Here is a 71,007-nt window from a genome sequence, read left to right as displayed (position 1 = left end):
GATTAAAGATTAATGATAAAAGATTTTGTGCTAAGTACTGTTAAGATAGCACACACAACCCTAAAATTTAACTCAAAATTAATGATTAACAAAAGGGACGGTTTAATCACTGGATAAACAACGTATTTTCCCTTTTGTATATGGTTACTCTTTAAACTGGATTATTGATGTGTATAACCTACAAATTTTTCTAATTCGTACATGGTTGACTAAATGTTCTGAGTTATATTTATCCCTGATTCTCTCTCATACTTATATATATCTTCAAATCTGCTTCATTCCTATTAAAAAAAAAAAAAATAGATCTTCAAATAAAAACCCAGATTTTTCCAAAAAAACAGATACTCCGTATGTTAGAATTCGTGATGGGCTTTGGAACGTTTTAGGCATGATATAAAAAAAGTTGTAAAAATACGAATATGTTCGATCCACTATCAACAAAGCCTTATTGTTTTAATCTTAATTCAATATCAATTTTCTTGCTTTATTTCATCACTGCTACCGCTTCACTTTCCGTTTGCTTGCAAACTTTTCAGATCCATTTGGTTAGTATTTTTTCTCTGTGCAACGGGTTTTTTTCATATCCAATACCACCAACGACCGCCGCAAAATTTTGTGGTTGTGTTTTTAGGAAAGAATATTGGGTTTTTTTGATTTGTTAGCAAAAAATATTTGGGTTTGTATCTGCGAATGATTATTGAAATGTATCTAGTTCACGGTGGTGATTGAACGTTTCACTTTCTGTACTTTCTTTTTTTTTTCCCTATTAATTTTAGTGTTTTTTTTTAATTTGTTTTTTTTTTCCTTTAAGATTTGGGATTTTTTTAAAAGAGAAACAAATATGAAGATATAGGTATAAGAGAGAAGAAGGGATGAATATAACTTATTTGGTCAATCATATACAAATATGAAAAGTTTATGGGTGATACATATTAATTTTCCAGTTTAATAGGCAATCATTTACAAAAGTGAAATTGCATTAGTAATCCAGTAATTATGAATGATGATCATGATAAGTAAGGCTAGAAAGATGTAACATGAAGAAACATTAATTAAATATAGCACGGTGCAATATGCGTCATTAAGTGAGTAGAACTTTAAAATATACTAACTAATCGATCTAGATATAATAAGTGGCCCAAATCTATTTATATCTAATCAGATAATTATGTGTATAGTTGCTTTCACTAATGAGCTGTTAAGTCTAAATTCAATTTTAATTAAACTTTAAACTTAATAATCTATCAACTTTCTTATTCAGAATATGAGGACGAACTCTTGGTCATGCGTCATTGTCTTGGGTTGTTTTCATCTTTCCAATATTGAAGTTGAGGATCCATGCCATCATGTATTCATGTGTTAAGTCAGTAATTCATATAAATTGTCAAGCCACTTAAGATATATATGACCACCATTGTACGTTAATTGAATAATCATTTTTACCAACCATTTTGTTAATCAAATAATCTTTTCTACCAACCATTCTTAAAGTTATCATACATCGATCTGTATATCACAAAAGATGGATGTTTTAATTTTGAACTATATATATATGTTGAAAGTTTTCATCAAGTTTTTATTAGGAATTATGTAAACGAGCTAACACCCTCAAGTTAACAACTAATATATAGCATTTGGCTAAACGGTAAATGGCTAATTACCCATATCAGGAGAGGCCTAGAGGAGGGACAAAGTTGATTTCCGGCCTGAGCACATTTTGAAGGAGGTACAAGTTAAATTACAAATCAAGTAATAGAATTACATTAAAATACACATATATTCTTGCTTACATAGTTATAGGAGAAAATTGAAAAATTACCAAAGAAACCGAATATACTTCCATCTATCGTGTTTATTCTTTTTGGTATAAGTTTTGAACTAGGTGAAAGTACAACTTATTAAAGTGATTTTTACAGCAAAAAATAATATGAAATTGATATATTATCATAGACACTTTTACATTTCTTTTCCCCTTTTTCTCCTTATGTGCTTAGGCTATATGCATATGATTAGTTATACTAATGGGCACTAAATAATGGGGCTTAGTTTTATTTTGTTTGAAAAATGACATCTCTGGTTCAAATTTAGTGCTTTTGTAAATTTAGGTTAGTGGGTAAAGCATATAACTTTGAGAAAGACTTGTTATGTTTAGTCATTTATAATGAGACCAATAGAATCCCCATCCATTGTTTAGATGTATTTGATTTTTGTGTTTATCTTCTTTTATGTGTCTGGCACAACGATATAAGATTTGATTGATATTACGATGATTTACAACGCACTACAAAATAATATCAATTCTCAAGTGATTAAAAGAAAAAAAAAACTAAAATTGGTATTTTATTATTTTTAACAACAAAATTTAAATTAATAACCAAAAGCCAAAATATAATTACAAAAATAAAGATTTTAAATCCATTCATCTCAAGATATACTAACCTTCTTAATTCTATAAGAATAACAAGTAATAAAATAATTAACAATTAATTGAATCGAAGAGCAAGACATTACTATGCTTCTTCGATGAGAAAACTCAATCATTTCAAAATTTTCAAATAATCGACACCTTGTTAGGGGAGGAACACAACATCTAACAACATAATGTCCCAAATATATTTTGTTATTTTTTATTTTTTTACTTTTCGAAAACTTGGCCGGGTTGTTTGAGCTACCTTGCCCAATGGGCTTCGGCTTGTTATTTGGGCTATTCAGTTGATGGGCTTTTGGTTTGTTTGTTATTGACTTTAGTGAAAGTTGGGTCTTCCCTTTTTTCTTTCCCCGGCAATTTCAGAGAGAAACGTTTCAACTACATACATAAATACAATTTCATGAATTTATTGCTAATGCTTTATAAACTAATGTAGCATGTTAGATAATCTAATTATTTTGCACATAGTTTTATTTACCATTTACAGAGATTAATAAGTTATCAAACCTTTTGAAACGAGTTGTGAAAACAACTAAAACCATATAAGAAAACAAACAATCTTAAAATCTTCATAATTTCATAATGTGGAATTCCCTGCAAATAAAATGAGTAATAATTTGCAGAAATTAACCAGCAATAACTTCCCTGTAAAACAGACAGCAAATCAACCAAAACTCGATTAGCGTTCTCATTTACTGAAACTGCTAATCAACATGGTACTGAAAGATACAAGGACATGATCATATCTCATATAAAAGTATACCGAACGAATAAACTCTTAACGAATAGAATGTATCAATTCTAACAAAAAAAAGATCTCGATCTTTTTACAGAATCACTCATCTATCAACTTTTGATGCAAAAATCATAATCATAACAAGCTAACCTTACTTCTTAGGCACCCCGACCCTCATGAGAGCTACATAAGCAACCACCCGATAAAATACCAGCATTAAAAGCAGAGCAACAAGGGAGATCCCTTGCCCGTTGAGCCCAATACTCTTGATAGCCGGATAATCAGCAACGAGACAAGTCTGGTTACCACATTGATAGGTCTGGTCTTTGGTGTATTGTGATCCTATCAAAAGCTTGTAAGTGTATAGACTGATGGATATATATTTGATCCAAGATATGAAAGCAGGCACGTGTTGAACATAGTATCCGCCTGCTAAGGTGAAAGATAACATGATCACGGATCCTAGAACCGTTGCTGATTTCAAGTCCATAACGATTGCACCTAAGGCGAGTCCTAGTCCTTGTGCCACCAAGACACTTAGGAGAAGTACTAACCACGCGCATATGAAACTTCCTATGTCAGCTTTTAGCCCGGCCATCCAGTAAGTTATAATGCAAAACATTGTGGGAAGGACTAGCTCCATTGGCAGATCACCAATTGTTCTTGACATGAAATAAGATGAAAGCCTGTACATTCCTGAAGATCTTTCTTTTGCAAGCATCTGACGTTCTTGAGGGAATGTGAATATCGCTTGAAATAGAGGGAAAAAACCCCAGAATCCAGTGTAGAAAAACAACAACCCTGACTGCAAGTTTTGTATGTAAAATAATGTCAAAATTTGATAAACTAATTCCTATAATTTGTTTAGCTATGTAATTATTATGTTAGTGTGTACAAAATGTTATACCTGATCTTGAATGTGAGACGTATCGGATTGCCACCATAGCAGACCACATAAAAATGCAATTACTAAAACCTGAGCAATCTTGAGAACATCGAAAGACTCGTGTCTCCTTTCTTTGACATCTCTTTTGAGCAAAACTGTAAATTGTTGCACCCAAGTTGTGCTCCATCTTTCAGCCTTCTTTTGGTCCGGGACATCATTAAGGTGTTCTTCAACTTCTTGTAATTCGGCTATCAGATTCTCGTCAAGATTAGATTTGTAAGCCAAAACCAACTTCTGTTTGACTTCATTTTGATCCTCCTGAGTAGAATCATCTGACGATATCCCTGTATTTGATCAGGTGTACAAACATTCACAGACTTAATTAGTTATATTGCAAAATAAAGACATCAAGACATGTATGTATTCTTTAGAAGATACATACATACCATTTGCAAGGTCAAGCAAGAAATCTGAAGGATTCATTGCAACAGATGGCAAATATCCAACACCGTGAAAATAGTCCATAACTTCTGATCCTTTACCGAAAAACAATGGATTCCCTTCTGATAGCAACAAAACCTTATGAAACATGTAAAAAAGCCTACTTGAAGGTTGATGAATGGTCATCACAATTGTTCTTCCACCTTTAGCTAATTCCCATAACGTCGAAACAATCCTTTGCGCAGTAGTTGAATCAAGCCCAGATGTCGGCTCATCCAAAAACAACAAACTTGGATTAATAAGCATTTCTTGCCCAATACTAACCCTTTTTCTTTCCCCACCCGATATCCCTCTTAACAATGGGCCACCAATAATGCTATTCTTACATCTTGTCAACCCAAGATGACGGATCACGTCCTCAGCATGTCTAGTTTTTTCTTGACTAGTAAGACTATTAGGCAACCTAAGTAAGGCGGTGAACACTAGTGTTTCGGTGACTGTTAAGTGTGGATACAGAACATCATCCTGAGTAACGAAACCAGTGTTTCGTTTCATTATACTCGTGAACGGCTTGCCATTGTAGGAAATGGTTCCGCCTAGTTTGCCACCTAGGCGGCCTCCTAATGCTGTCAATAGGGTCGTTTTTCCGCTGCCAGATGGACCTAACATCGCCAATAATTCCCCTGGCAACACCATGCCTGTAACCCCTTTTAGTATCTGCTTTTGTATTGAATCTTTGTTGTTTTTCTTTAGCCATCCTTGTTGCTTAATATCAACAGTGTATACAACTTCTTGAAACTGTTCAAACCCATAATCAAACAGAAACTTTCAAGAATTCTAACTAAAAATCAGAAAGTTACATGCTTTTCGATATAAAAATTCTAACAACAGAGCAAAAACTTACCTGCTCTAAAAATTCCAAGATTTCTGACTATAAATCAAAAAGTTACTTGCTTTACAATATTGCTCAGATATATTGTGAATATGGAAACATTGATAATTAAAAAAGAAAAATTAAAAATAAATCAACGGATTTGAAAGATTAAACATGGCTAACAACAATGTCAATGCCAGTATGATAAAGTGATATATCAAGTGAATAAATTAAATTTAATTAATAACTAAAACCTGATGATTAATTCAAGAAGATGATAGTCCCCACAATCAAAAGAAGCCATGTATATATATATTATATATCCCATGATCAAAATCTTCATGCAAAAATAATAACTAATCATTAAAAAATTAAAATGATGATGAATAAATTATTAAGCAAGAAAATTACCTTCAAGATGACTGAACGATCAACTTTATTAAAGATTGATGAAGATTGGCCAGATGAAGAGTTTGCTTCTATATCCGCCATTTGGGTTTCCATTATTATTACTCTTCTATCAGTAATAATTGAAATTATCTTTTGTATATTTGTATATATATATGTGTGTGTGCTTGATCGATCGACTATATATATGTAAATATCTGGACAGATGCATGTACGTGTGTGTGTATATATATATATGTATTTTATTTTATTTATATCTAAATTGAAGAAGAAGGTGAAAAGAGAATTTGTGTATATGTGTGGCAGCTAATATATATATATATATTGGTTCGTAAATATCCTAATTATGTGGAAATCTGTTAATATTACTGAGGGGATTTACTTAAACGTTTTATATACTCTTAATTAAAATACTCCAGCTAGCTAATTGTAATTAAAATTTATTAGTACATACATGCAATGTATGTATTTTTAACAGTTTTTAATTTGATTCATGAATGTAAGTAGTATTTCAGGTTTTGATCCATTAATTCAGAATTGTGTTTGTAGTTATTACTACTTATACATAAAAAGCTTTAATTATAGTCGTTCACGGAAATCGAATTTACTCGTATACTAACTGTATTAATTACGTTATGGATCAACATTACCCAACGTCTCATGGGTCAACATTTTACCAGATACATATGTCACAGTTACATACTATATTGACTTTTACAGTATACCCTAACGATGATATGATCCTTTTTATTCGACTGATAGTTTGATGGATATACAATCAAAAAAAAAAAAAAACTTATGGCCATGCTCGGTGTAAAAGATAAGCATAAAAAGGGACAAAGAAATGAGTAGATGAGTATATATATATACACACATATATGCTTACCTTAGACTAGCTCCTATTAATAGGTCATTATCTGGATAATGCAGAGTAGTAAGATTCACCGTTATGATGGAGGAGATCCTATTTCCTAGAATAGCCTTCACCGTTACTCGGAAAGAGTGATTTCGTCACTCTTGAGTTGGGAAGAAAAATACGTCGGACCGAATACTTTTCAGGAATAAATAAAATTACGGGTCTACATTGACTTGGTTAATTTAATTCAAATTTTTATGAGATTTAAAATGTGACGGATGGAGTATATATAACACTAAGCGCTTTTAATATATATGTATAAATCTTAAAGGAATAATAAAACAGAGTGTTGAAAACAGAGGGAGTACATAACAGAGTGTTGAAACAGCATATAGGTGATCAGTTCATGCGTTACATTACTAATTCTTAGTTGATTAATAATTAGTCTAAGACCCAAAGAAAAAATAATATCACTGATCACTACATTAGAGTACTTATCCCAACAAGGCGTCACAGGGGTATTCAACATGGGGTCGTGCTTTGACGCCATTGGCACCGCGACATCATAGCCTAAGCCTAGGCATCTTGGGAGACCTTCGTGTGGACAACGAGATGAACACACGAAATGGGTGGGACCTTCATGTTGACCAACCAATAAATAAAAAGTTTCCTACCATTTAGGTCCAACCTCTTAATGTAGATGTACGATCTGTTTATATTTTAACCTCCCCATACACCATCCAGTTATTGAACCCAAATCCCGTGAAAGACGGTTACAGTTACTTTTACTCTTTACTTTGTTTCTTTTGAGGGATAATATAATATTTGAGAAAGAGATATTGTTGGTAGTGATGTATTCTTAAGATTTTTGCAATCCATTTACCTGTTTTTAGCTCTATGTTAAATTCGAATCATCTACCTTAGAAATTTCTAATCATAATGAGTATCACCATACGGATGCATTACCATTCATTGCATATAACAATGTGATGAATTAGTGACATTTTTTTATATTAGTTGATCATGTTGTTTTTTAGGAAAAATAGGTTTAAAATCAAGAAAAGTCTGTCAACTTTTAGGTTACCTTCTTTGATGTGATCATACATTCATACCCTTCCATTATTTACTTTGTAAGTAAGTTCCAACTTACACAAATAACTCTGTCGGTATCATTATCCAGTTAAACGGGTCAAGTGTTCCCTCTTCACATTACTCTGAGCGAGTATTTGACTGGGATGTGTGCGGGTATAACCAGGGTATTTTGTTGTTGTTTCTCACTATTGAGATCTATATCTAGTAATTTCAAACACCAAAGACATCTCGTCAGGAACTCATTTCGTTCATAAGTAATATGAGGAAATGCTTGGATGAAAAGTTGTTATTAGTTTCTGTTATGACACACAACTTCTTAAAAATGTTCCTAGACTAAAACTTAGGCTATGCGGTTATAGCTAAGAACAATGGAGATCACTTGCCCATCAAGCAAGACGCGCTTAACTAACATATTGAAATCTTCAGCCAAACAAACCCAGTATATAATGTTAGTAGTTGATGAAATTAGTGACATTTTTTTAAATTGTTTTACGCCTTACTTTTGACATATACTTGAAGGTAGCCATATGTTATGATCTTTTCTTCGTTTTGTACCTTGTTCATTTCTTACCTAACTTTCATTTTCAATCACCTTATTTTTATGATCACTTTTATCGTCACTATATTCCAAAGCTCTTTGACATTGTTTTGAGCAAAGTCATCTAGTATATCATATAGCAAACTTTACTAGAAGATGACGATAAATAAGTCAACGTTCTTAAAGATATCACTACTCTCATAAATGAGTTGCATTCACAAATCACTGAGATATAATCTTAGTAGTTTATCTGATTATTGCTTATGTGGCTCTTCTGACTTCTGAGGACTAGTTTGCATAAAGATAATCATGTGTTTATAGCTTTGAATCAAAGAAGTTAATCAAAAAAATCACTATTCAAGTGACATAAATAATTTCTTACTTCTCATTGTTGTAACTTACTATTTAGGCATGCCAACCCTCATGAGAGCCATATAAGCAATAACCCGATAAACCACCAACATTATAGCCAAAGCAACAATGGAAATCATTTGCCCATGAAGTCCAACTGTCTTAATAGTCGGGAAATCTTCAACCGAACAAATCTTGTGACCACAACGGTATGTCTGCCCATGCTTGTATTGTGAAATTATCAAGAGCTTATAAGTGTGTTGACTGATCGATAAAATTTTGATCCAGGATATGAAACCTGGCACATGTTGAACATAGTATCCACCTGCTAATGTGAAGGACATCATGATGATAGACCCAAGCATGGTGGCGGATTTCTGGTCCATGACAAGTGCACCTAATGCAAGTCCTAGCCCTTGTGAGACTAAGACACTAAAGAACAGAGTCATCAAGGCGTACATGAAACTTCCAAACTCCCGTTTGAGCCCGCCCATCCAGTAGGTGATGACGCAAAACATCATGGGCAGAACTAGTTCCATTGGAAGATCTCCTATCGTCCTTGACACAAAATATGACGAAAGTCTATACATTCCTGAAGATCTTTCTTTGCTTAGCATTCGTCTTTCTTGAGGGAATGTGAAAATTGCTTGAAATAAAGGGTAAAATCCCCAAAATCCAGAGTAAAAGAACAGCAATCCTGACTACAGATATCCCAATCAATAAAGAAGTCACAAAGTGTCTCAAAAATCCATTGTTAGATTACTATTATCTAAATTTTGAAACAATAAAGTTTTACCTGATCATGTAAGTGAGACGTATCAGATTGCCACCATAGCAAACCACACAGCAAGGATACAGCAAGAACTTGACCAATCTTTAGAGTCGAAAAGAATTCGTGTCTTCTTTCTTTGACACCTCTTCTAAGCAAAACTTTGACTTGTTGCCACCAAGTTGTGCTCCATCTTTTAGCCTTCCTGTTTTCTCTCACGTTATCATTATCTTCTAATACTTCAACATTCATATTATTACCAAGATTCGACTTATAAGCCAAAACCAACTTCTGCTTGACCACATTTTGATCCACACGACTCGAGTCATTTGATGCTATCCCTAATTTGTTCGGTTTTACAACATTAACAAGTTAGTTTTTAGTCAAATATATTAGTCCCTCCGTCCTACTTTAAGTGTCATAGTTTGACCTTCAAAGTATTTTTTCTTTAATTTTGACTGTAAATATTTTTGTATGTGTACAATAGTAGTTGATGAAATATATATCATTGAAAAGTACATTAGAAATCTAATTTTATATCAAGTTGTTATATAGCAGAACCAAAAATATTTACGGTCAAAGTTGAAAGAGTTAGACTCAAAAAGTTAAACCAGGACTTTTGAATGGGAATGGGGGACGTATGTGGAAAAACTGTGAAAAGCGTTCTTTTGTATGGGAGAAACTTATGCTACTGCTTAGTCCTTACATACCATTTGCAAGATCAAGCAAAAAGTCGGAAGGATTCATGGCTACCGATGGTGAATAGCCAATGCTCTCAAAATAACTCATAGCTTCTGATCCTTTTCCAAAATACAATGAATTACCCTCTGATAGCAACAACACCTTATCAAACATGTAGAAGAGTCTACTTGATGGTTGATGAATTGTCATTACAAGGGTTCTTCCTCCTCTTGATAATTCCCATAATGTTGAAACAATCCTTTGAGCAGTTGTTGAATCAAGCCCAGATGTCGGCTCATCTAAAAACAACAAACTAGGATTTATAAGCATTTCTTGTCCAATACTAACCCTTTTTCGCTCTCCACCTGATAACCCTCTTAAATTCAGGCCACCTATGATTATATTCTTGCACCTTGTTAACCTAAGTTGATCAATCACGGCTTCAGCAAGTAAGACCTTTTGTTGACTGGTTAGATTCTTAGGCAACCGAAGTAGAGCAGTAAAAACTAGAGTTTCAGTGACTGTCAAGTGAGGGTATAGAATGTCATCTTGAGTAACAAAACCGATATATCGTTTCATAATACTAGAAAATGATTTGCCATTATATGTAATAGTCCCGTGGAGTTTGCCACCTAACCGACCACCTAATGCCGTCAAAAGTGTAGTTTTTCCACAACCAGATGGACCTAAGATCGCCAATATTTCTCCGGGTGATACCATGCCCGTAATGCCTTTCAATATTTGCTTCTCTGGTGATTCGTTCGTCTTCTTCATCGTCCATCCTCTTTTCTTGATTTTGATTGTGTAAATCACTTCATGAAACTGTTGAAATCCATACCAAAAGATTATTTACTATTTAGTTTAGAAATGATTTTTACAAATGTTGGTTATTGGTATATTTTGAAAAACAAATCCATAAGCCACAAAAACGTAACATATAGCCCATCATGGTAAACAATTAAAAAGTGCACAAGGCCCAATCCCGGGTAAGACAAGGGTTTCATATATCTTAAAGAAAGGGCCTATAGAAGCTCGATACTCCTTAACAAGTCCAGTAAAAGCCGAAATTTTTTTTGACAGTAGTAGATTGAATTGAACACTATAAAAGTAGAAAATTTTATTTACAATTTTAAGTTTGGAAGTAATAAATGTGGATAATTTGCCTACAATGATCTTTATATTGGCACATAAGTTCACACACACAATGATCATATTCAATGTGAAAATCAAAAGGAAAAAAATGGAAAATTTGAAAGCAAGTTAACCTTCAGTGTTATTGGATGATCAACTTTATTAAAGATTGACAAAGAAGATGGAGTTTGCTCATATGAAGTATTAACCATTTGCACCGCCATTAAACTATTCCTTTTAATTGAAAGTTGTATAAATGAAAGTATATATGCACTTAATACGTAGTCATATGTGTGTGTGTGTGTTTTTATACACACTTTTTTAATGAAAGAGTGAACTGAAGATGCAAGAAATTAATGACAAGTCATGCCATAGACGTGTGCTTTTTCCTAGCCGACTTTGAATTCATGGTATGTCGTGTCGTGTTATCTTATGTGATTGCTTCATATATATGTATTTGGAACAATAAATTCAAATCAATACTTTCAAATTGTCTATCAAGTGTGTCATTGCTCAACTCAATCGTGTAAACCGGATGTGTAAGTTACTTATCATCAGAATGACTCAAATGCATTAATGTTTTTACCTAAAGCCCAAGGTTAAAGGATAACACGGATCTCGTGAGCATTTTTGTCTAGTAACAATATTTTTTACACTTTGTAATGGCTTAATACATTGTTAGGAAGCAAATTCTACAACATTAGCTAGAAATCTTTAATCTTGTCTTACTTATTTGGAGAAACCCTATGTTATGCTGAATAATATATATATCGACTAATCAAGATGTCATACACGCTTCATCATTACCTTTTTTAGAGCTAGTCTTAAGCATAATCCAATGATTGAATAAATACGAAATTAGAAAATAAACTCTTAGGAAGCAAGTTTTACAACATTAAAAATTTAGTTTTGTCTTAATTGTTTATTTGGAAGTGTCCATAGAAACACGTTGTTTTGATAAACCGACATCTTATTACTAAAATTGTTCTCAACAGTTTATCCTCAGTTAGGAATGCCAACTTGTTAAAATTGTAACAACATGATAATATGTGTACGTAATCACAATTGGAGAAACCGCTGTGTTATGCTAAATAATATAATGACTAATCACGATGTTGAACACGCTTCATCATTCTGTTTATTTAGAACTAGTCTTATGATTGCTCGATCCAATGGTTGTATTTTCTGCTACATACATTTGGGCTTATTCAACAACTAAGTTGGCGTAAGATCGCCAAAGTAAATCTTTCTCTTCCGATATGTAGACCACAGAACACTATAATATATACTAGTATAATTATAATTTAGTGCATTGTGTCAAGCTAATTAAAATACTTCAAAAAAGGGGGTAATGCACTATAACTTAAACGGAATCAGGCCATACGATCGATTTGAACATTGTGGAATGCTCCTATAAGCAATTACTTACTCGGAATTTCCAACGAAAGTACGTGAAAATTGAACACCATTAGAAGAACATCGCGTGGAAATGACCTTTTTAACCTCGTCAATTTTTAACCTCTTCTAGAATATACACTTGATCAGTAAATGAACATGTTGGGTGTAAACGCAAATGTCATAATTATTAACGTAAAAATAATTATAAGCATGTATACAACCTTATGGGTTACGAACCCCTTCTCTCACCATATAGTTTTAAGTGTAAGCATGTAACCTGGCCTCTTGGTCTTATATTGGGTTTGCCTTTTAAGTTGAAATAAATCTAAGCATATAAACCTTATTGGTTCTTGAGAGGCTTCTTTTTTGTTAAGATAGCACCACGTGATGGAAGTCCCAATATGGCCGTCTGAGAATCAATAGCGTCTAGGCATTATGTTTATCCTTTTAGGTTCGAAGCCTCCTGCAGAAGTTATGATTGGATTTTAATAATTTGGTTCAACTTTATCATATAACGCATAACGGGGGTATTTATGGAAACAGTTTTTTATCTTTAGGTAGATGCAAGACGTTCTGCATATTACCTTTTCCATACTCCCACTTTGTCAAAGATTGGGTATTGTTGTTGTAAAGTGTAGGTATTGGTTATTAAATTTGTGATAAAGATAGGAAATATAAAGATGTACGTATTGGACTCGTGATTAGCTGGTTGTATTTGGACTTGGGCTCTCACAGGTAGGCTGGATTTTTTTGGAACAGTAGGTGGGCTGGAACTATAAACTATTAACTTAATTAATATTACATGGGCTTTTTTTCCGAAAGGCAGTCTACACTCTACATGGTCTTAATTCTTAAAGGAGGTACGACGCATCTCAACAAAGAGGTCACACACAAGACACAAGAATTCCAATGTAGTCGTTTTAACTTTTTGTCAATACTATACGTCTATATCATATGTCATTCATATATGAGAAGTATTTGATTGCTATTATTACATGTATTTCCTGTTCAGTTCTCATATGAATAATATGATTGTCATTTTATATTTTCTCGTATTATTGTCTAAACTTTGATCACCAATCTAATAAGTATTTTAGGTTAGATCTACTTCTTAAACATTCCTTATATTTTACTCGTTTCCATAACATCTTCGGGTTCGGGTAGTAAAAGAATAGTTGGAATTGATCAAACGGGATATCCAGATTAATTATGATGAATATGTTAGACTAAAAAAGATTTGTCATCCCGGATAATCAAAACCATAGGTTTGTCTGTTCCTTAAACTTAAAAATGTCAAACTTGTCCCTTTATGTAACAAAATTTTCTCTCGTTTTCGAAAGAGATTGTTAAAAAAAAAAAAAGAAAAAAGCAAAATTACCTGAGATCTTTGCTGGATGCAAACGTAAAGGCATACAACCCCACATCCTCTAACCAGCCAGCTGTCTCAGTTTAACACCAACCGTTGGATGTTATTTCCATGTCACTACTTGATGGCGTTACGACGTCGTTTTCTTAAACCTCCCCCAATTTTAGCTACTTCACCGACACTCATTAAATTCCCGCCATTCCTACTTTTACTAACCCCATGTGATCTCTTAACCTCACACGCTTAATCCACTTGTAGATTCAGCTTCATCATTTGTACGTGCTTTAAATAAATACCACGCATTTCGTATTTATTTTATATGTCTACATATTTATTCTTATTTCAATTGTCAGTGTTTTATTTATCCCTTTTTCAAAGCTAAATTACTCGTAATGAATTTTTAATACTCGTATATATTTTTAATCATCAGAATAAAAGGAAGAAAAGAAACGGAGGCCAACAATTTTTAAAATCCTTTGAAGATTACAAATATATTATATTTTACTTAAACTAAATTTTAATTTAAAGGCATATTTGTGTGGCAAAACAATAAAGGTGTATCAATTTAAAATAAGAAGTGATTTTTATACCGTAAATATTGATATATCAACATTACCATATATAATTTTTAGAGTATATTGTACAAGCTTGTAAAAGCCGTAAAGTATGTTTATGATTATTAATAAATTAATAAAAATTGTGATATGAAATGTGAAACTGAATTTGAAAAATAAAATAAAATATGGTATATTGTTGACAACTAGATTATTTTCCCGCGTAATACGCAAGCTAAATATATTAAGTTTTCATAATAACATAATTAGGAGTTATAAATATGAAATATTAAAATCTAATGATATTTATTTTCATAATAACATTCTTAGTAGTTGATCTTCGTACGCAATGCAACTTCTTTATTTTTTTTATTATTAACATATGTTTATTTTTATTGATTGGTATATAGTTTAATATAAAAGTAAGCTCTACGACAGTTAATTATTAATAATATATAGAAACTATATAAGAGAACTTACCAGATTTTTTCATGTTTTTTTTGCTATTTACAGGGTACGACCATACATGACTTGGTCAATGGTGATGGGCGAAACATTTTATGAGTATTTTGACAGATGGACTGGCTATTCAGCTATTAAATTTTCAAGTTGATAGAATGTTTTGAGACTACTCATCCATTGAACGCCCTGAGTATGTTTAAGTCTTTAGTTATAAGTTGAGTCAGCTTGCTCACTTAAATTAGGTCAGTTTGGATGTCTAAGTTGATTCGAAATTCACATATATTAATGTAATAATATAAGAAGTTATTCTTCAAACAACATTAATGTAGATTATAGCATTTGATCTAAGTCGAAAATGAAGAACTAAGATAGGATGAACAATCTTGGCAATTACAATTGTACAAATGTCATAAGATGGCTAATTTACTTCTGGTTATTGAAATCAACCTTACGATAAGCATGAAAGATTAAAGGTACAAAGTATCTAACTGATCTTCAAGCGTTAGTGGTTTTTTTATGTAAGTGATCATCTATCTAATTGGGCAAAAAAATCAAAGCAACTTTAAATTCCCAAATCTATAAATTCCCAGATCTATAATAAAAGAAAACATATATAAATATAAATTGTATAAACATATATGCACATATATTATAACAAAAAAAACGAATGAGCTATTATTACAAAAGAATAATTAAGTCATTCTTTTTCACTTTTAAAACTTGCGATTAAGACTAATAGTTACACTTTATCACTTTTTCGTTATTTTGTATTGGTGTTCTAAATATATTAGGAGTAATAATAATTATTAAAAGCATATATGTAAGAGGGATATTTTTTGACAAATCATATAAACTATAAGTATTAATGCTGTCATTGATAAAAGATGAAATAATTAAAGTTGATTTAATGGTTATAAATCAAAGTTGGAACTTATCCAAGGGTCCCTATTTGTTTAGGATTGAATTTAAGACCTTGTTGGTAGACGTGAAATGGTCTAAAATGTCAAATCCTCATATTTAAATAAATAATAATAAATAAATAAATATTTATATATTTAATTTTGCATTCATTGTGGTTGAAAGTAACTTCATATACAATCTATATACATCTCTCTTTATATAAATGTAAAAGAAAAAAAACGAAAAACAAAACTGAAAGAAAAAACACAAAGATATATAGAAAGTTGGAAGGTGAGATCTATCTAGCTAGTCCAGATCTGTGAACATGGCTTCAAAATTATTGATGATAATTGTATCTATTCTTGATATCATTGCTTTTGGTTTGGCTGTTGCTGCTGAACAAAGAAGAAGCACTGTAAGTTATACAGTATATTATTATACTATATATTATATATACTACATTCATAAATATTCCTTGTCAACATACATGTATATATATAAGCATTCATTTTATAGCATAAGTTTAAAGAACATAGTGATAGTCCATTTATTAATATGATCGTACCAGTACTAATGCACCCGATCGAACTTTGTAGTCACTGTTTTTTTTTGTTATTTATTGACTTTGAGTATGAATATGAATATTCTAATACCGTACTATATTTTGGAACTTGAACATATATAGATTCATGTTTATTGGCTACCTTGATCAGTTTTATATGATTGGCTGTTTAATAATGTATGTAATAGATATATTAGTGATGATGAATCTAATAATGTCTGAAGTAGTAGCACTGATTAATTGATTGATTGATTGATTGCGTGAAAATGAATGTGTTGGTTTTGTGATTATATATATATATATATATATATAGGCTACAATAAGAAAGGATGCTGAAGATGAATACAACATGTGTGTTTATGATTCCGATATTTCAACTGGTTATGGTGTTGGTGCATTGTTGCTTCTATTAGCTAGCCAAGCTCTTATAATGGTGGCTAGCCGATGCTTCTGCTGTGGAAAGGCGTTAAACCCTACTGGTTCACGGGCTTGTGCAGTTATGCTTTTTATCTTTTGCTGGTATGTAGTAGTTTAGCGGTTCGCAGTTTTATTGGGTTATATAACTGGTCATACGGATAGAATCAATAGAATTACTAATTATTATCCCAGAAAAGCTGGATTACTATTGAAGTATTAAAAATTGTGAAATAATATTTGACACACTAACTATAAGCTAAACAAGAAAAAGTTATAAATCTTTGAAAAAGAGTTGTAGGTTAGCCCAGTCCATTTTGACCCAAACTTGGCTGACTGGCTCATCAGTTATCCGACCCGCCCATTTTGCTGTCCTGCCCTGATCTAAACCTGACACTCTCAATAAGTTTGTGTGCTAAACTTTTTATGCATTAAACCACCTTAAAAAGAAAATTCTTTGGAAATTTTGCACTTGAAGTATTTCAGGTCAATCTAGTGTCACGGTGTCACCCATTGGCCATTTCTACCTTACACGTATCAGCATATTACCCAACCCGCCCATTTTTTACTTCTAACATAACTACAATCCAACATTCTAAAACAAATTTGTGTGCTAAAACATTTGGTTCTGTGTCTTAGGATTACATTTATCATTGCCGAGGCCTGTTTGCTTGCGGGTTCAGTGAGAAATGGATACCACACCAAGTACAGGACCATATTCAGTGAACAACCTCCATCTTGTGAGACAGTTAGGAAGGGAGTCTTTGCAGCAGGAGCGGCTTTCGTGTTCTTCACTGGCATACTCTCCCAATTCTACTATGTGTCCTACTCAAAAGCCAGAGGCGCCTTCCAACCATACAATGGTGGTGAAGCTGGTGTGGGTATGGGAACCTATAAGTAAACCAAACATCGGTTTTCTGATGTTTCAGTATTAACACAAATATTTTAGGGATTGTTTGCACCCAGATTTATTGTCTTAGGGATTAAGTTTGTTGGATGAGGTTGCGTATGTGAAGTACTTGTTCCACATATTTTTGGTCATTCGATGTTATTGAGAATTTTATATATTTACATGTATGTTTCATCTTTCATGAGTATAAATGTTAACTGTAAACTTAGTTGTTTTGAGTTGTGAACATGCACTTATTCTGTTCTTGGACTAATCTTTGATGATCTCAAACACAAAAAGTGCTTGGGGATTTGGGTTTGTTGATCCATCCTTTGCATGAAAAGGTTTTGATGGTTCTTAAAGATAAACCTGTATAATTCATTTTACCCCTACTTAATTGCAGATTGATTAATGGTCTTATCAAGAATCCGAACATCTCACTTTGAGAGTTTCCTATAGGTGATTTCTGGTTACAAGTTATTAGTTCTGATCCTTTCATAAAGTATGTATGATATAGCAGCGGTTCCATATGTGTTTTCATAGTTTGCTTAGTCTAAACGATGACTAAGAAACGTTAACTGCATTATATCTGCGCTTTCTTGATGTCATAACACTGATTAGGTATGATTAAGATGTTTCATCTACAAAAGAACAGGTCAAAAGTCATTATGTGTGTTTTGATAAACCTCATGTACCCAACACCCTGCTTGGTATTACGCAATACAAATATAAGATTAGCAAATAAGTATCAAGTGTTGAACATAAAGCCTCTTTGTAGGAATCTAAATCGGTGAATGTCTTCGTGCTATTAGCTTGTCATATAAGGTTTGGTTTTTACTTAAGTCCTAGGTGAAAAATAAAAAAAGATAAACAATGAGCTATATAAATCAGTCATAGGAGTATGCTAGTCATTTCAGTTTATAATTTAAGGACTCCTACTGAAAGATAAAAAGAAGCTGTGACTTAAATTTTGTAATCTGCTGATTGATACAGACTACAGAGATTCTGTTTTGGATATGGAACTATGGAAGTAATTGGCCCTGAATTTCTTGGGCTTGGACTTAATCCTACTTTTCTGGTTGAGCTAACTTTGTGTAGTTTGGTTTGGTACATGTTAACCAATCGATCAAACAACAGATAGACAAGAATGTATCCATAAAATATCAAGCTTCTTAAGAATGTTTTGAGATTTTATTTTCAAAATGAAATTTGGGTTTCGAAGAACCATGTTCTAACCTGTTCTTTTAGAACTATGTTTCATATAAAAATAGAGTTTTTAAGTCGGGTATTTTTTTTCCTAATCATCTACAACTTGCAAACGCAATAATCAGATAATCTGCTTGTATCACCAATCCTCAAACACCAACTACTAATGCCTTTAGAATGTGAAGCTTTAACCCCTCTTGTCTCCATTTTTCGTCATATTCGCTAATATTTTCCCACGTGCCTAGTTCAAGATTAGCGACTATACGTGGATAGACCAACATATACACGGGGTATGAAACCAACTATACGTGAAGATGGGTGTACTGTAGAGTGGTACTCGAAACAAAGACTTGTGTGGTTGTATCTCATCTATCTTGTTTATAAAAATACAACAAAGATGTCAAAAAGGCATACCTATGCTCCAAATGTCGATGTTGTTGTTTCCACATTTTTAATCACTAGTTTCTCTACAAGTACAAAAATGCACATGCCAAACCACTTCTATGATTTCAACATTCACATGTTTTCTTCTTCTCTTTTTCATAAAATTATTCATAGTTTATCATGAAGGGTCAAATTCATTATGATATAATATAATATCTTACATTTACATATGAATCAAATATCCAAATGTTGCTGTGGATGAGGTCTACTGGTATCTAAATGGGGTTATAAACATCACTCTCAGATACAAATGTGACTGCATTTTGTTCAGTTTAGTTCTTGCTACTTCTTTTTCAGACAGTTGTAAAACTATTAGTTAATTTGTACAGTCGTACATGTACGACTCTTATGATATGGAAAAATGTCCCCAATTTTTATTTGTTAACAGATCTGGAAAGATACATATTTGATAGTATTTGTATAAAGTTAGAGGTTAATGAACATTAAAAAAAAAAACCTCGATGAAATATGAAATATGTATACCATACAAAATTCGTAAATATTCAGATTTGCATGTTTGAATAAGAATAAAATCCATACTTCATTATCAAAGGACTTCTAGCATAAGTATTGGGCATGAGCACAGGTCAAAACCCGGTCTGAACCGACCCGACCCAAAATCCAGTAGTACAACGAAACCAAATGTGTGACCTGGTATGTTACCCTATTGGTTAGGTCGGGTTCAGGTAGGTCTAAGCCAGGCCTCGGGTTTTCGAGTCATATGCTCATTTTTAAGCATAACACAATGTAAGTTGTCTCATTAGACAAGGAAGTGTTAATTAAAGTTCTTAAAGGCCATGTAAAAATGTGCAAATTGTTAGCGTTTTTTTTTAAAGGTGAATTTCGCTTGAGAACTTCGTGTCGCGATTCGACAACGGGAGGTCTAACATACGTTGTCTTAACCGGGTCCGCGTTAGAGAGCTCACTTGAAGTAGAAATGCCTATTTCAAATACCCGATGGGGGGAAACCCCCTACTAATCCGTCCGAAGGCACGACGATTAATAGGGGTAAACCCTGCCTACTCAGATTTGAACCTGGGTAAACCCAAGTCAAACCTTCACAGAAAGACTTCTTATGTACTTTTCAAGTTTTGAACCCAATACCTCCTGCTTATAAGACAGATACTCAGCCACTTAAGCTAACTAAGAATTACTGTTATATAGTGTTAACTTCAACATGGGTCTCCGTCCCGCTCTCTACCGCTAATGGTTAATGAAACTATGTATCTATGACTAATAGGTAGGATGTCACAATCTACTCCAAGATTCCAAGCCATTAATAATGAGACACGCGTTTAGCATTAATTGTACTCGTATATTTCTCCAAATAATAATAAAGAGATTGACGCAAGAGCATTCGATCAGTGAGCTAACCCCTTCGCTATGTAGTACCAAAACGGATACGGCAAAAGGAAACGGGAACGATACGGAAACGGGGAACGGTAAAACTAAAAATTTAGGATGCGGGTACGGCAAAGATACGGCAATAAAAAAATTAAAATATATTGATTTTATATAGAGAGTCGAGACTTGAGAGATTATGTATAATTATATATGTATAATTTTATAACATATGCTTGATGGTGAGCAATGATCACGGATTAAATTTTTACTAATCAATTTTGGAATTGAAAAAGTCTTATTGTGATCTCAATTGTATAATGTAGTTGGTTTGTGTTTGGGGGTATGCATAGTCGCAAGATGACAGTCATTTTTAGAATAGAAAAAGCTCATTAAAACTTTAATATTAATTAGATACGGTATGGAAGCTTCACGAAAATGTTTTGGTATAGACGGAAACTTCAAGGAAACGTTTCGCACGAGTTTCGTACGAGTTTCCATTCCTATGGAGTTTCCGAAACGGGTACACCTACCTGTTAGGAGTTTCGGTGCATCATAGCCCCTCCGTCCCATTTTAGCGGTCTACTATTGACTTTTAAAGTTTTTTTTCCTCAACTTTGGCCGCAAATATTTTTGCTTATATTCTATAAAACTTGATATAAAATATATAAATAAATTTGATTTTAAACAAAATTTTCAATGATATAATTTTTATCAAGTATTATATAATACAAACAAAAATATTTACGGACAAAGTCGAAACAAAAAGATTTTGATAGTCAATAGTGGATAATTAAAATGGAACGGAGAAAATATTATGCACTCTATAATAACTCGATCTATGAAGTGCAAATCTTCTGGCACCCCTACCTAGCTCCTTTTATCACTTTTAACTATTACTATTTGGATTTACAATTAACCAAAAAGTCAGCGGTGTGAAAGGACGACTTTTGATTGTACTAACTAATAACTTGTTGAAGTGAAGATGAATTATGAATCAAAACCTTGGACGGGTATTCCGGTTATTTGTGGTATTACTTGGTATGCTAATTAAATTAGTTATACACTCTGACCATTATTATTGTTATTGTAATATTGAGCTAAATCCATAAATCTTGAACTTGATACAAATCTCTTTGTAGTTTGGCCTATGCGATCATGCATTGAGGCATAATCACTTAAATTTATTGTGTCGTATTGTTCATAATCTTGTTAATTCATTGTGTTCTTTCTATACTTAATTTCTTAATTTGTATTATTTGAATGCAAGCATAATCATTATCTTATGATTGTGTTGTTTTGACACAAGTTCATGAGATTATATGCATAACATAGAATTAATTAAGAGAAATTTCACTAAAATGATGGATGGGTGCACGAAAGGGTGCGAAGAGATGAAACAGGGTGGGTGTGTTTTGGTGGGAATCAAGCCACATGGTATGTCTGTCACTGCTTCAAATCATGATCATCATGTTATTAATCTTAATACATACATATACATATTATATAAGCAATTACATTACATTAAGTATCCCTTATTTTGATACTAGCTAGTTAAATAGCATATTAATTAACTTAGACAGTCCTTCTTAAGTACTATTTATTCATGTTGATCTTAATTTAATTACTCAATTCGATCTCTTTTCTCCAAATGCTTTCACGTGTAAAGTTTGTTTTTCTTTTTCTTCGTAATTTTACATATATCTCCAAAACCATTGACATATATAATCACATAAACAATGGTACTTGGTCTTTTGCATACACTTTGGTTTGAACTATATATGTAAATTGAAACGTATTAGATGATCATAAATAATCCTAATTATCTAAACTTTATTTCATTTGTAGTTGATTAGTTTTACTTTTTTTTTCCTAGACTACGTTAAATATATTAATTTCTTCGTTCATATTGTTTTGAAAGTTTAAATGTTAAGGTAGCATTTGGTTTACGAAGCATAACCGTTAAGATATCGATTGACGTTATATTAGAGTGAATGAAGTCTCATTACAAGGATGAAAAAAGATAAAAATTAACTGAGAGGATGAAATGGCTGTTTTCTTAATAATACATGTATGAAAATTGCATTTTAAGCCTAGATAATTTCACATTTTTATATTCATACCACGAAATTTGCACTTTTTTTTAATATCCATACCTGATAATAATTTTTATAGATTTAGTCATAACTTAAGCTTCTAGCTATGAACATGGTATTAACTAACTATTTTATAAAAGATCCATTCATTTACTTGGCTATTATAAACTATATCTTGATATAATTTCACAAACATGAAGATTAATAGTAGGACAATAGGACATCGTCTCATTTGCTTACAATTATATGTCAAATAAATAAAATGTTTACAAGATATTTATAACTTGTCATACTCATAAAAGTAGACATGCATGCACATGAAATGATGTAATGTGTAATGACAAATCGGCCGTCTTTTCCATAAATAATTGTATACTAAATAGTACTAATCATTATGGTTGTTAACTATAGAAAGAATGAGAGATGGAAATTAAGCCAAAATCATTGTGATTTGACACGAAAATTTGAGAACCTAACCAAATTTTATTCATGGGGTATTTATGTTTTTCATTTCAAAAACCTTCACATGCATGGGGCATAATAAACGACATTTAGAACGAAGAAAAAAAAATAATTATACTATTTAGTACTTGTGGACTAACATAACTTGAAGTAATCTAAATATACATGTTAATTTACTGTAATTTTGCTTATATTTATATTTCAGTACCGACAAAGTTATATAGAGACTAATGGTGGTTGTAAGTTGTAACAACTTATAAGCGTCTATAAAATTTTACTCATATTTTTAGTACTATACTTATACATTAGTCTCGTTCAAAACTAACTGGTCACACAACAAAATATACACTTAGAATGAGGTATATTTATCCCAACTCAATTTAAAGTTACTGGCCTATTTTATACACTTGTTAGTATCTCGTAAATTATTCTACCATGCGAGACTTAAAACCTCGACTCCGCCACTGAATTTCATATAATATTATATAGGAAAATGATAATGACAGCCCTAAGGGCTGCCATTAACAACTTATTACATGTTTAAAAACTTGTACATTATATATTAAAAACCGTCCCCTGAATATTCTAAGAGCAAAGTACAAATTTTAATGCACCCAATTAGTTTTTACTGACAACCATAAGGGATGTCATTTACAAAACCCATATATATATATAGGAAAAGGGAATATAAGGTTGTCCGACACCTAAGCTTAAGTGTGGAACCCCTCACATACTAATATTTTATTATTTATTGTTTAATGAATAAATGCCTGAGCCCCCATGATTCTTATGGTTTAAAAAAATAATATGTGAGTGTCCGACATCTAAGCTTAGGTACCTAACAGCCTTATATTCCCACCCCCTATATATATATATATATATATATATATATATATGGGGTTAACAACTATGCTTCTAGCAGCAACCTACTTCCAGTAGTTTGTGAGGGGGGATGATTTTGTATTTACACATATGATTTTCATGGAGAGGGGGAGAGTTTGTAAGGGGAAAGCATGGAAGATCAATGCTTCTAGCAGCATGTTAGTTTTTCTTTTATATATATATATATATATATATATATATATATATATATATATATATATAATGGGGGAAGTGAATGTGTGGGACAATACCACCTAACTTTGGTGAAAAACCTTTCACATCTTAATTTTTTATTCTATAAAAATCAGGGGCCCATCATTTATTTATTAATATTAAAATATTAATATGTGAGAGATTTTTTACCCAACTTAGATGTGTTACAACCCCACACTTACTTTATATATATATATATATATATATATATATATATATATATATATAAGAGTTTAAGATATTAATGATATTTTTTTGAACATCGAGTTAGTAGTTAGCATTCGAGACATCATAGTGACATCCAATTTGGTAGTATACGGAGCTCAAATAATGATATACCTGCAATATATGCAGTGATATTAAATATGATTTCTTTATAATGTTCATCTCTTTATGTATATGTTAGGTCCAGTTTTGACTAAAACTGACCTGTCTCCAGCTGCATCTGGAAACAAGAAGATTTGTCCAGAAATATAGAAGTCCAATTGCAACGTACAGTTAACGCAACTGAAGACTTCCTTCAGTTGAGATCTGATCAAACATGAAGAGATTCCAATTGAAGTCAAAGACAACAAGTGAAAGATAGAGAATGACAATGGCAGTGAAGTTCAGTTGACATTCTATCCAGATAGAGACTGGAAAACATCAGTTTAAAGCCTTTACAATGCTTTACACTGATTACGAGGAAGACCTTTTTGCTTTATGCAGTTTTATATAGACAATATCATTTGTCTATGATTAAAGTGCAATGGTGCATAAAGCAGGTTGGATAAAGTAACATCTTGACTTACCTTATCAAACCTTTCAAAGGAATTTAACTTATTTCCTTAAATGCTGCCAACCATATCTATACGACAAAATTGGAATCTCAATGCCAACTTTGTCTATAAATAGAGGTCTTTACACAACCAATAAACAACTTTGCATTCATACATTGCAGTATTCTTGGTGACTTGTGCAATATTTTCTCAATCGTAAAAAGGAACATTTCACAACTTTAAGTGTTTCGATTGTTAAGAGAATTTCCAAGTTTTAGATCAATTGTACTTCATAGGTTGTTAGGATATTTACATTCATGTTTCGCAACAACCTTGTATTTTATTTAAATAAAATACACTTGAAAATTACAATTTGTCTCACCAATTTACTCACAAGTACTTTACGTTATTGCTTTGTATCTACTTATTTACTTTTGTATCTACGTTATTACAGTAACCTGGTATACTGTTCACTACAACTGGTCACGTCCAGATACAGTGAACGTATTGCAAAGTTATCTCACCATTGACATAGAGATGTCTTCAGTTAGTATCATCTCTTGAGTTGGGACTTATAGTATAAATCTTTATAAATATTTTGTTTAAGTAGCTTTATTAACTCTTTATAGTTATAATATATTATTATCGACATTATTGACTAATTCATAATTTCATTTTATGGTGCATCTTTTGTTTGGTTTATTTATTGATATATCCTTATGTGATGAGCAAAGAAGGATTACACGAGATATAATCCCTATGACCCATTGACCTTATCTGTACAACATAAAGGGATAATTACGGTATGTATAGTTAGGTGAATTGTTTATGTATATTTGCTCAAATACGACTATTACGAGGATGAATATTCAGTTATGAATTTTTGGTACTAATGCAAGTAATGCAACTCATGGAGCCTAGTGCCTACTGGAGCATTATTTGTTCACATCTTGTATAGTCATCATGTTGTAATTCTATTTAATACAATGACTTTCTTTGGTTAAGAAGACACAACCACATAACTTGTGTTTCATGGTTTATCAAGATTCAAGACCATTAAAAATTTAAGACCACTAGTTTTCATTTCTCAACCATGTAATCATTAATCTAAACCTAGAATCTTTGAAGATGGGCCAAAGGGTGGGGATTTGTTGTCGAAACACGACAATTACAAAATATAATAAACATAATTAACTTGATAAGACTATAAATATGTGTTACAAAACTAATGCGCTGATGCATAAAAGATCAAGTATATATACTTCTATCTATACTATATTAAAAAAAAAAAAAAATTCTTTATTCTTGAAAGTGTTAAAAAATATGGAGTAAGTTACACTTTTCGTCCCTAAACTTGGCAGTTTTTCCACTTTTCGTCCCTAAACTTTAAAAATTACAATTTTGACCTTAAACTTGTCCAATTTTTGCAATAAACGTCCAATTGGCTTACGGTGTTATAATTTCGCCGTTAACTAGCCCTCGTGCCAATCACGTGAGGGCACTTCCGTCTTTTCCTCTCTCCCGCGCACTAAAAAACCCAACCCCCAATATCCCTCCCTTTAATCGATTTATCTCTCACTTTTCATCCCTAAATTATCACACACACACACACACACACACACAGAAACACACACACTCTTACGATTTATCACACACAAACACACACAATCCTAAAAAAATGGCGGGAGATAAAGATAATCCACACAGTATACGTCAACCAGATTTCAATATTGTTACTCACAAAATGTTATATGGTAATTTTTTGATTAATTTTTTTTATATATATAAAGTTAGGGTTTTGATAAATTATACATATATATATCAAGTGGTGTAATTTTTATTTTTGTTTTCTTTGTCAGATATGTACCCCGAAGTATTCTCCATGGAAATTCATCATGGGGGTCGTTTTACTTATTATCCTCAAATAAGTTATGTGGATGGACACAAGGTAATAGCTGATTTCCAAAATTATGAAACTTATACCATTTCAAATCTTAGAGAAGTTATTGATAGCCTTGGTTATGATCCTATGAGTTTTATGTATTACCATTTCAAAAAACCTGGTGAGACTTTAGATTCAGGGTTAGTTAGTATAATTAGCCAGGATGATATGGATTTAATGTTGAAACATGCAAAGAGAACTAAGTTTATAGAAGTTTATGTTGAACATGGTAAAAGTACTTTGAATGAACCCAGAACCCCTATTTATACTGGTGGTATAGTGTCTGAGCAAGGTGAGTCAAGTAGAAAGTTGTTTGAGCACAATGATGATTTGGTTGAGCATGCTAGTTGGATAGATTTAGAATGTCATGTGAATGATGTAATGGGTAATGAGGATGAGTTGCATGGTACTAGACCAGATGATTTAGAGGGTAATGATGATGAATTAGAGGGTAATGGCAGTAAAGGTAAGGGTAAAGCTAAAGCTAAGGCTAAAGTTAAACCTATTGAAACAAAGGAGCCAACAACAGAAGAGTTGTTTGATGTAGAGCTGGGTGACAAGGTGCATGATGTACAAGTTGATATGTCTCACTTCAAGGGAAAATTTGCAAGGTATGATGTGAATTGGGTTGGGAAAGGAGTAGAGTCTGCTGTTGGTGAGCTACATGTGGGTGATGAAGTTCTAGGTATAGATTTTGATGAGTATGATAGTGGTGTGGGTTCTGGTGAAGATGAGGTTATAAGGAAGCAGAAAATTAGAAACTTGAAGCTAGAGTATAATTCAATAGGTGAGAGATATATCAAACCTCCTTTTTATCTTGGGTAGTCTTTTAAAGATAGAAAGGAAATCAAAACCTTGTTGAAAAATCATATAGTTGAGACTAAAAGGGATATAAAGATAGTTAAGAATGACAAAGAGAGGTTTAGAGCTAGGTGTCATGGTCATATTCCTGCATTGGTAAATAGGGTTAGGAAATTACAAGTGAAAAGGAAGGGGGTAAATGAGTCAACAGAAGAGGGTGTCAAAGGGTTAAATAAGAAAACAGAAGAGCCTAGTGGCAAGGGGTCAACAGAACAGGGGGTCCAATCAGAAGAGGGGGTCCAATCAAAAGAGGGGGTCAAAGGGTCTACGAAGGTGATAAAATTAAGGACAAAAAAGGAAAAAAACTCACATGCCCATGGACCCTACTTGTCTCCAAACCAGATAAAGATACCAAGTGGGTGGTTAGAACAATGAATGAGGAGCACAATTGCCTAAGAACCAGAGACCTCCCACAAGCCAATTCTACCTTTTTATCAGAGCTTGTGAGTGACATAGTGAGACTAAATCCAGAAATTTCTGGTGAAGCACTTTTAGAACAGAGATTTCAAATTACCATTAGCAGGATGTCAGCATACAGAGCTAAAGAAAAGGCAGTGAATAAGTTAAGGGGTGATTTTCATGAGCAGTATGGTTTGTTGAGGGATTACATAATGGAATTGAAGCAAAAGAATCCAAACACAACAGTGAAATTAGCATTTGCATACCAATTTGTGAATCCTGCTACTACAACTAGAGTGTTTCAGAGGATTTATGTTTGTTTGGGGTCATTAAAAAAAGGATTTAAGGAATTAGGGAGGGAAATAATTGGTTTAGATGGGGCATTCATGAAAGGTCCATATCCTGGTCAGCTTTTGACTGCAGTTAGTGTGGATGGAAACAATGGGATCTACCCTGTGGCATATGCACTTGTTGAAAGTGAATGCAGAAATTCATGGGAATGGTTCTTGGAATGTCTTGGAGATGATCTAGAATTGCCAAACAATGCCAATTTCACCTTCATTTCTGATAGACAGAAGGTACATTGGTTATATTTTTTGCAATTTAATTAATTATTTAATTGTTATTTAATTATTATTTAATTAATTATTTAATTGTTATTTAATTGTTATTTAATCAAATATTGGTTGTTGTTAAAGGGGATCCGGCAAGCTATCAACAACTTGTTCCCTAGTGCTGAACACAGATTCTGTTTGAAGCATATCCATGAGAATTTGAAGACTAGGTTTAGGGGATGTGGCTTTAGGGATCATCTCTGGTTTACAGCAACTAGGACAACAGTTGTGGAATTTGAGAGGGCAATGGAGGAAATTAGGCAGCAAGATTCAGGGGTTTATGACTGGTTAAGAGCCATTCTAGCATCCTCATGGTCAAGAGCTCACTTTTCAGGTATGCATTTTACCTTAATTAGTGGTCAAAGTAACTTATTGATACTTTATATGCACATTTTCATGCATTTTAACTTATTTAGAGGTCAAAGTAACTTAATGATACTTTATATGCACATTTTCATGCATTTTAATTTAATTAGGGTTTACTCTATCTTATATGCATTTTATATACACAGGAAGAGCAAAATGTGATATACTTTTGAACAACATATGTGAGTCATTCAATAGTAGGCTGGTCAAAGGTAGAGAGAAACCTATAATAAGTTGTTTGGAGTTTGTAAGGGAATATTTAATGAAAAGGATATGTGTGGTTCAAGGAGTCATAGATGTTTGTAAGGGTCCACTTACCCCAACTACAACCCAAATTCTTGAGGTAAATAAGGAAGCAGCTGAAAAGTACACAGTCATCTTCAATGGCACAAATAAGTATCAAGTGTCTGGCCCATGGAATGATTAGTGTGTGGTCCATATGGGGGAAAGAACATGTTCTTGTAGGAAGTGGGAATTGACAGGCATACCTTGTAAGCATGCAGTGACAACCATGAACAACATGCACAAGTATGGGTTTGAAGTAGGAATACCTGAGGACTGGGTACACACTGCATACACTCTTCAGACTTGGAACCAAGTTTATTCAAACAAGATTGAACCCATTGTTGGTGCTACTTACTGGCCTGTTAGTGACTCCACAATCCAAATATTGCCTCCTTACCACCACACTCAAGTTGGGAGGCCAAAGAAGAAGAGAAATAGAAGAGCATTTGAAAATAACCAACCAATTGTCAAGGGTTGTAAGTTTTCCAAGGCAGGAAGAAGCATTACTTGTGGAAAATGCAAACAAAAGGGTCATAATGCCAGGAATTGCAAAGGGCAATCAGAGAATGCAAGTCAACAAAGGTATGCAATTTCACAATTCTGCATCTGTTTTATTAATATTGTTAAGGCCAATCTTTTATAATTCTGTATTTTTGTTTCCTAAAGGCCAAGAACTCAACCAAGTCAACCAACAGAGTCACATCAAACAACTCAACCAAGTCAACCAAGGTAGGGCAAAAAAATGTGATAACTCTGTATTTTTTTGTTAATAATGTACAACTTATGCAATGTTTAATCCTGTATTTTTGTTTTTGACTAGGGGAAAACCTAGTCAAGCTAGTGAGCCACATCAAACAAATCAAGCAAGCCACCAAAGTCAACCAACTGAACCTACACATTCAATTCATATGAGTCAAACAACTGAACCTACACATTCAAGCCAGCCTGGCAGTCCACCAAGGAGGAACAAGACTGAATCAGTTAAGGGTCCAAGACTAGTTGTTAGCCCACAAGGAAAGAGGTACATGGTCACAAAAATTTTCTCAGGGAACAAAGTTTCACAAGTTTCAGAGAAGGCAGCCAAGTGAAGTGGAATATTGCCAACTCAAAATCTTTTGTGTTTATGCAGTTTCTATTATCTATGCTTGTTTATGTTTCCAAGTGAACAATATGTGTATTTTAGTACTAGAACATGGTTATGCACTTTCTATTATTCATGATTCTGAACTATATGCATGTGTAATGCTTTTAAAAGCATGATTTTGGATATTGCAATGAAACAGGTTATGGTTGTTTATGTTTCTTCTTGACTTTTAAAGTCAATCTAACATTGTATCCTGCATATATATGCAATTTGACTTTTAAAGTCAAAATGCATATATATATATATATATATCAATCTGCATTGTTTCTGCACATATATATATATATATATATATATACATATTAAAACAGTAGGAATCCTAGCTTTTTAAAAACATCTTCAATTTAAAGTTATTTTTTAAAATTGAGACATGGGATAAAAGCTTATGTGTCATCTTTATAATTTTTTTACACTATTATTTAATAATAAATATCTCTAATATATGTTTTCAATTGTAAAACTCGATCACTTTCAAATCATAATATATATTCATAATAAATTTCTTAAAATTCTCTTCCTACCAAAAGATTCACTTTCCAAAACACAAAAAGCATTTGTTTTCGATCCTAAGGTTCGTTTATATATCTAAGTTATTTTAGAATTTTTTGTTGTCTTTCATAGTATATTTTGATTTTCTTTTTCCACATGTTTTAGTAAGATGGAGACATCCATAAACCATAACCATGTTTTCTTAATATTGTTACTTAATTTTTTGTTTTGCTTTTTACTTTATTTATGATGTTATTTTTAATGTTAGCTTAACAACATCATCTTCTTGAGTTAACTTGTCATTCAAATAGCAATTAGATACATCATATCAGTTCTTTGACAATTAAATAAAATTATTTATCTTATAAAATTATAAAAGAAATCGTAAACTTCAATGACAATTATTTTTAGGCAAAGATAAAAAGATATTTAAAAGGTAGTTTTTGATTATTAGGCATATTTATTTTTAACAACAATTATCGGTCATATTAAATATCAAATCTTCTTTTTAACTAAAAACAAGCACCATTTTATTTAGTTAATAAAATCACAACCGCAAAAGAATATCAATTGATTTGTTAAAATTTATATGATTTCAAGTAACAAATGTTATAGTTAACATGATAAAATCTAAAGGGTTTTAAGATTGTGAAAACTTTCTTTAAGCTGATAAATTATCATCAAAAACTACAAGTTAAACGTATGAATACATGATATGAATACATGATGCCACCACATAATATTTAATTAGTTTTTATCAGTGTATATAAAACGCAAAAACAAATTACTAATAATTGTTGACATTCTAAACTTTTAGCCGACTTAATTCAACTATACTTTTAAGCAACCGTACATCGTGCGGGTAAAAGACCTAGTATATATATATATCTGCATTGTTTTTATGAATCTGCATTGTTTCTGCATATATATATATCATTCTGCTTGACTAGCTTCACTATTTTAGTCAACCAAAAAAATGATGCAATTTTGTTAAAAGTGATGCCATTTCTCATGTCTCATTTGCATTTCAAAAACCTGCATTTCCAATATGAGTTCCTAATTGCATTTCCAATATCAGATATGCCAAACAAACAATATCTCTGTTAACCTAATTGCATTTCCAATATGAGTTACACAAACATAATTCCATTGTACCAAAGCCACTTCCTTCTGCCATTTCCATTCAAATATTACAAAAGATTGACTTTTAGTAGTCATATTGTTCTTACAACACATAATCTATTGTTCTTACAACACAAAATATTACAAAAGACATTCAAATACTTCCTTCTGCCATTTCCATTCACTTCCTTCTGCCATTTCCATTGTTCTTACAATCTACATAGTACATTCCACATTATCTACATATTACATTCCCAAACTACAATTGTTCTTACCACAATTGCCCAAAAGATTGACTTTTAGTAGTCATATTTCACATTTTTTCAACAGAAAACCGATCACCAAACCAGAAATACACCAACTGAGGAATAAAGACCTCTTCAAGCAGCGGTTTTCATTTTCCTTCTTCTTTATTGTTGCTTCCAATTTGTTCCTTCCCTTGAGCAATCCGGGTATGATATCAACAGCTCGCTCGCACATCGGTGGGTCAATTCATGCAAATAACCCACAACCAGGGATCTGGAATATCATTTTACATTATACATATTCAAAGTTTATAACTTTTTTCAAATAAATAAAGGTTTTTAAATAAATTTACATTATACTTACTTGAGAACAACAAAAGAACCTTCTTTCAGGGTTCCTCTCAGTCCATGAGCAACGAACACTTGCTATTACGTCGCAAAAGCAACGAATAGCCATGGAAACTTGATTGTCGATCGAGCAGATATTGGGTTTGACCTAATTTTTGAGGGTTTTGTTGGAAGATCGATTTTAGGGTTTATGTGTGTGTGTTTTGATTATTAATTAGAGTAAAATAAGTAAAATGAGTGAAAAAAACGGAGAAAGGAAGTATATATATGATGGGAGTGGCGAAATGTCGTTTTTGCCCTCACGTGAATCGCGCGTGTCATGGCTAACGGCCATAATGTCACACCGTAAGCCAATTGGACGTTTATTGCAAAAATTGGACAAGTTTAAGGTCAAAATTGTAATTTCTAAAGTTTAGGGACGAAAAGTGAAAAAGCTGCCAAGTTTAGGGACGAAAAGTGTAATTTACTCAAAAATATGTAATATTTTCACTTAGTACCCCTTAAAATACTTTCAACTACACTACCCCTTAACTTTAATGATTGAATTACACTATCAATCATTTGTCTTTTAAAATATTTTCATTAACCCTTAACATTAATTATATACATCGGCCACTCAACGTCTCATCTACCACCAACAGTCGCCTCATCGTTACCGTCACGATCACCGCCGCATTGTGCGGGTAACGAGCTAGTTAAAATTAATAGAGATAGTAAATGTTTTTCAGAAAAAGGAAAAATTAAAAATTAAATGAAATTCATATGGTGACATTAAAATTTCACCTATATTTTTAAAGGAGGAGGATTCCCTCAAGTTTCTCCAACTTGACTAGTCAAGTTAGGAAGATCTTAACCCTTCATGAAAATCAAAGGTCAAGATTCAATGATACTTATTTAATCTTATAATCAAGGGTCAAGATCCTTCCAACTTGACTTGACTAGTCAAGTTGGGAAAACTTAAGGTAATCCCATTCCATTTTTAAATCTATCAAATTAGTCACATATATTATTATTTCGAAATCAATTAAATTAGTTAAAACATTTGTTTCTTTACATACCCATCTAAGCAAATTTTAGATTAGTCAAAGTCAAAATGTAAAATTGTTAGTAGTGATAATTGTTAGTAGGATGAAATTATTACCTGATAATTAGAGTTTTTTTTTTTTACAACGAGTTAGTAATTAGTAGTTAATAGTTAACGGTTAGCATTCGAAACAACATAGTAACATCCAATTAGACATTATGCGGTGTTCGAACCACACATGCCTAGGATGAAACCCAAAACTCTCGAAACCCCCCTAATAATCTACTCCTCCAAATATAGCAAATATAGCGAGTGAGATTCGAGTGTTAATCTAGCATTGCTCTAAACTTTAATAGTTCCCCCTTTCCCTTATAACATGTTTGTATTAATTATAGAAAACTGAGTTCAATATCTTTATATTAAATAAAACAACATTGTTGTGACATCATCTTTTTACAAAAAAAACTTATTTGTTACCTTTAAACTTTTTCTTAAAATTTAGTTTTTTTATTTAAATTATTTATGATGTCATAAATACCTTTCTTTTTACAATATTTTGTATTTTCATTTTTTTCTTATTTTCTGATGTTATTTTTTTTTAAAATGTTTTTGTTTTCTTTTAAAAACTCTAATATATCATATATGGTATTTTAAGTTGCATAATCTAAATGCTTTTGTCCTAACAGATTTTTAAATTATCCGCATATCATGCGCGTTAATAAACTAATGATAAGGTATACTATTTAGAGGTTATAATTACCGTTGGACTGTCGCAATGTCAGTGACAGAGATACGTTTTTATAAAAAAAAAATTTAATATGCCCGGGTTGAACCCGGGTTAATTATCTAATATTAATGTAAAACCGCATGGATATAATAGTGTTTGTAATGTATTAAACTGTAACACTTAATCAAATATAACTTACCCCTATCGAGAATAGAGAAATTGTTTTTAAGTTCTACTAAAGATTAAAAAAAACCTCTCCAGTTTTGCTGGTTATGAAAATCGAACACATAATCTTTGTTTTCAAAAAACAAAAACTTCAACTATTAATCCAACTCAATTGGTTTTTCATATACGTTATGTTTCTACACTATAATTGGCAAACAAAAGACAACATATTTATTTTAAAATGTTAAATGTAATTATTTGATAGGTACTTAAATAGTTTAACATCTCATAACCAAAAAAAATTTCAATATGCTAATGTAGGATTGTAAGTTCTTGCAAATATTATTTGATATAATGTAATTTAGTAGTTAATATATTTGATTTTTAAAAGAAAAAATAAATAAATATCAGTCATGAATTTTTACAAATGACTATAAACTAGTCATTTTATCCGCACTTTGTTGCGGAACACAAATTTTACACAATAAAATTTTGGATACAAACAAAAAATAGTAATATCAGCGAAACACAAATTCAATTATGTTATATTTAGGAAACCATGTTTTAAAAAAGGCAACAATACATGTAGCAACAGTAAAAATAACATAAGAATAATAGGATGTGTAAAAACATAAAACAAATTAATAACTATATTAATGCAAACAATGACACTCTCATGACGGTGATGTAATATATTGTCTTGCTTTAAATGTTATATAAACGTAAGATGTAAAATAATGCAAGTTATTATAAATTAAAAACTACTATATATACGAAACAGAAGAAATTAATCAAAACTAAATGTTTAAAAGTAAGATTGTGAATGTATAAAAGTTATTTTATGTAAACATGAGAACCCAAAAATTTGATGTCAAAAAATTGAAACCGAAAACTTTAATGAGGGCAAAAGCTAGAAGATAAAAACTTTAGAGGTTAAAAATTAAAAGATATAAATTTTAAGGGGTAAAAAATGAAATTTGAGAAAAAAGAAGAATGTTGTACCTAAAGCATATAAACTTGTATCTTCTGTATTGCTTTTTAGTGTATATATAATATGATAAGCCGTACACTTTTTTACTTTTTTTTTTATACTTATATGTAAAACAAACTACATCTACCCTTTAAGTAACTTAGACTTTGAAATGTTCATATTACTCTTTTTCTATATTCACTATTTTATCTTTACCTAATAGAATTATAATACTTTTATTAAAATAATTTACAATATAGATATTTCAACCTTAAAACAATTATATTGAACCCTTTTACATCAACTAAGGTCGCGTTTATTTCACAGAATTTGATGAAATCTGATGAAATTGGAATTTGAATTCCATTCCTTAGTGCGTTTGTTTGTTCAAAGAATGAAGAATAGGAATGTAAACATTCCATCATTTGATGGAATCTCCATTCCTTGGGGATGGAGGAAGGAATTTCATTCCTTCCGTCACTTGAATTCTCAAAAAATCAAAAACATTCCGTTAAATTCCATTCCTTCAGATTCCAATTCCTTCGAAAGATTTCATTCTTTCCAAAAGCATTTTGTGAACCAAACGCGCCCTAAGTTTACATTCACAACCACAACGCCATCATCAACGCCACCAATGATGCCGTCACCACGCTGCCAGCGATACCACCATCTTCGCAGCGTCGTGCGAGCATACGGTTAGTACAATATAATCAATAACATATTTTATAAATCATTTGAGGTTTTATTTCAAGACTTTAAATTTTAAATGTAAAAAAGTGTTTATTTTGATATAAACTTTACCCGAATAAGATTTAATTTTACAAACCATAAACCGAAACTCATAAATTTTATACTCATTACTAAAACAAATTAGCTTTCCTCTTTAAGTAAATTAAACATTTTTTTAAAAAAGGTTATTTGTACACCACCAAATTTAGCTGCACACCGTCAAATGTGCATAAAGGTAATATTTCTAAAATATACCAAATCAACCATATTACTTCAAACACACAATCACATTTCTCTTTTTTCACATACACACATCAACAACACCACTGTCAATTATCACCGTCGGCCGCCCCGCCACCAATCGTACGCCACCACAAATAGTCACCATTACATCATCGCATTGCGCGAGTACTTTTTGAATTATAAAAAAATAAACATACGATAACAATTTCATAAATGAATTTAGAAATCCTTCAAAAATTTTCAATATTATTCAAAATAAAAGTCTTAACATAGCACATCAAATCAAATATTGCCAAGTTATTAGATAGATTTTTCTAGTTATATTAATTATACACTTTCTATATGTAAAAAGTTATATACATCATATTACACACACATACACTGATACGAAACACAATATCACCAAACCAAACCAAACCCCAAACATAATCTTTTATGTAAAAAAACAAAACATCATAGTACTACTAGTTACTACATACATCTTCAGACCAACCGTCTCCGTCACTCCCCGCCGTCTCCCACTCTGCAAACGACGTCGTTTCCATTTCTCCGATCTTCAATTTCCACAAAACAGGAAGCCCACAAATATACAAACATATATTATATAAATCAGATCAAGTTTTGATTTTTTTTGGTGGGATTTATTTTCCGATCAGATTCCGGCCGGGCATTTTCATTTTCCGATGAGAATGCCCGTATGATGAACACACAGCCCATTAAAGAAGAAACCCAAGAATGTTTTTATGACTCTCTTGATCGCTTACTTTCTTCTGCAAATTCTTCTTGTTCTTCATCAGATTATGAATTTGAAGATGATTGTGTAAGTAACTGTAATTATAATAATATTTGTTATAATAATGATGATGATGATGATACTTGTATTGATGATGATTTATTGAGAGTACCTAAGTTTCCAATGGGTGTTGTTAATAATTATGATGTTTGGATTTCGCAACCGGGTTCTGTCGATGAACGACGAATGCGGTTGTTAAGACAAATGGGATTGAGTAGTAGTAGTATTAGTGGTACTAGTAAGGTTTTTAGATCAAAATCCGTTGATCATGAACAATGTAGTAGATTTGAAAGTGCTAATGATTCTTATTCGTGTGATGGAATGTTTAAACCCGTTATCGATATAGAAAATATTACTCGAGATGTTCGTGTTAGTGAAGAAATTACAAAATGTGATAATTTGGATGATGATGATGGTGGGGTTTGTAGGATTAAGAATCTTGATAATGGAAAAGAGTTTGTAGTGGATGAGGTAAGAGAGGATGGGATGTGTGGGAAGGTTAAGGAAGTTGAGACGGGGAAACGGTTAACGCTCGAAGAGTTTGAAATGTGTATTGGGCGTTCGCCTATTGTTCAAGAGCTAATGAGACGGCAAAATGTGGAAAGTGAGAAGGATGGCGATTTAGGTGATGGAAACGATGGTGGGGACGGATGTAAGTTGAAAAAGAAAGGCGGGTCGGGTTGGTTGAAGAGTATTAAGAATGTAGCTAGTTCGGTTGCAGGGTATAAGGAGAGAAGAAGTAGCGATGATAGAGATACAGCGTCAGAAAGAGGTGGAAGGAGGTCTAGTTCTGCGACGGATGATAGTCAAGATGTTTCATTTCATGGTCCAGAGAGAGTACGTGTTAGGCATTATGGGAAATCTTGCAAGGATCTAACGGCTTTGTATAAAAACCAGGAGATACAAGCTCATAAAGGGTCGATTTGGACTATTAAGTTTAGTTTGGATGGAAAGTATCTTGCTAGTGCTGGTGAGGATTGTCTTATTCATATATGGCAAGTTGTGACCACGGAGAGAAAAGGTAATCTTTTATTTGATAAACAAGAAGATGTGAATTTGAACGTGTTGTTGTCAAATGGGTCACCAGAGCCGGGTCTGGCATCTCCAAATCTGGATAACCGAATTGAAAAGAAGAAAAGAGGAAGGTTGTCAATAAGTCGGAAGTCTACAAGCTTGGACCATGTTGTGGTTCCAGAGACTATGTTTGCACTCTCAGAAAAACCTTTCTGTTCCTTCAAAGGACACATAGATGATGTGCTTGACCTGTCCTGGTCCAAATCTCAGGTTAGCTAGTAGTGATTGATTAAAATACCTTTTTCAGATCTCTTAGTTGCATTGATGTTTTTTTTTTTTTTTGGTGGGCAAATAGTGTATATCTGAACACATCTGTATGATTATCTTATCATAGAACATACGATGTTGCTTCTTGTTGTTACATTTCTTGTATGCTATTGAGGTCATACACATCAGTTTTTGTACAATTGTTATTAGTAGTTAAATTGATGAACTTAATGAGGACAGTTGAAGATAGTCAATGACCAATTAAAGTAGTAGAATTTGTAGTTTTTTTCCTGTCTTATGAACGCTTATTTAGGCTGTTGCCTGTTGATGTGTTAGATTTTAATTTATATGGCCATTGTTCCAAGTTTAGAAAATATCTAATCTGTAATATTTCCTATTCAAATATGTCAATAAAAATCTATGAAAGTGTCGAGGCAAATCAACTGCTATAATAGCTGTTAATGGTGCAAGTCATGGGTGAATAAGGTATATAATTTCCAAAAGCCAAATCTGAATAATATCATCTTTAAGAGACATCCCACAACTTAAATTGCTTTCTGGATACCAGTTTGTGAGCAATGATGGCTAGTTGAGGAGTATCATGTAGTGTTTATGGGACTTGGGGTTCTAACGTATACAGTGATATGTGTAAGGACTTAGTTCAAGAGCTTTACCTGCTTTGACCAGGTTATTGATAATCTGATATTGACTTTAAAAATTTGGACTGATATGGTGCATGCCATTTTTTATACTTGTTATATGCTTTTTAGTAGAACGTTTAATGTCTATGTAGTGCTACTGGTTCCAGATGCTCCTTACATACAATTTTTATGCGTCTATGGTGCTCAATGGTCTAAATGTTTGCATCTCATATTCCCATTATTTTTGATAAGCTGTTCAATCTTACATACTATTGGGGTGAACCAAAGTACATATAAAAATTTCTTATTCCCAGATAATTTTGTTTTCAGCATTTGCTGTCATCGTCTATGGACAAAACCGTTCGGTTGTGGCAGTTGTCTAGCAAGTCATGCTTAAAGATATTCTCTCACAACGACTATGGTAAGTAAATCTAAAGATAGCATTCTATACATCGATCAGAGTATATTAAGAATTTATGATTGCTAATTATCTTTTTTCATTTTCTTATATAGTAACTTGCATCCAGTTCAATCCTGTTGATGATAGATACTTCATTAGTGGATCACTAGATGCTAAAGTTCGCATATGGAGCATTCCTGATCATCAAGTTGTTGATTGGAATGATATGCATGAGATGGTCACTGCTGCTTGCTATACACCCGATGGTCAGGTTGACTTAAAAATATTTATCCAACTACCAAATTATTTCTTTTTTACTCAACCAAAAGGCTAAGACAGTTATATTTCATTCTTGAAGGCTGCAATAGTTGGCTCTTACAAGGGCAGCTGCTTCTTATACAACACAACTGGTACGGAGTGTTCTATCTGTGTGTGTTCTTGTATGCGAGATTGTTTCTCTTAAATATTTACTTTCTATATTTTGCAGAAAATAAGTTACAGCAGAAGAGTCATATCGACCTACAGAACAAAAAGAAGAAGGCACGCCATAAAAAGATCACCGGTTTCCAGGTGAAGTTCTACTGCATGCATTTATGAAAAAGGCAGCAAAATGGGTGGGGTTGGTAACTAGTCAAATGGGTTGTTTTTGTATGGGTATGGTGCATTGACCTAAAAAGTCTGTCCAAAGTTAATGAAAAGTTTATATATTAGTTAGTGTGCCAATAATGTTTCTGATATCATAAGTTATAGTCTTAGGTAGAAAAGCATTTAGTAGGTTTTATGTATTCAAAGTACACTTTAGGCGACATTTTACCTCTTCCCTTGTAAGCTAATTTGTTACTCGTTTGACCTGTTAGCAATAGAACATACCGAAATCAACCAAAGTTACCACCTTAACTTCATACTTACGATGCCTTGGGGTTGATTATTATGCATTGCTGATTAGTATTCTCTTACAGTTTGCTCCAGGTACTACATCAGAAGTTCTCATTACATCTGCCGATTCACGAATACGTGTTGTTGACGGTGTTGACTTGGTTCACAAGTTTAAAGGTAGAATTTGCCAGATTTTTAGCATCAACACATTTGGTCTTAAATTCTGTCAGTATTTGCTCTGTTATACCTAGTATATGCTACCATTTTTTAATGGTGGAAATGTGTGGTTCTGGAATATGTTACCACAATGGGTCAAATTTTAAAACTTTCTTAAAATGAAACGGGTTGAGTGGATTAATGGTGTTTAAAGTTCGGATGTGTTATTCAATTGTTTTTAACCTCCTAAAGTTGGGCATCATTACACATTGGACAAAAAGATATTCTAACCTGACTCATGTCAAAATCACCCTGTTTTGACTCGAACACTGTTTCACCCCGTTACTAACCCACTCATTGTGCTGCGTGCCATGTTTTACATCCTATTAGAATGTTTGGACTTGGTTGTAAATGTGGTATTGGTTCTATTACAGGATTTCGCAACACAAATAGGCAAATCTCTGCTTCTGTGACAGCTAATGGTAGATATGTGGTTTGTGCTAGTGAGGATTCTCAAGTATATGTTTGGAAACACGAAGGTGATTCCCGGGCTAGCAGAAACAAAGGTGTAACCGTTACTCAATCCTACGAGCATTTCCACTGTCAAGACATAGCAGTGGCCATTCCATGGCCTGGTAAAAGTGACACTTCTTCGGATTTCCAGGACAGGTGTTCTGAAGAACAAGATAGGCTTAGTGAGGACCACTTAGATGAGATGTCACCGGTGAACCATCCTCCAACGCCTGCAGATGAAATCCATGACAAAGATAGTTTTCCCCTACCATCTGGCTGTACTAGTAGTAGCCCATTTCACGGAATCATTTCTAGTGCAAGTAATGGTTATTTCTTTGATAGGTTTTCAGCTACATGGCCAGAGGAAAAACTTGTTTCGGCGACAAAGAACCCAAGCAGATATGTGAGTGCTGATTTCACCAATAGGTTGAGTCCAAGTAAATCTGGCTGGGGTATGGTCATTGTAACGGCTGGGCTTCGTGGAGAAATTAGAATTTTTCAGAATTTTGGATTGCCGGTTCGAATATAGTGGGGCTAAATTAGTTCCAAGGCAAATGCCCTGCAGATTTGTATAGAAGTTTTCTTGATTTGTAATATTAGCGTATATGGTTCAAAAAGAATTAGAGTTGATCAGGAGAAAGAAAAGAGAAGTGAAGAAACAAAAGAGATTGAAGATTTCAGATTAGTAGAGAAATTGTAGAGTTAACAGGATGACTAAAAAGAAGATTGTGATTATACAGTTGATTGTCATTTTTTTTGGTTGCCAATTCATTCATGTGTATCAATCGATACTATGCAATGGTGTATAAAGTCAATTGTTTTTCAATCTATCCTTTTTGGTTGATCATGAATTTCTCAATCCAAGCCTTTTTGGTTAATTTATGTTTCATGTTATAACCCCATAAGAGAGTTTGTAAACATGGAGGAAGGATGAAGGCAATGTCATATCAAGGTTATGCCATTTGTTTTTGTTAAATATGCTCTTCAGTCGGTTGAACCTTGATTTCGTCTAGACAAACAGAAGCAGGTCAACCGGCTATGACTCTTAAGATGGTTAGCAACTAGCAAATGAAGTAACGAACATTAGTTTGTATCCAAGCTGAACGGTTTTGATTCAAATATGTTACTAACCACTAGGGAACGTCTGTTAAAAACAATTGCGGATGCATGATTTGTACTGTTCTGTTAAGATGCCAAATCAGTAGAACAGACTAGATCTAGCTGGTTTGGCCGAGTAAAGAGTATTTGATCTGTTGGTTGGTTTGAACTTTCCGAAACAGTTCTTCACTGTAAACTTGCAGTTTTCGAATTAACTTGCTGGTTTGGTATGTAAGATGATCAAACTGTAATTTTTTTCTTTTTCTTTTTTACTTCATTGTATTTACCCATTTGGCCATTTCACCTCTCTTTATATCACAACATCAAGCCCATAACTCTTTTCAAGTAAACATGCTTTTGGGGCAGTGCACCTACAATATCTTCCTTACCCATTAGGCCCACTTGCCACTTCACTTATCTAAAAACCCACCAAACCAAACAGATGGAAATCTACAACACAACTTTTTATTGGTTGCTTTAAAATCAATTGGGACCCACCTATATTAAATGATCAATTATCTTATCCACCTTAATAATAAAAGTAATCATAAAAACAAAAGAATCCATTTTTGGCCCAACATTTTATAACAATCACCAAGTGTATAAATATCACCCATCAATTCTATTCATCTTCAACAAATCTTTATTAGATATTTACAGTTTAGCTACACATTTCACATTACAACCTCCAATGGCACTTCAAGCTACCTCTTCTTTCTCCGTCCACAAACAGGTTTGTTCACCAACAGGAAAAACGTATCCGTGCAATTTTTTCATTTCACTCAAAAAATTCAGTGTCAAGACAATGTTGGTAGTTTAGTAACATAACAATGTTGTAAATTTTGCAGGCATCTTTGAAGGACTCCAGCCTACTTGGAGTACCACTGTCAACTCATCTTAAGGTTGACTTCACTTCATCAAAATCCAAGGTACTAAAAGAAATCTTTTTCATTTCCATTTCCATTTCCAGTTATTAAGTTAGTTCATTTGTTCAAGATAAATGTCTACCTTGGTATTTTAATACTTTATAAAATGACTGTCCACTTTAAAAAACTTATAGTTCACTATATTTTTAATCCCATCTTACATATATTATGGGTAAAACCAGTTTTTCTGTTAATAGAAACTACATAACATAAAATACTTAAATACATAAGCATATTCTGTTTGTAGAGGATCATTTATTTACTGTTTCTTGATGTAAAGATTCCACTTTTAACATGTATAAATTTATTTGTAAAAGGAATTTAGCCAAAGGGGTGCACTCAAAATACAAGCTGTAGCTACAAGTAGTCCATCTGTAATAAGTGCATCACCAGATGGGAAAAAGACCTTGAGAAAGGGCACGGTTATTATAACCGGAGCTTCGTCGGGTTTAGGTCTAGCCACAGCAAAATCACTAGCAGAAACAGGGAAATGGCACGTCATAATGGCTTGCAGAGACTTTTTGAAGGCTGAAAGAGTAGCAAAATCAGCAGGATTGTCAAAAGAGAATTACACAGTGATGCATTTGGACCTTTCATCATTTGATAGTGTGAGACAGTTTGTTGCAAACTTCAAGCAATCCGGTTATCCGCTTGATGTGTTAGTCTGCAATGCAGCGGTTTATTTACCGACTGCTAAAGAGCCTACTTATACTGCTGATGGGTTTGAGCTTAGTGTTGGGACTAATCATCTTGGTCACTTCTTGCTTGCAAGATTATTGTTAGATGACTTGAAGCAGTCAGATTACCCCTCGAAAAGATTAATTATTGTTGGTTCAATCACAGGTATTACACAAAATCCAAATTTGGCAACATGGACGATTTGGGCGGGTTGGGTAATGTGTTGCAATGGTTTTTACCAAAGCCTGTAATTGTTTGCAAGTGTGTTTTTCTTTATGGTTGTATATTGAAATATGATGACATTTTAGGTAACACAAACACTTTGGCCGGGAATGTACCACCAAAGGCTAACCTGGGTGACATGAGGGGTCTAGCTGGAGGATTAAATGGGCTCAACAGCTCTGCGATGATTGACGGTGGTGATTTTGATGGTGCAAAAGCATATAAAGACAGCAAGGTCTGCAACATGCTCATGATGCAAGAATTCCACCGTCGTTTCCATGAAGAAACAGGCATTACATTCGCTTCCCTGTATCCAGGTTGTATTGCAACAACAGGCTTGTTTAGGGAACACATTCCACTTTTTAGACTCCTATTTCCTCCATTCCAAAAGTACATTACTAAGGGTTACGTCTCCGAGGAGGAATCTGGCAAGAGACTTGCTCAGGTAATGATCAGAATCCATAGAACTTGTCTAATTATTGTGATTAGAAGTCACAGGAATCAAACTATAATGTTAATAGAGTCTACTTATCATTACCTACATTCCTACAAATGTTGATGTCTGTAACTAATGACATTATATGTTTGGTTTGTGGTTTAGGTTGTGAGTGATCCAAGCTTGACAAAATCAGGAGTTTATTGGAGCTGGAACAACAACTCGGCTTCGTTTGAGAACCAGTTGTCAGAAGAAGCTAGTGATGTCGCCAAGGCTCGTAAAGTCTGGGAGATTAGTGAGAAACTTGTTGGGTTGGCATAAACAGGATTCCGGTTGATTAACTTGGGTGAGAATGTGAGTGTAGGAGATGAAACAGGAAGTTTTTATTTGTATATTAGGCTGCATTGACTCAGAAGCTATAATAAAAGCAATCAGCATTTACTAGCAGGCTTTATATCTTTCTAATAAGCATCGATACGAAAGCAAGCTATACATCTTTTGATCTTGTTAACAAATTGGAAGCGTTTAAATGAATACCATACAAGAGTAAGTTTCAAATGGACGTAATTGGTCTTTGGTTTTGGTTTTCTGAACCAACTATCCCATGTCTTAAACAATTAGATTCCGATAAGCCGATTCAATTAAAGGTTAAAAAGCTTACAATAGCTACAACAAAACTGATCATCGATAAGCAAAACAAAACTCATGTTCTTTTCTTCGTTTTAACCTAAATTCAGAATATTTACCCTCATTTTATTAAGAAAAAAGTCACACTTCTAAACAAGATTAACTAGCTACATACGCATGCCATAGATGATATTACAAGCTTCACGGGAGTCAGAGAAGTGACACAAATTATAAAATACAAATATACAAAGTTACATACCACTTGAGGAACCAAAACGCTAACAGATATTCAAATCTCGTAAGCAGGGAACCTAGCCTCCGATGGATCTATCATGTCTAGGAAAAGATATGCCATTCCTCCAATGCCTTCAAATAGGGAAAAGGGGCGGTCACCTCCATGCATTGTTCCTTCTGATATAAGCATTAGAGCATTTTCATGGAGGAAACTGGCAAAAGCTTTAGCTCTATATAAGAACTTCACGTCACCAGTTAGACGATAAAGGGAAAGAAAAACATATGCGTTCCCACTTATTCCATGACAGATCCCAACTCGTTTAAGTAAACCGCGTTCCCACACCACCTCCCCTGCATCTACTGCTGCCTTGTGAAATTCGTCATCTCCAAAAACCTAAAAAACACGAGTAATTAGCATGAAATAACCAATTTAGATTAGTTTATTATTTACTAGTAGGCACTGTTATAACAAATTTGTATATAGGGGATGTGATACAGTAAGGTTGTGTTTGTTTTCCCCAATTAGACTTCAGTGAGGTCTGTCTGTGAGCTGATAAACAATGACAATATAAGATATTTTTGTCTTGAAATAGAAGCTAAAGAAATACTTGGCTATAAGGGACACGGGTCAAACAGGTTGAGAGTTGCACATAAGTGTTAGCAGGTCAAGCCAACCCTTAATTGACCCGCCACCCAACCCACTCGAGTCTCCCATCTTGCCACTTCTACAGTTCTACTTTGGAAGATAGTTTTATTTCATTAAACACTGCAGAAAACAATAACCAAACCATACCTTGGCTGCTTTTGCAAGTGTAAGAGCAACACCAGGAGCACCATGACACCAATGCACAAGCCGGTCTGATTCTCTACCTTCACTGGAAGGATAATTTCCACTCGGGAACCGATTTTTAATCATGTAAAATAGTGTACCCTTCACATCCTCCAACTCGTCTTCAGTTAACGCCAAATCCATTAATACATTCATTATCCCAGCAAGTCCATGGGCACCTCCCCAATACCTTTTACCATGCCACTCATACATTAATGGACATTCCCTTGTAGACATCTTTCTACCAGCCTTTACAATTTCAACTGTAACTGTTCTCTGCAAACATATAAAAAGTCAAATGTATGATAATATGACCATCACTACAAGAATTAATTGCAACAAATATCAGATTTCTGATCTTTACCATGAGGGCAGACGAAATTGTTTTCTCACCAAGATTCTTGTTTAAGAACAAGCATGCCCATAAGTAACCTGCTCTACCATACAATAGTTCATTTGGTAGATCTTTAGGAAGCTTAATCTGCAAAGGAAATAAAAACCCAATTTAAAGAAAACACATAAATAGAGTGAAAAATATAAAAAAATGAGAAAGAAATAGATTACCTCTCTAAATCTTTTTAGATAGTGATCACATAAATTATCATCATTGCTTTGTTTAGCCACAACAGCACCAAGAGCAGATACACCAGCCTGCCCACAGATGAACGTCACATGTCTGCAATCCATAGACACACTCGTTAGACATGTAAATTAATTGCACAAGAGGTAGCCTTCTAAGTTATTATTGTTTTATGTCATGTCACTCAGGTGGCAATTTCGACCCATTTGCTTATAAATGGGTCATTTTGAGTCGTGTCTTATCTCGAGTGGGCCAAATACAAAAAGTTAGCTCGGGTGCTTATGGGTAAACCAACACTGGCCTGTATCAAATTTTGAAAAAATAACCATTTCAACCTTGACTCATTTTGACAAGAGATCCAACCTGACCCGCTCATCTTATCACATCCAAATGTCACCAAGGCGCAGTTCTAAGTTTCTAATTGCTATGATTTTGTAACACTCCTTTTTGCCAAAAATGAAACCATATATATATATATATATATCATGTGTTAAAAAAGGATCCTCGAGTCCTAACCGTTACTTAAGACTTAAGAGTACTACAATTCTCATTTCGCACAACCCAACATCATTGATTCTTAGATATCTTACTACTTAAAACTTAAAACAAATTTCAAAAGCGCATGTATAAAATAACCCGAAAATATAGTAGTAACCTGTCTCCAAAAGAAGCAGAATCACAAGCTTTAAGAATATCTTTACACAACTTAAGATCATTCTTATTGTGAGTAACTTGGTAAGCTTTAAAAACCAAGAAAGCTGTTCCAAGGGCACCTGTATACATTGTATAATCTTTCAAATGTTTCCCACTGCTTCCCCATGTCTCCTTCACAATCTATACAACCAAAAATATACATATATATATATATAAACACCTAAAAATTCCATAAAGTATCAATACACATCTACCCAATTGTCTATTTTGGTAACTAAAACATATAATTATAGCTTTATCTAACCTGCTAACGCTTAACTTTTGCTAATATAAACAAGAGTAACATGGCAATACATAAATCTGACACGTGGCCATTTTGACAGGTCATAATGGTAATTTTTTTTTTTTTTGTAAATTTAAGCTTTATCCAATCAATTAAGGAATACATAATAGAGCATTTTATATTGAAGTGAAAAACTAAATCAGAACATGAAAAACCTCATCCGTTTACCTGTTGTTATTATAAAGTTATAAAGCGTAATAATATAAAAAAGGAACACATACAGTTTCTTTGAGGTGTAAAGCTGTTATCTTGAGTCTGTCAGAAAAGGAGCTGTACGGAAGAGATAGAAGGTGGTTTGCTGTGGCGGTTTCCGGTGACGATGGGTCCTGTTCTTTGTTGAATTCATTGGGGAAGAAACCAGATTCTGCCATGTGGGTTTTGATTGATGATACCAGTATGTTTTTCTTTGGATTTTAAAGCGACAAGCTTTTCCTAATTATGCACCGTTTTGTTTTTGGTACTTTCTCTACTTATGTTTTTATGGACATCTTATCGATAGATGATAAATAAAGGCCGATGGTATCCCGATCATTTTTTTAATTAAATCAGATTATTTGCAGTGATTATCGCTGTAAATAGTGGTGTTTTTGTTTATATCCAATTATTTACAGCGATTACTGACAGGGGGCCCGCTATTTTTTGTCAGATTTATCATTATAGACAAGGGGGGCCCACACTATTTGCAGCGACTATCACTGTAAATAGTATGTGTGGTCTAGATACCAAAAATGTGTGGTTGGATATGAATCCCTTAAATAAAGGGGCAATGATAAATAAAGAGTAATGATCAATTCTCCTAAATTATTAGCCTAAAACTCTTCCTAATTAATAGGATTGTGACATGTGGAAAATCAGTTGGTGAAATTAAGAAAAAAAATTAGTGGATTCTATGTGTTAACAAGTGGATATATTAAGAGGATTTTCAGAAGGATTGGTTAGGAAGATTTATCATTTTCCTAAATAAATTTACCCCGACATTAGAAATTGTGATATCAATAACTTTATATTATTTGTCGATACACTTCAAGTTTTTTTTCAAAAAAAAAGGTTTGAGTGTTTTTTTTTTAAAAAAAAAAAAAACAAATAACTGGCAGAATTTACATTTGGGAATCTGGGATAACTAAAAAGTTTGAGTTACTGACAAGATATAACATTAACATATATTGTGCTAATTAGGTTCGTATTAAAGAATTCTTTTTAGCATGGATCTCTAATTAAACTTTATTTTAAGGAAAAACTCATTTAGACAACCACAAATATGCACATGATAGAACTCGAATTATACTAGAAAATATTACATACATGATAGAACTCATTTGTTTTTTTAATTACCACAAATAATACCAATTGATTTTAAGCGTTCATATATTTGTTTTTGAGTAGGATTTAAACTCAATCATACATGGTTTAGTAAGATTAAACCAACTCAAAAGTAGAAACCACATGTCGTATCGACCTCAAAAGATCCGAAACCTTTTTATATTGCCAAAGTAAACAATCTTAACGTATGCAAATAAAGTAAGCACTTCTAGCTTCTTCAAAATCAAAGTGTAAAGAAACTATAAATCGAGGTGTTGTTAATATAACCGATCTCTTTTGGGTACATTCTCTTCCAAGCATACATGACAACCAATCGAGGTGTGATGGTGTTGATAACCGGTCTAAAATATATCAGTAAAAACTCAATTGGACGAACACAAACAACAATTGTTAGTACGTACTAATTAAAAGCATTGCCAGATTATTCCCAAAATTATTAACTGAATATTTACATTCAAGAAGAAACACACACACTCAAAAAAAAAAACCTCAAAATGTAAAATGGAAGATCAATTGAGATCAAGAGTTAATTAAGATCTCTAATGACTAATTAGCAATGATTATCCCATTGAGTAGTCCAATTAGTTTCACTTCCTCTGCGTGGGATAGAATTGACCCTGGAGTAGGTATCCACTTTGAAATTAGCCCCACACATGGCCCCTTCGCTATCCACCCTCGGCATTGCCTTTATCTTGTTCATTGGATGCTCAAAACTCATCAATCCCCCTTCACTATGAAACATACACCCTGCAATATATATTTTTGTCCCAACACATCAATATCAAAACATGGATCCGTTGGTCTTTAAATTCAAGCACATGCTTAGCTAATTAGCTGATAAACCAATTGATCATACCGTGTAAACACATGGGCCCACAAGAGGTTTTAATAGAGAAAATATGTGATATCGTCGTATCGATAAATTGGTTTAACTAGATTACTTCCTAAATTTACCAAATCCTTTAAAAACCATCAAAATTTCCCAAACAGGTCCATTGGTTTGACTAGATCACTTCCTAAATTTACCAATTAATCCTCAAAAGGCATCACAACATCCAAACAGGTCCAATGGATCATATCATTATCATGAATATAAAACACACACAAACAAACAAAAAATTAAAGTAAAATAGAAGTGTATATGTTAAGATCTATATATGGTTATACCTTTAGGGAATGGTGCAAAAGACTTGGCACAACCAGCTTTAATAACCTCTAAATCATCAGATATAACCACCGACCCATCCGACGCTATCCCCCAGTACAACTTCACCCCTCCATCCGATCCCTACAAATACATATATCCCAACAAAATATTTACTTTTTACCTAAATATATACTAGTCTACTACTTATTACCAATTAATTAAAATAATGAAAAGTACTCGTATAATAATTTTTTAAATTACGTACCAGGGCAGTAAAAACAGTGCCGGTTTTACTGTCATAAACAACGAAAGCAAAGCTGCCATCAAGATCTTTAATAACTTGATCAGCAGGATAAGGTCCACGATCACGTAAAGTACGATACGCTTCAATCACAAACATGGCCTCATTTGTATTTTTGGAAAGCCCATATTGTTTTATTTGTGAACACAAGTTGTTCAAACTGCCCAAGAACAAACAGTAAATATCATCAAAGCCAGTAAACAAACGTTGTTGGTAATTATTATTTGTGTGATCTGGTTTGACATAAGCCAAAACAGCTGATTCACCAAATGTCATGGAGAATGTGTTTCCTGGGTGTACGGACAGGAATTGTTGAAGTGTTTCTTGCGGGTGCTTTGGTTTTTGCTTGTAGTTTGATGATGGTGAGTTTAGTTCTTGTGGTGGGTGTGCAAATGCCTTGTGAAATATTGCCAACATCTTTTCTTCAATTCTCTCTTTTATTTTACTCTAGTATTTTGAGATGAGAGTATACGAAAGTTGATAATAATAATAATGGATGAGTTACTCGTATATATTTATGAAGTTAAAACAAAATAACAAAACAAGTATATATAGAGAAAAGTATCGGGGTTGGATTACGTGGCCATGAAGAAGCAAAGCGGATAATGATAAAATAAGATGATGAATGATAAGCTTCTCGTACTCCTATGTACTACTTTGTTTTTATCTTTTGAAAATTTTCATCATATATTATACTAATTTATCTATTAAAATGATTAATATATACATGTAATATAAAAATATAAAATAATCCTATGTAAATAATAAATCTTAATCTACTTTTTTACTTGTTTATCATTTGTGTTATACTTGAATTTAATTAGCGCAAGTTTTGTTTTAATCAAATTTGGTGAATTAATCTTTACTCTCAAGTACAAAATAACTGTCTTTAACATGCTCTATTATTAGGATTTTCTTTTTCATCAAGAAATAAAATAACAATTGGCAATCATAAAAGTATGATTTAAAATTGTACAGTAAATTTTAATGAAAATATTACATGACTAGCTAGTATTATAATTTGTAATATGAAACGAAATTTTGAAGAGATTAGTAGGCATAGCAAATAAAATCGAGTAGTATTTAACTATTTATTTTGTAAGGCCTCATTCCTTTTTCTTTTCTTTTCTTTTTTTTTTGTTTAAAAATAGGCCTCATTCCATTTACGTCCTCCATATTAATGTGTATTAGAGTTGTGTAGTTATAAAATATTTGTAATTAATCAAGATTCACATCACATATCGAGTCACATGTCGAAGTAAGATGCCTTCATATACTACTTTATATCGAGTCACATGAAAAATACTTATATGACTATTACATATGTTAAATTATAAAAGTGAGATTAAATCGTAAAAATGATACAAAATTACTCTTTGTAAAATCGAAAAATAAAACAAATTGGGCCCCTTGTTTTGCGGGAACCTACTCCATACCAGATGAGGTAAATCTGGTTTGGTGTTGACATAATGAAATCTTATCCGAAGACTGACAAGTCTCGAATCCTTCCATGACGCCGTACGTTTTTCTTTCTTAACCTATGTGCTTTCGCCACGTCAGATATTCACGTGACAGCTGCGTGACTCTGCCATAGCTGCAGCCTGCAGGCCCAATCTGATTGACCCATAAGGCCATAACATCACCCTGATGGCCTGATCTAATATGTATAGGCTTTCCCTTAGCAAACCAGCCCGAAGTATACGGGCTTAATCACAATGCTCATTAACTTACAAATTTACAATGGGTCAGCTGATTGGAAGCCCAATAGAGTTTACACATGATTAGTAATTAAGTACCCGTTTTCTTTCTTTAGTCATTAAGTGTTGAGTGTTAAGTGACTGAACACATAATGTTTGTATGTATTAAGTATAATAATATTAATTGACGGTTATTTTTGTTTATTAAATAAAAATAAAAAAATAAAGTTTGACTGAATTATTAAGTTTATTAAAAAAATAAACAATGTTATTTTGTGACTTTTTTCCACTCCATTAGTCCATAGAGTTTATGCTGTATTTTATACCATGATCCATGATCAATGTTTTTAGAACCAGGCCAGGCGTCGAACCGCGACAGTGGGTGGTTCATGGTCCAACCGGTTAACCAACCTCGTTTGTAAGAGAGAGAGAGAGAGAGAGAAGGGGGGGGGGGAGAGTATTAAGTATACCATATAATCAACTAAGCACGAAAAGTTATTGTGTGCATGAACTAAATAATGCATAAGTGACTGGCTATATAATTAACCGGTTACCGCATTAATTGCTCATGTGGCATATTCATCCCTTAATTAAAAAGAAAAAAGAAAAGAATCTATAATTTGCACAGGGCGTTTGAAATGTCATTTTTTTTAATGAATTTTCATGAAGAAAAGTTTTAAAAATTAAAAAAATAAAAAATAGAAAATCACACCAAAAAGAGAAAAAAAAAGGGAAAATAATGGTTTTTATAATTCTCACGTTAACCATACTCTTTCTATACCTATATATATATATATATACACGTGGATACGAAACCGGAGGAGTAGGTCCAATGAAACCGACTTACCGATTTTTGTCAATAAAAATAACCGAAGAAACTTACCAATTGCACCCTTGTCCTACAACCCACTTGTCACTTGACTTGTCTAAAAGCCCACCAAAGCAAACAAATGGAAATCTACAACACAACTTTGTATTGGTTGGTTTAAAATCAATTAGGACCTACCAATATTTAATAATCATATATCTTATTCACCTTAATAATAAAAGTAATCATAAAAACAAAAGAATCCATTTTTGCCCCAAGATCTTATAACTATCACCGTATAAATATCACACATCAACTATATTCATCTTCAACATATCTTTATTAGATATTTACAGTTAGTTACACATTTCACATTACAACTTCCAACGACTTTCAAGCTACCTCTTTTTTCTCCGTCCACAAACAAGTTTGTTTACCAACTTTAAGTGTTTTTTATTCGACTACACTCATCCGAATAAAAAAAAACTAACTTTTTCAAGATAATCTTAACTGGAAAACTTATTCGTACACTTTTTACTTTTGTTTTTCAGAGATTTCAGTGTGAAAACAATGTTGATAGTCGAGTAACATAAAAATGTTGTAAATTTTGCAAGCATATTCAAATTCTAGCCTATTTGGAGCACCATTGTCAACTCATCTTAAAGTTGACTTCACTTCATCAAAATCAAACGTACTAAGGAGGTGTTCTGGGGATCGTTCCAGAAAGATTATTCTCAGTTAACGTCAAATGAACAAAATATTTTCTAGAGACTAATCATTCCAAACAAGCCCAATACTAAAAACTAATTTTATACCTTTTTTAAAAAAAAATTTAATTCTATACTTTTATCTAACTTTACACTTATAATCCCACAAAAATATAAACATTTAATAGACATTATAAAAACATTACATTACTTAAAAAAAACATTACAATACTTGAAATAAAAAATACAAAGAGTAGTAAAACCGAAATACATGAAGTAGAGTTGTAGAGCTCACGGGAGGCGTTATATATGCTCCGTAAGATTATGACGAAGACCATGATGATGCACATGTCGATGTCCGTTGGTGAACCGCCATCCTCTCCTCGAAAGTACATTAAGCTAAGATGGGTGGTTGGTAGTCATCGTCCATTCGTCCTCCTTGAGTGAGCTTATGGCGCATCCCATTGACTAGTCCAATTAGTTTCACTTCCTTGGCGAGTAATAGAGTTGACCCTGGAGTAGGTATCGACTTTGAAATTAGCCCCACACATGACCCCTTCACTATCCACCCTTGGCATTGCTTTGATCTTGTTCATTGGATGTTCAAAACTCATCAATCCCCCTTCACTGTGAAACATACACCCTGCAATATACATATCATATAATTATAGCATTTAAAACATCGGGTTGTTTTTTTTTTTCAAGCAACATGCTTAAATAAATTGATAATTTCCAGCTTGATTCAACTCGATCGATCTTCAATAATTGACTATACACTTTTTAGCTCGACTCGACTACTCAGACTAGGTACCACAATATGTATGCAAACCAACTACTTTTATTTTTTGTCTACTCAAAATATAGTAAGTTAAAGAAACTACTCGATTAATTGGTTTGACTAATTAATTGTTACTTCCTAAGTTTACCAAATCCTTATAAAGCATCAAAGTTTCCAAATAGCTTCAATGGATCATCATTAAAGTCCATGTAAAACACACAAAAAGTAAAATAAATTGAAGTATATATCATATGATATGTTAAGATTTATATATGGTTATACCTTTAGGGAATGGTGCAAAAGACTTGGCACAACCAGTTTTAATAACCTCTAAATCATCAGATATAACCACCGACCCATCCGCCGCTATTCCCCAATACAACTTCATCCCTCCATCCGAACCCTACAATACATATACCCCAACAACAAACACACAATATAAATATTAATTTACTACTTTTTACTTGATATATATATATATATATAGTATATATACATATATAGTCTTATTATATAAAACAAGTAATTGGATGGCAACGGCCCCTGATCCCATGTACCATTTGGTATCCACTAATCTTTCAGGCAGGTTAGTATCCTGGTAAATCTCAACCACTTAATAATATCCTGATTATCTCAAGTTTGTCTTCACAAAATCCGTATGAAAAGTGACGGCTGGTGACCCTGGGCTATTACTCAGTGATATATATATATATATATATATATAGTCTTATTATCACAATCATGAACTAATGTATATAAATTTATAAATTACCAGGGCAGTGAAAACAGTGCCAGTTTTACTGTCATAAACAACAAAAGCAAAGCTACCATCAAGATCTTTAATAACTTGATCAGCAGGATAAGGTCCGCGATCACGTAAAGTACGATACGCTTCAATCACAAACATGGCCTCATTTGTATTTTTGGAAAGCCCATATTGTTTTATTTGTGAACACAAGTTATTTAAACTACCCAAGAACAAACAGTACATATCATCAAAGCCAGCAAACAAATGTTCTTGGTAATTATTTGTGTCTGGTTGTTTCACATAAGCCAGAACAGCTGATTCACCAAATGTCATTGAAAATGTGTTTTTTGGGTGTACGGACAGGAATTGTTGAAGTGTTTCTTGCGGGTGTTTTGGTTTTTGCTTGTTTGATGACGGTGAGTTTAGTTCTTGTGGCGGATGTGCAAAAGCCTCGTGAAATATAGCCAACATTTTTTTTGTATTTTGAGATGAGAGTGTACGAATTAAAGTTGATAATAAATAAAATATGTGTATGAGTTATATATTTATGATGATGAAGTTAAAACCATATAAGAATAACAAAGAAGTATATATAGAGAAAGTATTGGCATTACGTGGCCATGAAGAAGCAAAGGGCGATGAATGATAAGATTCTCGTACTCCTATATCCTATGTACTACTTTGGTTTTATACTTTGAAAACTTTCACCTATACTGATTTATTAATTTAATAAATCTATATCTATCTATAATATAACTAAAAGAGGGGTTGTAGGTACATTTGACACTCTTAATCTTTGAATTACCATAATTATCTTTGACTTTTTATGTTTAGCCCTTAATGAATTAATTTACACTCTAAACTTTTATTTTAATAATTAATACTTTAAGACCTTATCTTTTAAAAATTTTCACTATCACAATTACATCAACCTACATCACTTGACACTGCCATCACCACGAATAGTACCATCACCGATACCACTAGACAGTCTTCCCCGGCCCACCACTGTTGCCGCATTGCGCGGGTACCATGCTCGTAAATTAAAACAAGATTAAAGTCTTCCATTATCGACATGTGGCATTTTTTTGGAATGACATGTTTAATTTATATTATAGTAAAATTAAAATTCCATATTTTTAGTTATCTTATATTCTAATAAAGTTTAATATTATAATAACAATAAAAGAAGTTATTACTAATATATATACTAGATAGAAATAGAAATAGAAATATAGAAGAAAAGGAGGCCACCTTTCTCTTTAATTTGCCGTCGACAAACAAAAACAAAAATCCAAAAGCCTTTTTTGGTCGACTAACAACGAAATATCTACGTACTCCTTCAATCATTACAATTACAAATAACTAGATTATTACCCGCGTAATATGTGGGAATCATAGATAATTAATGACATGTTATATTTTTATAATATCATAAGCTTACAAATATTTAACACGATAAAAATCACTAAAAAACATGAAATTAAATTAGTGGTCGTTTAGATTCCTGTTAAGAGTGACAGACAGTTAAAAATTGGATACATCATCTATTAAAGGTCTCACTAAGTAAGGGTTTCGTTTCTTTGGATGTCTTTCATTCCGAATATGTCAGCATTTTCATTGTACTTGTGTTTTAACGTTTTGTTCGAATAATTTAGTTATACAACAAAACTACTAAGCAATTTAATTTTCACTCTATATTTGCATATATGTTGTGTTAATCTAACTTATAATTATACATAATATCATTGAAATTTTCATATAATTTTTCTTCTGATATATAATTATGATAGCTTACTATATACTCCATATTTATTTTTTAGTTATCTACTAAAAAAGCCGGTTTTACATCCGATTCGGTTTTTAAAACATTGATTTAATAAAACTCTACATGATAAAAATCCTATACAAAAATCTTTATAACCAAATTTTATTTTTTATATGATAACAATCCTGTACAAAGATATAATTTAACAAAAACATATTACATTAAAAAAGAAAATTGTATTCTAAAAAAACTAAAATTTAGTTTTAAAGATAAAAAATGATGTAAAATATAAAAATATTAGTTTCTATATTTATATCATTACAAACATTAATTATTAATGTCTACAAACTTAAATAAGGAAATAATAATAATTTTTACTTATTTTAATAAATTTAAATCTAAAAAGCTATATAAGGTACGTATATGACATCATCATTTAATCTAATAGTTCTAATTAAAAGTTGAACTTCATTTAAGGGTCCATACTTTTTCAATTATGAATTTAGGTTTCTCTTTTATATATATTTAAAGATAGAGAAATCTATTATGGTATTGAACTAGTGGAAAAAACTATACATTAGGGACTTCATTTACTTACATATTTATACGATTAATATTGTATAGGTTAAATCATACTACATTATAAAGAAAATAAAGATTTTGTTATATTTTAAGTTTTAACAATTAAGTTTCAATAACTTATCAAAATCACATTACATTGATAACCTACACTATTTACGACTGCCACCACCACCAATTGCTGTCATCGTCGTCGCTGTCGCCGCCATTACATCGCCATCATAGCCGCCACCTCTACCACAGTTTCTACTGCCGTGTGCTACCACAATCGTCAACACCACCACTACTATTACATCGCCACCTCCACCACCGCCGCCGCTACCGCTGCACGCCACCACTACCCGTCACCACTTCCATCGCCGCTGCCCTTACACCGCCGCATCGGTCAAGTACCATTCTAGTTATTTTTAGACTATTTTTTTTCCCGAACATTCAATCGGTATGCAACATCAGGGAAACCTCACCGTATAATGGTGAAACCTTGTGATGATATACCCATACGGAGCTCTAGCTCCGTACCCGAAGCAGAAGCAGATTACAAAGTCGCCTTCGTGCAGGTAAAGCTATTTATACCTATAACAGAGCTTGACCTCCGCTCGGCACAATTATCCCGAATCTCTAAAAGGTAACGATTACCCAGCTCCGAGGAGATATACAAGAAAGATCGGATATAAGATCTTCCCTATAATTAATCTACTTAATAGATACGAAGCTCCGATATACTCGGATACAACTTGGTAACAAGATTACCACAAATCTTCTTAAGAAGGAAACAAGATATTCATAAAGGAGAAAGAGATTTACCCTAATTCTCTTACCCTCCTCTCCAAGTTATCTAACCTCTATATAAATAGAGGAGAAGCCTCACGGCACAACATTCATTCACTCACGATATACAAAAACCCTTCCATCAAATATCGTTTATTCGACCTCCGAATAAACCCTAAATAAAACCCTAAAGTCGAACACACGGCTTAGGATCAACAAAACCATAGGCGTAAAGCGGCTTCTCGGACCCTCTGACCGTAAGGGAATCGACCATTAACACCAACAACCCAACATACACCTCCATAGTGCGATTATTTGATCAAACACCTTGCACGTACCATAGACAACGAGATCTTGTCCATGGGCCGTTACAAGTATTTGGAGGAAAAAACCCAAAGACTTGCCATCCCTAAGGATCGAACTCAAGACATTAGATAAAACCTGGGATGCTTTTGACCAATTGGAGTAGTCATCATTGGATTGTTAGCAGTACAATTTATATCAAATTTTATACATAATTATAAAGGGTTCATAATGAGACTTGAATAAACCTAACATATATTACTATATATTTTAAAAAAAGTACGGAAATGCGTGTAACAATTTTTTTATTCTTTTAACTTTTTTGAAATATTCACCCCTTTCGATAAATCTTTTGCAACAACGGTCCCTGTCATTAGCAAATATTACAAAAGCTTTAACAATCATTAACAAGCGTTAGATTTTGTTTAGGTGTTTAACTGGAGTGGAAAAAACTGTTGTACTCCTAACTAGGAATTACGTCCCTTTGTTTAACGGTCGTTAACAATTGTTAAAAGCTATTTGATTGTCTAACGCGATTTACAAAATTTTCACTAAATCAGGTCTATTTCTCTAATGGGCATATAAGGATGTAATATTTGTTTTGAAACGACTCGACTCGACCATTTTTATTTATTTATTTTTTAAAGTTGACTTTGTTTGACCAATCCATAGTTAGAAAAATTTTAGACAAAATAAAGTGAAAAACTCGAAATGTTCAAATTAAAAATCTAACAATTTAGAACACCATAATATGTTATAATAAACATATCCTATAAGTTTTAGACCTTGAAAACATCGGATGAAGCTCGGAAATTTTTTTGCTCGAAGTCAGAGGAACTGCGGATGCAAGCACGGTCGACCGTGTTATGCGTCTGTGCTCCCAGAAACTGAACATCAAGAGAAAATACTGCAGACGCTAAGCACGGTCAGCTGTGTCTGCGTCTGTACTCTTACTGCACACACCAAACATCAAATTTGACTATTAACTCAATTTACAACCTCATGCATAACATTTCTGATTAAAACAAGTTTCAAACACAATAGTAAACATAACAAAAGTGTTCATTTGATCAAATGTTCATTTTACAACCAAACGGGTCATATTACCCAAGTTGACATCGATTATGGTTTAACAATACATCAAAATACAAAAGAGCATGACTCTAACCCAACTTTTTACAGAAATGTACATAACAAAACTTTACCAACAACACTTCATATGTACCAAGAGCCATTAGGTTTGAGAGATCCCAACTAGGTTTTTACCAAAACTCAACATTTCTCCGCAAAATGGCTAAATACCTTCAAAACACACAAATTCACTTCAAGGCACTACTAGTCAATCACTTGTTCCCATTTCCAGGACCTATAAAAAGATGAACAACTAAATGAATAAGTTTTATGCTTAGTGAGTACATTTATATACAAATATGCACATATTGATATCAAATACATAAGGATGAGATATAGAACCTATATTACCACACAATCATCTCATCCATAAACACCTTCATATAAACACCAAAATGTAAAACCATGTAATCAATCATCAAATAAATCATACAATCCAACATTCAATCACATTGTCATATCCCTTATGGTCTTATACCATCTTATCATATACTCATCACTATACCATGGTCTCAAATCATGAATTCTACACAAATATACAAGTATATATTTCTATACATTCAAACAACCAACTAATCATCCCATTCACATCCAATAATATTGTCATACTCTATTTGGTCTTTCACAACATGTCATACCCCGTATGTTTTTTATCCCATTATCTAAATACCACATATAGATTCCACCATCATCATGTAATTGACTCAACATGTGAATAATCCATATATAAAAGTACTCACCTTAATGACGAACTACCGAATTGAAGATGACCATATGAACTCATATTATCGCTTTCAACCTAGCAATAATCACAATATACATATAAGGTCAACTAACCATATATCACTAACATTATTAGCATCCTAATTCTCATCCCAATCTTATTTTCTTATTGAGGTTACCCACTTTAATATTCTCATGTTAGCTATATATAACTTATGACCATATTAACAAGGTCATTTCATATTATTAACCAAAATCATCACTTTTATATCTTGACTATGAAAGTTACCAACACTTTACCCTCAAAATATTCATACAACTTAACAAGAATATGATTATCCCACTAAAATTCCCAATTTGATTAACTTTCATGAACCATAATTTGTATTAGATCAAAATAACTCATATTATATAAAACCCCCCAAATTTCAACATCATCAACCCTAATTTTAAATATATCAAAATAACATACTTTGAAGAAAAACCCCATATCAATTTGAATTCTAAGAACCCTAACTAAAACAACCAAAATAATTAGAAGTACCTTTAACTTGAGATGGAGATCATCTAAATGATGACATGCAATTACATACTCAATTCTTTTCCCTCTTTCTCTTCTTTATGCTAGAACCAAACACCCCCAATTCAATTGAATTCCAAGAACCCTAATTTCTCCAAAAAGAATCAATTTCACCATACCGTAAGGATTATTTACTAGATGGAAATATGAATAAAAACTACTTTCTCTTTCTTTCTATCTTCTAATTTTCGGTCCTCTCACCACCACCACAAACAAAACCTTCAATTTTAATTTGTTGCCACTTGAAGATGTTGATAATGATTTCTTGGAGTATATATTTCTTGATTGAATTTGAATGTAAACTCACATTGAGTAAAAGGTTGAAAGATAAAGAGAAGAAGAAGTAGGAGAAGTTGGTGGGAGTGGAGGGATGAATCATAAAATGAAGAGGGTGGTGGCAACATCCTGCTTAGCCACATTTTTGTCAAAATAAAAAGGGTATTATACCCACTAGCCATTAAGGTTCCAACTAAAACAATATCATTTCTTAAATTTAAATACTAGGAAATCATTTTAAAAGCAAAACTATAATAAAATTATTATATTTATAATTTAAAATATTTGAGGTGTTACATGTTTCAACTTAGTATTGTCTACCGGCCGTCTAATTTATTTGTTTAGGAGTCGTATCTGGCTAGGAGCTTCAACCAACTTTAAAGGTACATGACGCTTATAAACAACATTATATGTTACAGAAGTGAACATAGATTATTTTAGGAACAAATTATAAATTTTTAAGTAACTTCACACAATACATGTAATAATGTCTCTCGAGACACGGGTGATGAACCCATATCATAATAAAAGTGAGATTACTCATATGGCTATTACATAGTATCTAGGTAAAATAAAATAAGATTGAAGTAAAATATATAAAACAATAGGTTTTTTCCGACCGAAATCACTGTGCATTAATAGATATTATATTATCGTGCATCAAAATATATATAGTTGTAATTCATGAATATTCGTGCATATTTTTTTCATGATCTAAGGGTCAACATAATACATATTTTACAATTAACCAACCTCCTAGGGGTGGTACTACATGGAGGTAAAGGGAGCCAATGCCTCTCTCAAAATTTAAAATATGGTCGAAACTTGTGATATACCGTCAAGAAAGGTGGTTAACAAAGGTGTATCAATGTATCATACCGTCAACTCTTTGTCCGTTGTGTAGTAACTTGGTCGAAACTTGTGGTCATGTATTTGGAGTTTGTGTGGTGGCATCTAGAATTTGAAATATCTAGAATTTGAAATTTAATTGCTATGTGGCTTCAGATTCCTACAGTCCCATGTAATGGGTCTGCTCAAATTTTACAATGTATTGACAATATGAACTTTTCTTTGGAAAAAAGGAAATTATCGAAGCTATATAATTTTTTGTGGTTGTTGGTGTATTTGAAAATACCGTAACGAGGTAGTTTTCAACAATGGGATCCATCGCAAAGAGTTTCTTATGGATCTCATCATTGCTCAGTCGCTTATGTGGTCCTCTAGCATATGCAAAATAAAAAAGATCTCATGACGATTGACTCAAATGCCCTTTGTTTGTTCCGTAGTTTTGGTTTTTGATTGTGTTGATTTGTTTCGTTTGAGTTAGTGAAATCGTTATTGTAATTAATTCCGTTTTTGTACCTTATGGGCATCTAGTGCTTTGCTAGTGACTTTTATTTTAATATATTGTCGTTCTAAAAAAATAAATTAGAATTTGTAATGTATTTTTAATTTTTTAATAAATTTCTAATTTTGTCAACCGAGTTGTTTTTGTTTTTTTCCCCCTTCTTTTTGTACCGTCTCTGCAACCTCTTACGAGTATTACATATGTTAAATTATAAAAGTGAGATTAAATCATAAATATGATACCCCCTCCGTTCCATTTTAATTGTCCTATTTTGACTAGTCAAGTCTTTTTATTCCGATTTTGACCGTAAATATTTTTGTTTGTTTTAAGTTAAATCAATGCAAAGTACATTTAGAACTCAATCAATTCATATGTGTTATATCAAGTGTTATATAACACAAAAAAAAAAATATTTACGGTCAAAGTTAAAAAAAAAAACTCAAAATATCAAACTATGACACTTAATATGCGACAGAGTGATATGTTCGGTAAAAATCGGAAAGTAGAACAAATTGGCCCCCTTGTTTGCGGGAACATACCAGATAAGGTTTTGGTTTGGTGTTGGCATCTTATCCCTAAGGCCACTCCTTATAGGAGTTACTTCTTCCTACTGCTTGCCCATTTCTCCCACTATTCATCAGCTTTCTCTCTCCAAGAACACCCCAATAACACCCCCTCTTTATAACCCCACTTCTTCACTATTTATTCATTATTTTATTATTTCATTTTTTTTACACAAAATAAAAAAAAACACATTTTAGTAATATTTAAACACACATTACATTATTTAAATTAAAAGACAATACAATAAAAAAAAAAGACAATACTGGAAAAAAACAAAAATACATAATAATTAATCAATTACTCTTCATCGTCATCATCTTTGATTGACATTTTTCCTAATCCACGGTAAGCCGTTTCATTGGCTCATCACTTGTCGTGTTCTGGGCATTTCACTTCCCACGTTGATTTGCCTTCTCCGCAGTTGTCGTGGTACGATTCGGCCAAAGTGCATTGGTCGGTCAACGTGTGACCGGCCTTAAAAACATTTTCGATCACCCTCTTCACTCTTTTGCTCCCGACCTGCAGAAAATATGAATATGTCTCTTCGTGTTTCGAGACCATGCGACATGGTGCTTATATTTCTTGAACGTGTTGGTCGCATTGGTGTCTTTTCTTCCGTAGGAAACCCAGAACCCCAGAGAGTTCATTTTGAAGGAGGGTGTCCTCATTGATATCGCCATGATTCGTGTTTTCATCTCATCTTCGGTGAGACGAGGTCGGTGAACGTTCTTTGATGATAATGAAGCCATTTGGAATATTGAGTGAGTTAGCATGAAACAAGTTTTTTGAACGGTGATGAAACTGGTAAATGCTTTGGGTTGGTATTTATAGAGTAACATTGTAGAAGGCCGTTTGAGGGGCTGTAATTGTAAATATTTTGAAGTGAACGAGGGACTGTAATTGTAAAATATTTCGAATTTTGAATGTTGGAGGAACGTCTTTGACTTCAGCTATAAATACTGCCTCCTTACCAGATATTTCATTTCAAAACTCAAACTTTTATATATCTGCAATGGCTTCTTCATCAAATGCCCCTTACCGAAAACGTCCAATGACTGTTGATCAAGTGAATGACAGTATCATGGCTGATATCCTCGACCACCAAATGTTTAAAGACCAACTTGTTGAAATTGGTCTAAAACTTCAAGTGAAAAAGAAATGGTGTCAAGAATAAATCAATTATATACAAACGGGGTATTGTACTGAGCTTGAATGTCAATACTTTACTTAATTGCATAGGAAGTTTGACAAGATTGAAGAAGCTGTGGAAGAAATTGCTTGTGCGATCATCACCTTGAATGAGTTCATTAACTTTGCCAAATCAGTTTATGCCCAGAAGAAATAAGTATGCTCTTTTAATGTTATGTTGTATGTTTTTCTTTATTAAGTTTGTAATGTTATTAAAATTATGAATAAACTTATTTTATTAAAGTAGACTTATTTTATTAAAATACTTAAGAACATTACAATTGTAAAAGACAACACACAATTCAAACGGTTAAAATACACTTAAAAAAAACTAAAGCACACTTAATCAAACTAAAAAGTCTACTTCATAATCCAGAACAACTAAAAAGGAACAAAGATAAGTTGCTTGAAGCAGTGCTCGTATCTGAATCCCCTCCCATGCTTCTCCCGATATATCTGATGCGCCGTTGCATAATATTGCTCATCCTCTCCGTTGCCTCCTTGTGCAATCAACCGCGTCCAAATTGCCTCAAACTGTTTACATTCCTTCCGCATCTTGGTCCAGTGACCTTGCAGTTGAGCCTTGCTTCGTGGTCCTCCATTGGTCTCCACGTTGAACATTTCAGTAACGTCATCCCAAAAGGAGACGTCGGGATTGCTCATTTTACACCTACCCGTAATAGGGTCCAGTCTCCTCGTCACCCAACATCTCGACATACAAAGATCTTATGCTTCAGTCCACACACTTCTAGACATTGTGAATGGAATGGTTTATGAAAAATGGTTTATGGAATAAAGATAAAATGGTTTGGAAGTGATATGAAGTTGTTATTTGAAATGGTAGTATGGAAGGGGTATAAATAGAAAAAGAAAATAAAAAATAAAGAATTTAAATTTTTAATGGTTCAAACGGCCATTTCGGGCCCTGTGCTATTAGCGTCTACCGGTGGTGGTGCATCGGATGCCGGTAGACGCACCTATAAACACCGGCCTAAACTGACATGTCTCGAATCTTTACATGACGCTGTATGTTTTTCTTTATTAACCTGTGTGCATTCGCCACGTCAGGTATTCACGTGACGGCTGCGTGACTCTGCCTAATCCCAGCTGAAAGCCCAATCTGATTGACCCATAACATCACCCTGATGGCCTGATCTAATATGTATAGGCTTCCCTTAGCAAACCAGCCCGAAGTATATGGGCTTAGTCACAATTAATGTTCATTGAGTTATAATAGGTCAACTGTTCGGGCTTTAGACATATGATTAGTAATTAAATTTTGTCCACTCCACTAGTCTATACTCTATAGAGTTAATAGTTTACACTGTATTTTATATCATGATCGGCTCATGATCATGAATTCCTTGATGTAAAAATTAACACTATTTTGTTATAAATAAACATCAGTCAAACAAAACTTTAGTCTTTAGAAAACCGGGCTTTAAATCAATATCAATAAAAACATATTATAATTAATTTCAACCTTAGCAATGCGCCAAAAACCTCATTTTGCTCATACGTGAACGAACCATCTCTCTAACTTTCAATCACTACCACAAGACGGCCAAATAAATCGTTAGGTGACAAAGTTCAATCGATTTAACAAGTTATATCTTTCTTCAAAATTTTTAGGAATTTAATGGTTTAAGTGTTTAACACAAGGATTATGCCATATATTATATTGGTTTATGATTCCCCGTAGCAGCAAACTTGGTTTTATAGTGTTACCGATGTGTCCTCAATATAGCCGAAGTGATATCATTTTCATTAATAAAGCTACAATTTTATGTTATGTTGATTTTTTTTTTTTTGGTAAAGATTTTACCCTAGTTAACTTGTTTTTTTATATTATTATTATTATAATTTTTTTTTAAAAAATAGACCCCTCAATAATATTACTATATCATTGTTCTTAGAGTCCCGCTAATAACTATATATCATTGTATGTTATGTTGGTATTTCTTTATAATAAGATATTATATTGAGTATACGTTAACAAAGTGTCATTATTAATTTTGTAAATTTAGCTGTTAGTAAGACGTCAAATCATCGAAATGGAAGTTTTGTCATTTGTATTATTAGTAAAAACATTATTATACATTATGTTGTATATATTGTTGTATATCTAAACATTTTCGGTTCAATAAAAGTATTTATTATAATCAACTATCTTTTAAGTTAAAGGCAAAATATCCATCAACGTGGGAGCATATAATATATCTTTTCGTTGTTATATATATATGGGCCAAATGATATGAGCTTGTAACGTACTATTTGTACTAGATTGACTTAATTAGACTTTATTTTCACGTGAAATGAAAGGTTTCCCAACAGATGGCATGTTTCGGACCCGACCCTAGCTAGCTAGTGACAATCGACAAGAGCTATTGAATTGAGACATGGTCCTCCACGTACAACTAATATAGGGATATAAAATGCACTGTATGTATATTAAAACTGTAAGTGTGAGATCGCTAAAAGTCTAAATTAAACAGAAAGTTGAGATTGAAATTTTCTACTTTAGATAATACATGATGAAAACAGGTTGTTTAGACTTTAATGGTATACTCATAATATATATATATATATATATATACTTGGACCGGCCTCTACAATTGTCTCGTACGTATAATATATTCAAACTACATATATATTCCGATCCGCAACAATATTATACTAGCTATTAATAAAACTGAAAAGACACTAACACACTTTTTAGGAGGGGTTAGGAAGAAAAGCATGTGAAATGCCGCAATGATCACAATCGGACAAAACAAACTCAATCAGTAATGTACATTATATATGTATAAGATAAGCGATTGCTCCTTTCACACGTTGTTCCTACGTACGTATTAATATTAATAATGTCTATATATGTCGTGTACATTGACACTCCTACCCTGTACTTGATTGTCTCATTATCAAATGTACGGCTTTACAACTCATACCTCCCAACCACCATGTGCTTCCTTTCCCTTTCTTAAACACATATATGAACAAACGAATCGTATTTACTCGTATTTATTTTCAGTTTTTGCTCCCATACTAGATATATATATATATATATATATATTAGTGGAAGACGATGTCACATTTACTTTGTCTATCCATCTACCATATTTTATCATGGGACGTGCATGGTTCGAATTGGACGGTTTTAACTAAAAAATTAGTCCAAACCAATAGTAACGGTTTAATGTTTTTTCAAACCAAACCGTCCAGATCAGTGTGTTAAATCAAACCAATCAAAACCAATTAAACCGGTTTGGTTTGCTCGGTTTATCTTTTATACATATATAGATAAAATCATGTGCTTATAGCTTACATACTAAGATATAGTGAAATTATATTTTTCATATGTCACAACTATTAAGTACTTAATATGTATACTTGTAAGAAATAAAATAATACCATGATATAATTAATACAATGACATAATTACTTGAGTAGAAATATAAACTTTTATTTATAATTACATATGTTAATCTAATGGCCCGGTTTAGTTTAAATGGTTGGTTTAATTTCTAAAGCCGCAAACCAAACCGTAAGAACGGTTTATGGGGAGAAAAAATAGCCGGTTTAAAATTTTGATGTCAAACCGACCAAACCGTACAATTGGTTTGATTTAACTGGTTTTATTGGTTTCAGCCAAACCATGCACATCCCTGTACATTTGGTGGTGTACGTAAAAGAAGTGATCATAGCATGCTATTGGGCCTTGGCCTCTTGGGAGTGGTATGTTTGTTTTATTGTTAAAAAGTATCGAGGTGATATTGATCGAGGTAACAACACTAATAATAAATGATAGATGTGATATGATGATGTGATAAAAAGTTTGTTGTAAGAAGTCTAGTAACCATGTATCACCCATTCGATAACTAATGGAGTGGGGAGTATATCCTTTCTCCTGATCATCGATCTTTTTATTTTCTATCTTTTCTCTTTCTTTTCTATTCCTGGATCAGGAATGCCCTTCTCTACCTCTCACCACCCTTTTTTATTTTTTTTTCTTTTTCCAATTTATTGATTACTTTAGAGAGTTATTATTTTTGCTTTTTAATTTTTTAATACTCTAATTAACACAATTATTAATTTATATAGTTTTAATGTTTCTTTGAGTAAAGGTAGGAATTAAAAATATACACATATATATATATATATATTAAACTTAATGACCCATGTTGTTAAAACAGTTAATAAAGACATTTCCGCACAACTAAATTACGATAAAAATCATAAAAAAACATTTAGATAAAATATTAAACTATATTAAATCAAACAAGTACAAATTTAATAGCTGTATAAAACATACTAAATTTTATTTAATAAATATATTAAAACTTCGGTACATATATATTCCATAGAGTTCAAAACTAATAGATAGAAATAAAAAAAATGACTGATCGTTGATTTTATTTGTGAGAAAAACAAGTGGTCTTCATATAATATTTTTCATTCCGGATATATTACATTCTTTAATAAAAACCCAATCCAAATTTTTTTTTACCCCCATGCATACCAGAATCCACTTTTACATTTGGGATATAATCGTGACTTAGAATATTATTATTTGGTATTATTAATTAGTATTTTAGTTAGTTTGGACTTGGTATGCCGCCACACCCACCAACAATCCATGCAATGTCAATATCCTAAACATTTGACAACATACTAAGATTGACTAGGCTCTTTCTAATGAAACATGCTACTAACTAAATAACTTGGACCAACTATTAATCAAGCTTAAGGCTAAAAGGAACAAGGCGTGCCTTGTAACGCCAAGTGGGCCCTCTCCTTGTTTAACGTCATCTTTTCTCATCGGACATCTCACGCCCTTCACTATTTTTGTCCAAGAACACCCCTCGGGGCACTGTTCCGGACGTTTTGGGGCGTTCCGAGGAGAAAAAAGTGAAATTGAAGGCGTGCTTGCTCCGTTCGGTCTAAACCCAACCTTGGGGTAAAGATATAGCTTGATATCATTGCAGAGGTTGGTGTGACAGCATGGTGGGTCCGGCATGAAAGATGAAAATCGTGACAGAATCATTTGCCCCATACTGCATGTGTACGTGTATTCAAAGTTGGAACATAAATAAGATCAATGATTTTCCTCATACATGTCTACCTACAAATAATGTTTCTAACGTGCAATGGACGATTAGCAGAATGGTAGAAACCCATTTAGATAGTAAGAGTTTAAAGTTTTGTTTTGTTTTTTTTTTATAAAAACTTTCAGGTTCTTCAAACCTGAATATATATTGATATGTAATTACTAATATGAGTGTCACCTTGTAATTAATGAATAATTGACATAATAAAATGTGTCATAAAAAGAATAAGAATAGTAAGGCTAACTCCAATGCTAAGAATGTCTTTGGGCGACCTTCAACTGCCACATTATATCTTTACAAATCCTTATATATTCTTATAAATCCTTCAAATCCTATAATTTTATCTCCAACCATACAAATATCTTTACATATCCTTACATATCATTTACCTCCAATTAAAAACAAAAAATATATTAGGTAATGACAAGTAAGGGCATGCCTTTAGGTAAGGACATTCTTAAAAAAATATTTAGTTTTGGACAAGATTCAACGACAAAGAATATCCAAGGGTACCCAAAGACACCCTCATTGGTGATAGCCTAAGTCATATGCAAACCAAAAGACATCGGATGTTGTAGGCATCCCCTCCTGTCTTCGCTATCGATAACACATTTTAAAACATATATAAAAATTCACTACAACAAATAATTCATTTATTTACACTTACTTTAAAGAAGTGTGAAGAAGTTTTTTAATATATTCACACTTAAAATTGTTTTAAAAAGTATACACATGTAAAAGTGTGAAAAATTTTTAAAAATTATAATTTTTTCACACTTATATGTGTGGAAAGAAAAAATTCACACCTAAAAGTGTGAACAAATGTTAAACATATTCACACTTAAAAGTGTAAAAGTCAAATTGTAACACCTAATTTTTTCACATCTTTCTTGTGTGAAGAAATTTGGTGTTACAAATTAATCCTTACACTTCTAAGTGTGGATAATTGATATAGTTTTACACACTTGGAAGTGTGAACTTTTTTCCCCCACATATATAAGTGTGAAAAAGTTATAATTTTTTAAATTTCTTCACACTTTTAAATATGAACACTTTTTAAAACATTT

At 32.7% G+C, this 71,007-nt stretch overlaps 9 protein-coding genes and 1 long non-coding RNA gene across 10 annotated transcripts; 4 read left to right on the top strand and 6 right to left on the bottom strand.

The window, feature by feature from the left end:
• Positions 1-3,315: 3,315 nt before the first annotated feature.
• Positions 3,316-5,869, bottom strand: LOC122580197 (ABC transporter G family member 9-like). The gene is made up of 4 exons (XM_043752473.1): positions 5,777-5,869; positions 4,497-5,289; positions 4,072-4,394; positions 3,316-3,969 (listed from the first exon to the last, which is right to left on the bottom strand). The coding sequence occupies exons 1-4, from the start codon at positions 5,867-5,869 to the stop codon at positions 3,316-3,318; spliced, it is 1,863 nt and encodes a 620-aa protein (XP_043608408.1).
• Positions 5,870-8,660: 2,791 nt separating this feature from the next.
• Positions 8,661-11,415, bottom strand: LOC122580358 (ABC transporter G family member 9-like). The gene is made up of 4 exons (XM_043752629.1): positions 11,326-11,415; positions 10,090-10,882; positions 9,407-9,720; positions 8,661-9,311 (listed from the first exon to the last, which is right to left on the bottom strand). The coding sequence occupies exons 1-4, from the start codon at positions 11,413-11,415 to the stop codon at positions 8,661-8,663; spliced, it is 1,848 nt and encodes a 615-aa protein (XP_043608564.1).
• Positions 11,416-16,087: 4,672 nt separating this feature from the next.
• Positions 16,088-18,002, top strand: LOC122578871. The gene is made up of 3 exons (XM_043750920.1): positions 16,088-16,286; positions 16,747-16,952; positions 17,487-18,002. Exons 1-3 carry the CDS (start codon positions 16,197-16,199, stop codon positions 17,746-17,748), a joined length of 558 nt encoding a protein of 185 aa, XP_043606855.1. The 5' UTR covers positions 16,088-16,196; the 3' UTR covers positions 17,749-18,002.
• A 10,310-nt stretch (positions 18,003-28,312) lies between these two features.
• On the top strand, positions 28,313-29,747 carry LOC122610712. The gene is made up of 3 exons (XM_043783679.1): positions 28,313-28,918; positions 29,039-29,288; positions 29,467-29,747. The coding sequence occupies exons 1-3, from the start codon at positions 28,313-28,315 to the stop codon at positions 29,745-29,747; spliced, it is 1,137 nt and encodes a 378-aa protein (XP_043639614.1).
• A 7,764-nt stretch (positions 29,748-37,511) lies between these two features.
• Positions 37,512-42,297, top strand: LOC122610711 (WD repeat-containing protein 44-like). Its single transcript, XM_043783678.1, has 7 exons — positions 37,512-38,888; positions 39,857-39,947; positions 40,040-40,197; positions 40,285-40,336; positions 40,414-40,496; positions 40,886-40,979; positions 41,393-42,297. The coding sequence occupies exons 1-7, from the start codon at positions 37,512-37,514 to the stop codon at positions 41,998-42,000; spliced, it is 2,463 nt and encodes an 820-aa protein (XP_043639613.1). The 3' UTR covers positions 42,001-42,297.
• Positions 42,298-43,151: 854 nt separating this feature from the next.
• LOC122611122 (protochlorophyllide reductase, chloroplastic-like) lies at positions 43,152-45,278 on the top strand. The gene is made up of 5 exons (XM_043784091.1): positions 43,152-43,302; positions 43,418-43,498; positions 43,813-44,338; positions 44,482-44,840; positions 44,997-45,278. Exons 1-5 carry the CDS (start codon positions 43,261-43,263, stop codon positions 45,150-45,152), a joined length of 1,164 nt encoding a protein of 387 aa, XP_043640026.1. The 5' UTR covers positions 43,152-43,260; the 3' UTR covers positions 45,153-45,278.
• Positions 45,279-45,608: 330 nt separating this feature from the next.
• LOC122611229 (lanC-like protein GCR2) lies at positions 45,609-48,560 on the bottom strand. The gene is made up of 6 exons (XM_043784217.1): positions 48,320-48,560; positions 47,757-47,935; positions 47,086-47,197; positions 46,886-47,002; positions 46,486-46,797; positions 45,609-46,086 (listed from the first exon to the last, which is right to left on the bottom strand). Exons 1-6 carry the CDS (start codon positions 48,467-48,469, stop codon positions 45,748-45,750), a joined length of 1,209 nt encoding a protein of 402 aa, XP_043640152.1. The 5' UTR covers positions 48,470-48,560; the 3' UTR covers positions 45,609-45,747.
• A 1,248-nt stretch (positions 48,561-49,808) lies between these two features.
• On the bottom strand, positions 49,809-51,368 carry LOC122611230 (stem-specific protein TSJT1-like). Its single transcript, XM_043784218.1, has 3 exons — positions 50,831-51,368; positions 50,586-50,706; positions 49,809-50,165 (listed from the first exon to the last, which is right to left on the bottom strand). Exons 1-3 carry the CDS (start codon positions 51,281-51,283, stop codon positions 49,969-49,971), a joined length of 771 nt encoding a protein of 256 aa, XP_043640153.1. The 5' UTR covers positions 51,284-51,368; the 3' UTR covers positions 49,809-49,968.
• A 2,897-nt stretch (positions 51,369-54,265) lies between these two features.
• On the bottom strand, positions 54,266-56,172 carry LOC122578697 (stem-specific protein TSJT1-like). The gene is made up of 3 exons (XM_043750715.1): positions 55,629-56,172; positions 55,139-55,259; positions 54,266-54,721 (listed from the first exon to the last, which is right to left on the bottom strand). Exons 1-3 carry the CDS (start codon positions 56,073-56,075, stop codon positions 54,528-54,530), a joined length of 762 nt encoding a protein of 253 aa, XP_043606650.1. The 5' UTR covers positions 56,076-56,172; the 3' UTR covers positions 54,266-54,527.
• A 3,894-nt stretch (positions 56,173-60,066) lies between these two features.
• On the bottom strand, positions 60,067-61,826 carry LOC122580604. The gene is made up of 3 exons (XR_006320830.1): positions 61,421-61,826; positions 60,894-60,952; positions 60,067-60,388 (listed from the first exon to the last, which is right to left on the bottom strand). It is a non-coding gene; the product is annotated as an uncharacterized LOC122580604 (long non-coding RNA).
• Positions 61,827-71,007: the final 9,181 nt, after the last annotated feature.

This window comes from Erigeron canadensis, chromosome 8, assembly GCF_010389155.1.
Source record: "Erigeron canadensis isolate Cc75 chromosome 8, C_canadensis_v1, whole genome shotgun sequence".
Taxonomy (NCBI): Eukaryota; Viridiplantae; Streptophyta; class Magnoliopsida; order Asterales; family Asteraceae; genus Erigeron; species Erigeron canadensis.
Note: the sequence above shows the minus strand (reverse complement) of the source record. Positions and strands in the feature narration are given on the sequence as shown.

What these genes read in the sequence shown, in the direction of transcription:
- LOC122578697 (XM_043750715.1), bottom strand. Translation starts at nt 56,075, where the DNA reads ATGTTGGCTATATTTCACGAGGCTTTTGCACATCCGCCACAAGAACTA. An exon ending in GCACTGTTTTCACTGCCCTG is followed by an intron (nt 55,260 to 55,628) that starts GTAATTTATAAA and finishes TATGTATTGTAG; the next exon opens with GGTTCGGATGGAGGGATGAA. An exon ending in TTTTGCACCATTCCCTAAAG is followed by an intron (nt 54,722 to 55,138) that starts GTATAACCATAT and finishes TGTATATTGCAG; the next exon opens with GGTGTATGTTTCACAGTGAA.
- LOC122580358 (XM_043752629.1), bottom strand. Translation starts at nt 11,415, where the DNA reads ATGGCGGTGCAAATGGTTAATACTTCATATGAGCAAACTCCATCTTCT. An exon ending in TTTGCTTGATCTTGCAAATG is followed by an intron (nt 9,721 to 10,089) that starts GTATGTAAGGAC and finishes CGAACAAATTAG; the next exon opens with GGATAGCATCAAATGACTCG. An exon ending in CGTCTCACTTACATGATCAG is followed by an intron (nt 9,312 to 9,406) that starts GTAAAACTTTAT and finishes GGATATCTGTAG; the next exon opens with TCAGGATTGCTGTTCTTTTA.
- LOC122611230 (XM_043784218.1), bottom strand. Translation starts at nt 51,283, where the DNA reads ATGTTGGCAATATTTCACAAGGCATTTGCACACCCACCACAAGAACTA. An exon ending in GCACTGTTTTTACTGCCCTG is followed by an intron (nt 50,707 to 50,830) that starts GTACGTAATTTA and finishes ATGTATTTGTAG; the next exon opens with GGATCGGATGGAGGGGTGAA. An exon ending in TTTTGCACCATTCCCTAAAG is followed by an intron (nt 50,166 to 50,585) that starts GTATAACCATAT and finishes TATATATTGCAG; the next exon opens with GGTGTATGTTTCATAGTGAA.
- LOC122578871 (XM_043750920.1), top strand. Translation starts at nt 16,197, where the DNA reads ATGGCTTCAAAATTATTGATGATAATTGTATCTATTCTTGATATCATT. An exon ending in CTGAACAAAGAAGAAGCACT is followed by an intron (nt 16,287 to 16,746) that starts GTAAGTTATACA and finishes ATATATATATAG; the next exon opens with GCTACAATAAGAAAGGATGC. An exon ending in ATGCTTTTTATCTTTTGCTG is followed by an intron (nt 16,953 to 17,486) that starts GTATGTAGTAGT and finishes TCTGTGTCTTAG; the next exon opens with GATTACATTTATCATTGCCG.
- LOC122580197 (XM_043752473.1), bottom strand. Translation starts at nt 5,869, where the DNA reads ATGGAAACCCAAATGGCGGATATAGAAGCAAACTCTTCATCTGGCCAA. An exon ending in ATCGTTCAGTCATCTTGAAG is followed by an intron (nt 5,290 to 5,776) that starts GTAATTTTCTTG and finishes GGGTTTGAACAG; the next exon opens with TTTCAAGAAGTTGTATACAC. An exon ending in CTTGCTTGACCTTGCAAATG is followed by an intron (nt 4,395 to 4,496) that starts GTATGTATGTAT and finishes GATCAAATACAG; the next exon opens with GGATATCGTCAGATGATTCT.
- LOC122610712 (XM_043783679.1), top strand. Translation starts at nt 28,313, where the DNA reads ATGAATGAGGAGCACAATTGCCTAAGAACCAGAGACCTCCCACAAGCC. An exon ending in TCATTTCTGATAGACAGAAG is followed by an intron (nt 28,919 to 29,038) that starts GTACATTGGTTA and finishes TTGTTGTTAAAG; the next exon opens with GGGATCCGGCAAGCTATCAA. An exon ending in GTCAAGAGCTCACTTTTCAG is followed by an intron (nt 29,289 to 29,466) that starts GTATGCATTTTA and finishes TTATATACACAG; the next exon opens with GAAGAGCAAAATGTGATATA.
- LOC122611122 (XM_043784091.1), top strand. Translation starts at nt 43,261, where the DNA reads ATGGCACTTCAAGCTACCTCTTCTTTCTCCGTCCACAAACAG. An exon ending in TCACTTCATCAAAATCCAAG is followed by an intron (nt 43,499 to 43,812) that starts GTACTAAAAGAA and finishes TATTTGTAAAAG; the next exon opens with GAATTTAGCCAAAGGGGTGC. An exon ending in TATTGTTGGTTCAATCACAG is followed by an intron (nt 44,339 to 44,481) that starts GTATTACACAAA and finishes ATGACATTTTAG; the next exon opens with GTAACACAAACACTTTGGCC.
- LOC122610711 (XM_043783678.1), top strand. Translation starts at nt 37,512, where the DNA reads ATGAACACACAGCCCATTAAAGAAGAAACCCAAGAATGTTTTTATGAC. An exon ending in ATTCTCTCACAACGACTATG is followed by an intron (nt 39,948 to 40,039) that starts GTAAGTAAATCT and finishes TTTCTTATATAG; the next exon opens with TAACTTGCATCCAGTTCAAT. An exon ending in GCTATACACCCGATGGTCAG is followed by an intron (nt 40,198 to 40,284) that starts GTTGACTTAAAA and finishes TCATTCTTGAAG; the next exon opens with GCTGCAATAGTTGGCTCTTA.
- LOC122611229 (XM_043784217.1), bottom strand. Translation starts at nt 48,469, where the DNA reads ATGGCAGAATCTGGTTTCTTCCCCAATGAATTCAACAAAGAACAGGAC. An exon ending in TCTGCTTCTTTTGGAGACAG is followed by an intron (nt 47,198 to 47,756) that starts GTTACTACTATA and finishes TATGGATTGCAG; the next exon opens with ACATGTGACGTTCATCTGTG. An exon ending in CAATTTCGTCTGCCCTCATG is followed by an intron (nt 46,798 to 46,885) that starts GTAAAGATCAGA and finishes ATATGTTTGCAG; the next exon opens with AGAACAGTTACAGTTGAAAT.